Consider the following 72,089-nt stretch of genomic DNA (forward strand, 5'->3'; position numbering starts at 1 on the left):
TTATGAATGGTTTACTCGAATTGATATATTGCTTCGACATGCGAATAAATGCAACGGTAATGTCCGAGTGTCTACTGAAGAACTTCCTGTAGAAATTTTGACTCCTCGCTTTAGATTGGAGACTCGAAAGAGAACAACCAAGAAAACCGATTTGCAGCAACCGATTATTATACCGTCTGGACATGAAAATAAACCTTAGACTGTGTTCGGCGCATTACAAGTGAATTATAATGGGTTCTACTTGGCGCAGTCTGCATTTCGTGGAACATTGAAAGACTACTATTATCTAAATACGTTAGGTGAGTCGAAAGACATTTGTAATTTTCTTGATGATATCAGAGAGGACATAATCAATCAGCTTACTGATGACGTAGCAACAAACGGACCATTAAAATATAATTTGTGGTTGGACTATATATATGGAAAGCCGTATCCATTTGAAGACGAAGTGAAGAATTGTGCATTCAAGACATCGGCTGCAGTAATTTACAGTTCTGACGATGTGAAGCTAACTGTTAAAAACGGTATCCAGAAACTCTGCCAAGAAGAGGAGGACTATGTCTGTAAAGGTTCTGGCTGGACTTTTTCTAGTATAGACCAATTGGAGCTAAGAATTAGTCATTTCACGCCTATGCGGACCTAAATGATTATAAGATTGCTGGCTTTCGCAAGTGATCCTGTAGTAGGATAGAAAGTGTGTAATAAATATTATGTTTGTAAAAGACTTTGTGGTGTTTTTTATTTCTCGAACCTTACACTTTTCTGGTATTTAAATTACATTTATTTTAGCTTCGTCCAGGATCGTATCATAGACCTTAGTCGACCTAATTGATCAGTCTATTGTTTGCAAATTTATTTAATGAGTTTTTAACTTTTTCCTGAATTTCTAGGTTAATTATTACGAATATTCCAAGATGTTGGTCTTGATGTCTGATAGGATGATGGTAGTAGAGGATTTAAAGTCTCTTTAAGAATGTTGAAAATGGTTTTTTGAAATTAATATTTTTACATAAAATTGAACTATATTGAATTGATCAAGTATCGAACCAGGGACAGCAACTGGCCGGATCAATCAGTATATTGCTTACAAATTTATTTAATGAATTTTGGAATTTTTCCCAAATTTCTAGGTAAATAATTACACGATTCCAAGATGGCTGCCGTAACGAAACATGCAACAGTAATAGGATCCCATATGACAGTCGTAACATAAAGTGTAACGACGACATCGTCCTCAACCATGATGGTGGGCATAACGAAACATGGAACAATTATAAAATCCAAGATGGTGACCATAACGATATGTGCAACAGTGGTTTTTAAGTAATATTTTATTTTATTTTATTATTTTATTCGATTAGTTAATTTTTTTAATGATTTTTAAAATTTTCCCTAATCTCTAGCATAAAAATTACGGATTTTCAAGATGGCGGACATGACGTCATACTAGGTGAAGATATATATACTTTGAAATAGGTGGTCGGGGTCAGTCTGCCAGCAGCCACTGTGAGGGAAGGATCAGTCGCCATTTTTTTTTATTTGCACTCGTCGGGTTCGAACCGAGGACTCCGAGCTCCGTGTCGTAAATGCTTGTTTTTTAAATATTTGTATTAAAATTTTTTTATTTGAATTTTTTTATAATTTTTAAAAAAATTTCATTAAAATCGGATAATAAATACAAAAGTTAAAGATGGCGACCGTAACGAAAATTGCAACGGTGACGTCATCATTCAAAATGGCGGTCATAATCCTAGATGACGTCAGAGGCTTATCGGAGGCTGTAGACAAGGATGCTTAAGCCTCTTTAAGGAATTTGGGTTCTTTCTAAGGCAAAATGGCTTTTGAGGATTCTCGAAATCCTTATTTTTGAATTGCGGAATTTTTTGAGATTTTTTGGCGGAATTTTTTTCCACATAAATGGAAATTTTGGAGATTTTTGAGGAATTTTTGGTAAATTTTGGAAAATTTTGGCGAATTTTGACAAATTTAGAAGGAAAAATTCAAGGTCATGGTCAAAGGTCAAGGTCACACCATCCAAGATGGCCGCCGTGACGTCACAATCCAAGATGGCGGTCGGCTCCACTGGCTTCACACCCAGAACCCAGTGCCAGGAGCCCTATTTACATACTACTATTGTTGTCTTTTCGATTAAATCAGTATTTTGTTATTTTTGTCTTTTTAGTGTTGTGACTCTGTGTCTTATGATTGTGTTAAACGTCCACGTCTATTCAAGAACTGCTAAGTAGTATCTGTCGACATATTGCAGTATTTACTCCTAACTTCTAACAGTTAAGGAGTGTTGTAGCTGCCATCGTCATCTCAGCAGCATAGGCTTAAACACCTGAATCATTAATATTATATTTCATTTGATTTGAGAGAGTTCAACAAATCACAGTGTACATTCCTATAACAGTTCAGGCTTTCCCGCCATTTACATGCGATCCCCGCATCATATGATTTGGTGACAATGGGACCACCTAGAGATTATACCCTTTCAAACAAAAAAGAATTTCGAAATTCGATCCACAATTGACTGAGAAATCGGTGAACATACATAAAAAAAATACATCAGACGAACAAAATATATTATAACCTCCTCTTTTTTTTTAAGTCGGTTAAAAATCAACTAAATTTGTTGTCCTACATTTTAATACTGTCAAACACTGAGTAACTAAGAGCGACGCTATGAATGTTTTAATGAACAGTTCTCCCAAAAATCTACTTTAATATGACTGTGTCTTGGGCCTTCGAGGTTCAGTCTAACATAGCATTCAAAGATACCGCACATAGTGTATCTGGGGGCTCAGATCAACACGCCGAGCTGATTATATATTACCCTTTCTTGTCTACTAGCCATTCGTTGAGATTTTTTTTCAGTTACACTCTTAAATTTGTTGCTGGGTCACAAATTTGCTCTCCAGACATTTACTAAAAGTTATTTTCTAGCTTTAAAAGGACATAAAAGTTATTCACATCTATGAAGATTTGCTGTAATTATTTCCTTTTTACATGCTTTATATTAGCTTCACCTGTATGTTTGTCTGTCCGTCTGTAACTCTTTCGACTAAGAGAGAGTGGCTGATCACTATAAAATGTCCCACCAATTTTAATATGTTCGTTAGCCGAGCAGTCTAAGGCGCGTGACTTCTGGGACGTCAACTTTCGGATTCAACGGTCGTGGGTTCTACTCCCGAACACGATTTTTTTTTTTCCGGTAAATTCTAAGATAATATCCATACATCTAACTGTAAATGATTCGGAGAGACTTTACCATTTCTTTGTGACGTTGAAACTCCAAATAGTTATCTCAGATGGTAATAGGTAGTGTCGGTAACTCATTCCCCTATGATAATTATACATAAATATAGTTTAAAAAACTACAAAAACATGCTTTTAAAGAATATCAAACTAAAAAGTTAAAAATAAATATAGTTTAAAAAACTAAAAAAAAACATGCTTTTAAAGAATATCAAACTAAAAAGTTAAAAATAAATATAGTTTTAAAAACTAAAGAAACATGCTTTTAAAGATTATCAAGCAAAAAAGTAAAAAATAATTTTAAAATTTAATTTATGACAATAGTATATAAGCAATACCTACTAGTATAAATGAGAAAAAAGCATGGGGCGCTTAATATACAAATAATATTGCACAAAGCGCCTCAAGCTTTTTTCTCATTTATACTAGTATTGCTTATATACTATTGTCATAAATTAAATTTTAAAATTATTTTTTACTTTTTAGTTTGATAATCTTTAAAAGCATGTTTCTTTAGTTTTTTAAACTATATTGATTTAGTATTCGTTAGTAAATATCTGTTGAGAAAATATGAAACGAAATATATATAAGGGCAGAACGCTATGTTAAGTGCTTCAGGAATAGTTCTCTTATAATCTTAGTAACAACGAAATTAAATTACAAGCAACATGACGTGTGAGGACGAGCTGAAACACAAGCCCTAGAAGAAAATACACTAAAGGCAAATGCCGGATAGTTCCAAAACTTATGTGTGAAAACCTGGGGATGTCACGTCCGTCCGATAGATGGCAGATGTCATGCCCGATATGAACTATTTTTCAGTTTAATACACCCTGCTATAAATTACAGTAAATTTACTGTCATTTTAACGAACGATTCACCTCAAATATTCGAAAAGTTCTTCGTAATTTTATATAACAGAATCTTCGTATAAACTACAACGTATTTAAAATTTCGAGTTATGATTTTTTTTAAGGTTAACAACACTCGCAGAAGAAATAAGTTTTTTTTTCAGGAGTCTTAACAAGTTCTTCAATGTTTTGCTAATATACCAAGATTATTTTTGTATATTCATGTTCAAAGTCAATAATTTAGCACCCGTAAAATTACGAAGTAATGGTAAGTTTAAGAAGATCCTTAAATTATTTGTAATCAGCGATATTCATAATTTTTAAGTGAAGATTTTTAACAGTACATATGGTACCAAAATTATTCTTAGAAAAATTTTCTTAATTACGTTACAAATTAACATGGAAAAAATTAAACCTCCAGTGATTGAAATTCATTAAAAATAAGTTAATCTTATTTGACACAAAACAATATAATATTTTATTAAACAATTTATCCACAAAATATATAAGTAGTCACACCTCTTGCCACTGAGTTATTTTCCAACACTTTCGCCTGTGTTGTTAATATTGACCGGTATATTAATCTCCAGTGTATTTTCTGGAAGTGTTGAGAAAACACTCGCCTGTGTTGTTAGCATAAAACTTTCCGGTATTAACCTCCAGTGTATTTGCTAGAAGTGTCGAGAACACGCACAGTTCACCGATGGAGCGCGGGCAAATACGGCGCTCGGGTGTCTGACCAGGAAACCCCGCACTCTCTTCTGCCTATTCCACCTGACTTGCCTCGAACTTACAAATCTCTAACGCAGTAACTAGCTGTGCCCTTTCCTAAACTGTTACATGCAAAGAATCACGCAAGGTTTGTGAACGAACACTTGACAGCCATGCACAGTTATTATTACAAATACTGTCGAAAGAAATAAGTGGTATAAGAATATGTACAGTATACCACTTGCTAACTGTGTTATTTATGTTCACCACTACTTTGAAGTAAAACTTCTTTGAGCGCGATGGGAGTAACATTTCAAGGCAGAATTTTATTACGTTTAAGTGAAACATTGTTGTGAAATGATTTCTGAAGCTAATAGGGTGTGGACGGTGCAGAAAACTTGCGGGACCCCGTTCCCTTGGGCGAGCACCACATGGTGACATTAAACTTTTCCATGCTTCAGGGATAGGCGGGTCACGGCGGTAGGAACCCGCCTGCACCTGACGTCACCCAACTGGCTGGCATCTAGTAAGGGAGCATTTGGGCAGAGGGTAACACAGCGGGCCATATTCGCCAGAAAATGGTGATCTTTCAAGTACGTATTATTTTAATTGCTCGTGTAAATCAGTATTTTTAAACAGTGTTATATAGAGTATTGTTTTAACTGTGTAACCTTATATATTTTTTCTTTGTATAGTGCTTATCACGCATAAGTTTGAAAAATAATTATTGGTCTTGAATTATTGTTTGATTAACTATATCACACACCGTATTTTAATTATAAGCACATGGGTGAGTAAATATGTTAAGTTAAATTAAAAATAGGCTACTTATTCAGTTTAAAAAATCCCGTACGTGGAATACTATTTTTTTTTTTGCATTTTGTGTAAATAAGGTTATAATATAAAGAATTACGGTCAGGTAGGTCTGTGCCGTTTAGTTAACGATTCGCGGAGTGGCGAACATGTCATTGTTCATTCATTCGAAAGCAGAACATTACCAATGCCTATGAATGCATTGCAGTATGTTTATGTAGCGTATTGGCATAATCTGTTGCACAATAACTCAATGATAAGGTCATATTTGCAGAGTTACAAAATTAGTCTATTAGAAGGTTTAATGGCATCTAACCTACAGATAATTTAAATTTAAATTAATAAATAATTCATAATATTAAATCCTAGCTTCGATATTTACTAAATAAATATTCTTTGTGGTCTAAGTATTTATGCAATAATATTTTTCTATTATAATCGATATTGAAAAATAATTATTTATTTTTTGAGCTTTTATTTTGAATTGAGTAATAATTTTGTTTATTCATGTATCTTAATTTATTTCCATTTTGATTTAATTTATAATAAATTAAAATGTTAGGATTCTTAAACACTTGAAAAAGAAATGAAAGCCAAAAAAGACCCACGCTGTGTTATCTTGTTTTTAAATTGTATATAATTTGTGTTTAGAATTGTTTTCATGCTATATTTGGGATCCTGAAAATTTTAATGTAAAATTTGATGCCGTTATTGTTTCAACGGTGAGTAATATTTACTGTTAATTAAGCATTATGTATTCATCAATTTTTATTTATATCATAACCAGTTATTGCGAAATTAGCAAAAATTTTATTTTGTTAATTCATGATCATTTTAAAAATGGTCTTCTTGCGCTATTATTCTCTCTCTGCCGTTTTATTTCTTACGATATACTTACAAGTCGAGGTATAAACTGCAAAAGAGATTTCACTTGTATCACATGTACTGAGTTGCATGAGCTCTTTTTTTTAACATGAACCATAAGCCAAAGTCTGTAGGTCAAATAATTTTTAAACCCGTATAATCAAAAGCACTCCATAATTTTAAAATTGTAATCTAAGAGTCAATATAGCTTGGAACATGACTTTTAAAACTCATTTTGTTGTAGGTAATAGAGAGAAACATTAATATAGTTGTAACACAAAGAAATAGTGTTAGTAAAACCGTGAATTAATTATTTTCTCTACGTTCATCATTTCATCTTGTAACCCCACGAGCACCCAAGTTTGCTCCGCAACGTGCCACGTGACATGTTTAGAGACATGTCACGTGGCACAGGCTATACGGAGTTATGGCCCGCGACCCAATCATCCACTCGCTTCATTTGTATTCCGACAGCCACGCAGACGGGCAGGAGGATCTGGGTTACAGGAGTCGTGCGGGGGAGGGGCTTGTTTGACCTGTTGGTCGCAGGGGGTGCAGGGCGGAGGTGGCTCATTTAACCTCTCTGTTTGGCGAGCCCCGGGGGATTGCCAGAGCGCTCGGCTGTTCCCGGCTGTTCCCGGCGTCCTGTTAACCGGTGTCAGTCATCGCCTCGTTCCTGGCACAACCCCCTCCTTCCACTTACTTCACTGTCCACCCTGTCCACACTGACGTTATACCACCTTGTCTTTGGTGGAACATAATTCCCCCGTCCAAAATCCAGGATATTGATACAATTACTTATAGCTTGGGGCTCGGTCTCACACGCCATGTTGGTTACTTTATGTTTTGGACGGTCTGGTTTTGTAAATTTAACTCAATAACAATATGGCAAATTTTAGTTTTATTAACAGATATTCATTAAACATTTTTTTTGCGAACTGTCAAATATCCCGTAAGTTATGATAATTATTAACATTTGCGTGAATTTTGGCTCTTTTAAATAACGCTTGGCATATTTCATAAGCAAACACATGTCTAGACACCTATAACGTGTGTCATGGAATATTTTAAAATACGTACATTAGTTCATAATTTTTTTCACTGTATTACCTTGCCTAAGCTGTGCATAGAATTTCGCAGAAAGAATCAGAAGAATGATTACAAAGCACGTTTTTTAAAAACAGAACAAAACATATATATTTGTTTGTTTTTACGATTTATTTTGAGTGAATTCTTAATTTTTATAAGTATTATAGTATTTTAACATTACTCTGAACGCGTTTAGTACTTCCTTAAAGGAAAAATATATTAATTTAAATATACAAGGCCCCAGTCCAGGAATGATCCGACGGTAGGCAGCATGTCAGACCAACTGGGCTTTGGACAGCAACGAAGGAGGGCGAGCAGAAAATCGTGCTCCCAATGGCTGTGAAAGGACAGAAGCTTCTTTTATAATGAATGGACATAAAGAGCTGGACGGTCGTCTTACTGCAGTAAAGGCGGCAGTTTAGAAAATACCTCAGTAATGACTTTTTATACTGGTCATAATCCCCAATACTGCAAATATATATATATATATATATATATATATATATATATATATATATATGTGTGTGTGTGTGTGTGTGTGTGTGTGTGTGTGTGTGTTATTTTAAAAGGATAGTCCTTTCAAACTCAGTTGCCAACGATACCATTTGTACAATTGCAAAGCAATTGCAATTTCACCGAGCTCTGTCTTGTAGTTTAAGTGACGTCGTCAACTTAATTTTCAAGGATTTTCTTTGTAAAAGGACAATTTGTTTATGATTGAACACTCCAAACCTCTTTTGCTCATGATGTTTTAGTGTCTGGGTCTTTTGTAAAATATAAAATAGTGGGAGAGACAGTTTTTATAGGTGCGTGCTTCTTATCCAGCCACAATCTTGCTGGAATATATTTGCAGCAACGAGCCGAATGAAAATCTTCACACATTTGTCTGGGTGATGTGCATTTGATTTGAAATAATCATGATATTCCAAATAAGCAAAGCTTAATTATATAAATACTAGCTGCAGTACCCGGCGTTGCCCGGGCTGAACACAGGGTGAGGGGGGACCTTTTTCGTAATCAGATGTAGTAAGTAATTGTCTTCTTAATTTGAATGAAAAGTGCGCATTTTTAATTTATATCATTTTCAGATCCCGACAGACTTTGTTCTGCCAAATGTATAGTTATTTACCTGTATATATCTAAAATTTGGTGGTCTGTATGTGATAAGGTAACCGGGGGGAAGATGCCTGTCGGGGGAAGATGCCTGAGGCGGACGTATTTCTGAACAAAAACACAGATAGCAGCTCCAACCGCGTAGCGAGACAGCGCTGAACATGTACAAGAAGCCACGAGGAGTAACGGCGTGTAGGACACTTTTTCATCGTTTTATGGTTAAATATATGAAGATATTGAATGGTGAGTACGTTTCTTATAATATTTTATTACCATTTCGTAAGACGTAAGAAATTTAATTTATATTTATGCATAAAACTAGTGGCATACGAAGATTCAATACTCTTTAACGCATTTGAAGTGAAGTGTGGCGATTCCCGCTGAGAATATTGGAGTAAAAAAAATGTCAGTGGCGTGTTACCCCAATACGTGGGGTAAAATGCCACTTCAAGTGGCATCTTCCCCCATGATTATGTATTATAATTCCATGTTGATAACAATATTATTTCTATGTATTAACTACTTTTTAGCAAAGCTTTTCATTCTACACATTTTCCCAAACAGGTTATTCCCCGCAGGTACGAGAGGAAAACGGATCTTGCGTCCTGGTCGGAAGAAAACTTACTTCTTGCTTCTGAAGATGTGAAAAACGGGAAAATGAAAGTATGGGATGCGTCCCAGTTTTATTACATACCCTACAGAACATTGAAAAGACGAATTGATGCTGGAAATGTTACTAAAGGAGCACACTGAAACGAAATTAGCTGGAAACGACTGGCTACAACTGTTTTTGAAACGTCAACCTGACATCTGAATTGCCAGTAAGAAGGGATAATAAAGGCTCCGGCGCAGCGGGTAGAGGTGACAGCACAACTTTTCCTGATGCGCAGCACATGCCGGCTGCTTTATACCGAAATTTCAATGCCTGACAATATTGACATACTTTATCCATTCCACCGATAGCAATTTTTGAATGCGCTGAGTAGTTAATATCTGGTGCATATTCAAAGGCAAGCCGAACGAATGATGCACGTGTTAATGAGCGGCTGATCCGTTGCCTTTGTCGATCTAGTACTCGTACTGTAGCTATGTTTCGTTTTCGTGCCGCTCTTGTTCTCGTAATATTCTGTTGCAGACGTTCGTCACGCTGTTCTTGAGATTCTTGTGCACGACTTTCTGCAGTCCTGATTCTTTGAGCTGCATTTCTTGTTTCGATTTGTTCTGGTAATTGCTGAGCTCTTTCAACACGTTTGCGTCGTGACCCTTTGCTGCTCGCGTTGTTGAGGTTAGATTTTTTCGGTGGCATTTGACTGAAAATAATAATTTAAACGTTTAAATATTAGAAAGAGGAACTGAAAAACATGTTATCATAGCACATTGAAATAATAAGTGCAAAATAATTTTCAATGGAGGTTAAATAAAAATAATATAAAAATTTTTGTACAATTATTGAAAAAGTGTGGGGAGCTTTGTGCCATTTTCTCATTGATATATTAATTAACTTTTATAAAACTATGTGATATTACTTACATGTATAAATTGAAATTATTGTTCCTGTACTCCTACTGTGGCTATGTCTCGTTCTCCTGCTGCTCTTGTTCTTATGATATTCTCTTGAAGACGTTCGTTACACTGTTCTTGAGATTCTTGTGCATGACCTTCTGCTGTCCTGATTCTTTGAGCTGGATTTCTTGATTCAATTTGTTCTGCCAACTGATGGGCTCTTTTAATACGTTTGCGTCGTGCCTCTCTGGTGCTCGCGTTGTTGAGGTTAGATTTTTTCCATGGCATTTGACTGAAAATAATAAATTAATCGTTTAAATATTTGAAAAAAAAAATTGAATATCAATCTAATTAACTTTTATAATTATGTGATAATACTGACATGTACATATTTAAATTATAGAGTTTAAATAATAATTTTAATAAGAATTGAAATACTAATTTAATCGTTTAAATATAAGAAAAAAAATCTGAAAAACTTGTTATCATAGCACATTGAAATAATAAGTGCTAAATATTTTTTAATAGAGGTTAAATAAAAACAATAAAAAAAAATATTTGTACAACTATTGAAAAAGTGTAGGAAATTGTGTATCATTTTTGCATTGACATTTTAATTAAATTTTATAATTATGTGATAATACTTACATAAATATAACTGATGGGCTCTTTTAATACGTTTGCGTCGTGCCTCTCTGGTGCTCGCGTTGTTGAGGTTAGATTTTTTCCATGGCACGTTTGCGTCGTGCCTCTCTGGTGCTCGCGTTGTTGAGGTTAGATTTTTTCCATGGCATTTGACTGAAAATAATAAATTAATCGTTTAAATATTTGAAAAATAAAATTGAAAATCATTCTAATTAACTTTTATAATTATGTGATAATACTGACATGTACATATTTAAATTATAGAGTTTAAATAATAATTTCAATAAGAATTGAAATACTAATTTAATCGTTTAAATATAAGAAAAAAAATCTGAAAAACTTGTTATCATAGCACATTGAAATAATAAGTGCTAAATATTTTTTTAATAGAGGTTAAATAAAAACAATAAAAAAATATTTGTACAACTATTGAAAAAGTGTAGGAAATTGTGTATCATTTTTGCATTGGCATTTTAATTAAATTTTATAATTATGTGATAATACTTACATACATATAACTGATGGGCTCTTTTAATACGTTTGCGTCGTGCCTCTCTGGTGCTCGCGTTGTTGAGGTTAGATTTTTTCCATGAAATTTGACTGAAAATAATAAATTAATCGTTTAAATATTTGAAAAAAAAAATTGAAAATCATTCTAATTAACTTTTATAATTATGTGATAATACTGACATGTACATATTTAAATTATAGAGTTTAAATAATAATTTCAATAAGAATTGAAATACTAATTTAATCGTTTAAATATAAGAAAAAAATCTGAAGAACTTGTTATCATAGCACATTGAAATAATAAGTGCTAAATATTTTTTAATAGAGGTTAAATAAAAACAATAAAAAAAAATTTGTACAACTATTGAAAAAGTGTAGGAAATTGTGTATCATTTTTGCATTGACAATTTAATTAAATTTTATAATTATGTGATAATACTTACATACATATATTCAAATTAAATTATAAAGTTTTGATCAATGAAGCACAAATAAGTAAAAAACAGGATTAATTTCACTGTATTATCTTCATTATAATATGAATTCAATTTACACTTCAGTCTAAGTAACATGCTAACACCAAAAATTTAAAAAGTGGAAATAATTGAATTATACGGTATTTCGTTCACTACAAAATAAATTTAATTAATTTTGTAGCGTCAACAACACGTGGTAATTATGCTGTTAAAATGTAGCTTATATGACACGTTCGTAGATTTACCATAGCAGCGCCATCTATTGATTACTTACTCAACCCAGTCGAAAGGTATCGACATATGTTAGAATCATTTGGAGTTAACCGATAATTGTGACTGTCAAATAATAACAGACAAATAGTTAGCTGAATTATACGGTATTTCGTTCACTACAAAATAAATTTAATTAATTTTATAGCGTCAACAACACGTGGTAATTATGCTGTTAAAATGTAGCTTATACGACACGTTCGTAGATTTACCATAGCAGCGCCATCTATTGATTACTTACTCAACCTAGTCGAAAGGTATCGACATCTGTTAGAATCATTTGGAGTTAACAGATAATTGTGACTGTCAAATAATAACAGACAAATAAATAGCAATAAATTAAAATTGCGACTATAATTTGAGATTTAAACTATCCTATCTCTCAAGTTGGATCGAACTGCACATGGTGTGCGAATTTTATTATAATCGGTTAAGTGGTTTAGGAGTCCATTGAGGACAAACATTGTGACACGAGATTTATATATATTAAGATGATTAGAATAGCAAATAATAAATATATACATGAATTTTATTAAAAAGAACATCCGCCATTTTTAAAATTGTCCACCATCTATAAATCCGTAATTATTATCCAAAAAATTAAAGAAAACATTAATTAAAAATTAATTAATTAAATTAAATCACAATATTTATAAATAAACGTACTTTCATCATGTTTTTGAAGTCCTCGGTTCAAAACTAGTGAGAGCATAATAAAAATGGCGAAAGATCTTTTTTCCATGGAAATCACCGACCGACAGACCTCAAACCACTAATGCCAATGTATATATTACGGCAGCTAGTATGATGTCACATCTGCCATCTTGTTTACATCTGCTGGAGGCAAACATCTTGGATTATGACATAAAAGCCGCAATCTTCTTTTCATTGGTTAGAGGAAGCCATCTTGAATTATGACATTATTACAATCATTTAATTTTCGTCTGCTGGAGGCATCCTTCAGGATTAAGACATAATAGGTGTAATGTGGTTTTCGTCGGCTGGAGGTAGCCATCTTGCATTATGATATAATAATCACCATTTTTGAAATTCGTATTTATTAAACTATGAATTCGGGAAAAAATCCGAAATATATTTAACTACTTTTGCAATTAATATACTGATTGATTCATTCGATTCCTGTCCTTCGTTAGATACTTGATCGATGTAAATAATTTATTTTTATGTAACAAAAATTATAATTTCAATACATATGGTAAAAGTCTAAAAGACTCTTAAATTCCTCTACTAAAAGCCGCCTGTAAGCCAATGATGTCATAAATTGACCACTATCTTGAAATTCTCTAATTATAATGATATAAATTGGGAAAAATTAAAAAATTCCTTCATTAATGTAAAATATACAGAATGTATTTACGTCCTTGGTTTAATTTTTGGTCAGTGATAAAAATAACTAAAACTTAAAATTTAATTAAATTTTTTCCCCAATATATTGAATTGATTTTATTAATCATTCACTCGAAGAGAAACGACTCTATACTCTTTTCCTACGAAATGAATACGTTGTCCCTGTGCTACCATATATTATTTTTAATTGAAATACGTTCCAACCACGTATTTTTCATTGTTAGGCGTACAGACCTAGCGTCTTCGAACCAAAAGTTATTTTAAGAATATACTCGTAAAACATTTCAAACAGACCTTGTCCATTGTCAGGAATTTAGAGCAGGAATCTCCGAACAACGAGATCAAACATTTCCTGAGTACTAACTAAACGATCTACAATCAATGCAAAAAAGTACATATGGAAGAACAATCATAAAGGAAGCACAATCGGAAGCATAATAAAAAAACCACAAGGATCGAAAAGGAAGCAAAATCATTGAAAATAAAGAACGATTAGGAGCATAGAAGAGAAAGCAAAATCATCAATTAAAAAAAGCATAATCGGAAGCAAAATAAAACAAGAAGGAAGCACAAACAAAAGGAAGACAAACGGAAAAAACACTCGACAAAGAAGAACCACATTCAAAGAAAATTAAGCACAAAAAAGAACAAAATTAACGTTCTTTGACAAATATTTTTATTTAGAGTCTCGTTCAATTAGTAGTTAATTCTTACTGAAAGAACACTTACAATATATTTATCAGGTAAAATACAAACCAAAAAATCCATTACTCAATCAAATAATATTCCTTGAGACAGCTGAAAAACCACTATTATGCAATACAAACTTACTTCTTCTTTATGTCTAGCAAAGACTTCCTTCTCTAGTGACCGTGATTGTAAATCCCGCTTCCCGCATAAGAAATAAAAAATATATACATAAACACAACATGTGACGCCATCTGTTGGCAGGAATAGGAACTACTTGCATGAGATCAATTAACTCTCTCTGACGAAATATTAAAAATTGTATTTAAGTAATGGTTCCAATTTAAAACTCTCAGTAAACGTCTGATATTAGTCTCGGGAAACTACTAAGGATCCATGTTCAATAAATGCAACGGTATCAAAAGGACAAAGGTGTAAGTCCTTAAGCAAGGGATTTAACTTGAGATAGAATGATAGACAACGCGAGAAGTTTGACTGTATTAAAAATTTGCCACGCAAAATACTAAGTTGCGTTCGTTGTAGCAAGTCGTTTACGCGAAGAGACAGATTAAAAAGACCTGACAGAACTTGTAACGCCAATCATAAATACAAGATAGAGGAAAACGATGGGGCTACTATTTTAAAGAAGAGTGTTCTGCATTGCAAAAATAATTTGATTTGTCTTGAACAAGATAATGTTCATAATTCTCCTGATCTCGACGAAGATACCTAAATTGAAGGACGTTGATTATGTATGGAAGACTGAAAACAGTGTAAGTATTATTACCATGAAAAGTGAGAATACATTCAAGCCAAATTGAGTAAGAACCTCCGTACTTTGTAACAATGATTGACTCTTAATAAGGAAACTTGAAGACAATGAAGAATCTTCGACGTCAACAATTTCGAATTCTTACAGTAATCTGACTGAAGACGCTAACTTCGACGATGATGGTGAAAGAGACTCTGAAGCTGGTGACTAGACCAAAGATTGTGATGAAGTACCTAAAGCTGGCAAGTTTAAAAGATTTGATGAGCCCTGAGACAAAAACTATATAAATGGCGTGATAGAATAAATTAATACGATCAAAATTACGACGAACACTGGAACGATTGTGATCTTAAAAATTTTAATAACATTATTCCAGAATGATGTCGATAGCATAATAGATTAACTTTACGTCATGGGACGATATTAACATTTTGTTTGATCGCCTGGGACTGTTTTTGGCACCGGTTCGTGGAAGGAATCAACTCGCACATCGACGAAGTGGCCTCCATACTTAAAGAACTGAGGGGAGGCTGGCTAAATACAATAATCACTTAGTTTAACTTGCATATCTATAATATTAAAATATAAATCAATTTTTAGATTTAAAAAAAATTATTTTAATATTTTTTGTGAACAGTTTCCGAACTTAAACGGAGTTCTCGTAATACAGCTATCTTTTTGTTTTTGTTTGTGCTTACAACTGTTCTTCCATTTATTTGATTGTGCATCCAAATCAGGTTCCTTTTTAATGATTGTTTCCTATTGTGCTTCCTCTTTAATCAGGTTTTTTTCTCCTTGATTGTGCTTTCAATTGTTTCTCTTTATTTATTTATATGCCTTATCGTTCATTGTGCTCTCTTTTGTGGTTCATTTTCTTTGAATGTGGTTCTTCTTTGTCGAGTGTTCTTCCGTTTGTGCTCCTTTTGTTTGTGCTTCCTTCTTGTTTGATTGTGCTTTCTCTTCTATGCTCCTAATCTTTCTTTATTTTCAATGATTTTGCTTCCTTTTCGATCCTTGTGGTTTTTTTAATTATGCTTCCGATTGTGCTTCCTTTATGATTGTTCTTCCATATGTACTTTTTTGCATTGATTGAGGATCGTTTAGTTTGTACTCACGACATGTTTGATCTCATGGTTCGGAGATGCCTGCTCTAAATTCCTGTCATTGGACATGGGACATTTCAAATGATTTACGAGTATCTTATTAAAATAACTTTTGGTTCGGAGACGCTTGGTTTGTACGCCTAACATTGAAAAATACGTGGCTGGAACGCATTCCAAGTAAAAAAAAAATATATCATTGGTAGCACAGGTACATCGCATTTATTTTGTAGAAAATGGCTATAGAGTCGTTTTTCTTAGAGTGAATGATTTATAAAATCAATTATAAGTTATTGGTAAACAAAAATTTAAAATTAATTTTAATTTTAAGTTACTTTTATCATTGGCCGAAAATTAAAACAAGGACGAAAATCAATTCAGTAAACCTTACACTAATAAAAGAATTTTTTGAGTTTAAGATTTTTTTCTTAATTTCAATATAGCGGTCGATTTATGTCATCATCGTTTTACATGCGGCTGGTAGTAGAAGGTTTTTAGAGTCTTTTGACTTCCACCATAAGTTTTGAAATTATAATTTTTTACATAAAATTAAATTATTTACATCTATCAAGTATCTAACCAAGGACAGGAATCGGTTGAATCAATCTGTATATTAATAGGAAAGTAGTTTAATTAATTTTGGAATTTTTCCCGAATTTATAGTTAAATAATTACGAATTTCCACGATGGTGGCTATTATGTCATAATACAAAATGGCTACCTCCAGCAGACGAAAACGAGATGGCGGACATGACGTGGTACTAGCTGCCGCAATATATACATTGTCATTAGTATTGGGATGTCAGTCTCTGGGTGATCTCTGTGGTGGAAGCATCTGTCACTATTTTAATTTTCTTTTACTAGTTGCGAAGCGAGGACTTCAAGCTCCATTATGTTGGACCTTTTTTTATTAAAATTATATTTAAATTTGATAAATTTATTTTTATTTATTAACAAAAATCCAATTTTTTGAATAATAATACGGATTTTAGAGTTGGCTGACTGTTTTTTAAATTTCGGAATTATTTTTTTTAATTTATTAATAATAAGTATTTAAATTATTTTTAATATTTTCTATTTACATAATATTTTATAATTACACATTTTCAAGATGGTGGCCGTAAAGAAAAATGCAACGGTGACGATAGAATTCAAAATGGTGTGCATTATAATTGTCAGTCATAACCTAAGCGGCTTAGAGCGTCTTGCTTAAGGAATTTTAAGCCGCTTTAATGTCAGTTAAAGCCACTAGAATTTTTTTAAGGACTAAAATGGGAAATTTATCCCGCAAAACTGGAATTGATTCTTTGAAATAGGTAAATTGGTTTTCTAATTTTTTGATAGTTTAATGGTGGAGGAATTATGTTATATAAAAATGTAAATTTTTGTGGATTTTAGCTATTTTTGGGCAAAGTTTGGCAAAATTTGAGTAATTTTTGGTAATTTGGGCTTCTTTTTAAGGTCAAGGTCAAGGTCAATTTCAAAGGTAAAGGTCATTCTAGATGGTCGCCATGTCGTCAAACCAATTTTGCGGACATCGTCTCCGGTTCCACACCCAGAACCGAGCCCCGGAATCCTCTATATATACCACTGATAAATTTATTCAGTAGCTACAATTAAAATGCATTGTTAAGATCCTGAATACTATGTTAAATAAATGGCTGAAACCATGTTTCAAAAGATATACTTTTACTACAATAGATTGAAAAAACAAAGGTTGAAATAAAAAAAACCATTTTTGTGTTTAAACTCAATGTTAATCTTTTAATATAATGCCCAAAAAATTAGTCATTCAATAACTTATTTGTGCAAGGTTTAGAATAAGTTATTAAAAAATATAAATATAATTTTACAAATACGTTATTTGGTGATGTATTAAATTCGTTCTAAGTTATTCATTGCTGGATGAATTATTTTGTAAACATTATAATTACTTCATGGAGTATGAGAAAATCTTAAATCAAACATTTAGAATATTATATAACAAATATAATACTACACACATAAGTTCACAATTTTTGAGTAATTTCGTGATATTTCTCAAGTTTCCAGAATGTTCCAGAAGGAATCAGTACATCGAAATATACCTGCACCTGTAGATAGTGCCGAGCAGCAATTTTAACACAGTGTTTGTTTAGATTACACTTAAAAAAATGATGAAAATTTTTTTCTGTTAGCAAACCATATCTAACTTATCAAAACCTAATCAAACTAAATCATTATAAATACGTTTAAAGAACCAGTGATTCAAATTTTCTAATATAATTGAAACATTTTTGTCACCTGTTTAAAAATAGGTATTATAACTAATACCTAATAACAAAAATGTGAGCGAGTCTTTCAATACTGACCAAAGATAAGTAACATCTTACCTCGGTAACAAGCAAATTCATGTATTCTCGTCTTAAATACACTTATAATACGAAATTTAGACAAAAAATGAACGTACAATTCTTTATAATAATGCCGCGCGTGTTAAATATACGCAAATTTAGTTTTAAACTAAATTTTTGGATGCGAATCAGAAGTAGTTTCCACAACCTATTATATATAATATTTTTTGCACTGAATATATCAAGCATATAACCAAGGATAGGAATCCATAGATTCTATCAGTAAAATAATGAATGCATTTTTGATGATTTAAGAAATTTATTCGAATTTCTATGATAATAAATACAAATTTACAAAATGGTGGTCATAATGGCTTATAGAAGGCCGGTTGGCAAGGATGCTACTGTTTTTTTTCGTAATTTCGACCAAATTTAATTTAACTGCTATTTTCCATAAATTTTTTTTGCATTGATCAAGTATCAAACCAAGGACATGAACTACTTGAATTAATCAGTATACTAATTGTAAGTTTTTAAATGTATTTTAAAATTTTTCCCAAATATCTAGATGACACCTAAATGTCAAGATGACGGGTGCTACAGGAATAAGAAATGAATACTGCACCCTAGCGGGTAAAAATTAGACTACCATGGCGGCAGCTCACTCTAGCAGACGAAAATACGATAAAGGCTTCCAGCAGACGAAACAAGATGGCGGACATGACGTCATACCAGATGACGATATATACCTTGGCATTAGTAGTGTGAGGTAAGTCTGTCGGTGCCTTCCGTGCAGAAAGGTTCGGTCCTCATTTTTTATTTTTGACCTCACCTGGTTCGAAACAAGGACGTAAATGCGTGTTTTATTAAAATTTTATTAAAATTGAATAAAATATTTTTTTATAAATTAAATTTTTTTCCCTTTTAAATCTGTTAATAATAAACGGATGTTCCATATGGCGGTCGTGACGTCAGAATACAAGTTGGCAGAGGGTTTTTATATAAATTTTTATTATTGTTTATAAATTAAAATATGTTCCTGGATTTCTAGCATAATAATTAGGGATTTTAAGAGGGTGGTCGTAACAATAAGTGCAACGATCTAGAATCCAAGATGGTGTCCGTAACGAAACGCGCAACAATGATATTGTTACGAACGTGAGCAAGGCCGGGTCACGCGCAGTTGCAGAGCTAGCTGGCCTGATATCACATGCCACTGTAACATGAGATGTACCGTGCGCACCTGGGTCGCCGCTTCCCTTCCCTCCAGCCCTCAGCTCCCCGCGCGGCGCTGTGAGTTTGACATCTGAAACCTGACAGCTGCGGAGTTACGCGAGCCGCCGACATGTGTTTCGAGAGATTTCTGCCGTCCGGTCGGCGCGGAATGACGCGACTGGCCCCAGCCGTGCGCTGGAGTTCTTGAACGTTTCTGGGCCTATATATGTGCCCGGGATACCGGCCTTGGAGAGAGTTCAGAGAGAGAGAGTTCAGGCGGGAGCCTTCCCGCAGCTGAGCTTCCAGAGCGATAGTGCCACGGGTGCGGCAGAATGGCGAAGTCCTTAGACTAAGGTTCCAGGGCAGGGAGTGAGTGGGTGAGTGAGTGGAGTCGGGAGTTTTTCCACGGCGGATTTTTCGGGTGATATGTCGCGTTTTTGAAAGTACAGTACAGTTAGTTTTTTAAATAACATTTGATTAATTGGCATTTTTACACGCTTTATATTAGCTTCACCTGTATGTTTGTATGAATGTTTGTTTGTATGTTTGTAACCGACTCCTTTGGATGCGATTTTGACCCACTTTAAAAGGCCAGATTTCATTCAAACTTTGTAGATTTATCGAGGACCGATGACAATACACTAATTTGATAAGATTATTCCATTAATAAATTTGAAAAATAAGATTTTTGTCAATTTATATAATTGTTAAAATGAAGCAAAGACGTATTTGTAAAGAAAACAATTTCGCTCATGTGCGAACTCTTTTCTTTCAGTTTGTCTTTGGCGCGATATAAACAAAGCTTACTAAATATTGTGACATTTAATTAAATCAAAAGTGAGAGTGGGTTATGATTATTGTGAACAATATACTTTCTTGAAGAGAATATTATCTATATTTGTAAAAATATGAAGAAAAAACCTGAAATAAGGGATTAAATGTTGTTTCTTTCGTTAAATATAGAAACACAATTACGTCTTTGTTTCATTTGACTAATTAACCAAGCGTGATACATTATTATAAAACAACATTTTATGAAAATATTTCACGAAACATGGAAAAAATGAGGTTTGATTTTGCTGTGAAACCAACAGCAGATGGGAAATCAAACACCATATGCATAACCTCAATAGCTACACCTGATGGGCAGATTTTTGAAATTCCACTCGAACACCAACCTGCATATCTACACCAAGCAGTTACAAATACTCCAAACTATGCCAAGGTCAGTAACTCATTAAATAAAAGACATCAAACACGGAAAATATGGATAGGTTTGACAGATGGTATATCAAAAACATATTTGGATAGAGAGCAAAACTTACAGTTTAAGGATTTTTACCTAGAAGTAATTAAGGAAATAATTTTTAAAATAAGCTTAAAAAAATAATTAATGAAAAATACTAGGGTTAATTTGTAGAGTAGCGGTATATGCGAAAAAAAATGCTAAAAATCCCAGAATACTTTTATTCTATGCTCTTTTACTTCCTCTTTTTCAAATCAACCGGCGGAGCTAAGAAATTCAAAATACTTTAGGAGATATAGAATTTTTTAATTTTGAACATGTAAAGTAGCGGTATTTGCAAAAAAAAAAATATTTTAAAATCTTAAATTTCTTTTATTAATGCTCTTTTACATCCTCTTTTCATTTAAACCAGCGGAGATAAGAAATTCCAAATACTTTAGGAGATTTTTTAATTTTGCAATACAACACCTATACAACCATTCGATCGAAGCCATGTTTGTTATTTTGCCGTGTGTTCGTGAATGCGTAATAAATAAAATGGTTGATTAGTTCAGGTCAGTTACATTATTAATACTTTCAAACTAAGCGGACATAAAAAATAATGTGAATTAATTTTAATGGCTGTTTAGTTTTAAAATATTTATAATGTAACTGACCTGACCAAACAAACCGGGACAAAGGATGAACAGTAGGAACTAAAATGGTCGATTAGGTCAGGTCAGTTACATTATGATTACTTTGAAACTAAGCGTACATTAAAAATAATATAATTTAATTTCAATGGTTCTTTAGTTTTAAAGTATTTATAATGTAACTGACCTGACATAACAAACCCGGACAAATGATGAACATTAATAACTCACGTAAATATTTTTTGTTATTCATTACATGCGCAACATTATCCAAATAAAAAATAAGACTTTAAAATTAGAAAAGTTAAAAACCCACCTAAGTTGGAGGCGGGTACATTTCCTTTGCCATTAGAAGGAAATGTAGTCGTTCACTTACGTCGCGATACCTCCGACGGAACATTAATAAATAAATAAATAATCACGTATTTGTTCATTTGAATACTGGCCAATCACGGAACTGTCACGTGACAAAATTGTCCAATAAGAAACATAATAGATACTCGTAAACCAGAAACAATTGTATTCGACGCATGAATACACAGGTATTGTGATTAAAATTTAAAAAATTCGATATCTCCTAAAGTATTTGGAATTTCTTATCTCCGCCGGTTGATTTGAAAAGAAGAAGTGAAAGAGCATAGAATAAAAGTATTTTCGGATTTTTAGCATTTTTTTCGCATATACCGTGACTCTACATATTTACCCAGCCGAAATGTCATCGGAAGGCTCTGGGTTCGAATCCCAGTACGGTCTATCCGAATTTTTCTCACATATTGTATACACTTTCATTGAGCAGGTCCTTTGATCATCCTTTCTCAATCCTTATCCTTCCCAAAACTCTTGTTACGTAAATGTGGAACGCTTCACGTAATAATTAATCCGTAACTCCCTTCCTTTCCTGCTTCACAGCATAAATTTTGTACAGTATGTTAGACTGGTCGATATCACTTGTTCGTCAATAACCTTATACCATCAAGTCTCACTGTATATATTGATAACGTTAAAATTTTTGAATGGCTTCTAAAATCGATATTTGACTATCAATACAGCTGTACACATTAATAATTTGTAAAATAATTACAGTTACTTATAGTTATCACGGAATTAATAGTAGATTAGAACAAATAACAGTTTAAAAAAATTAAAAAAACACGCTTTTATAAATAAACAAAACTAAAAAGTAAAAAATAAATAAGAGTTTAAAAAAACTAAAAAACACGCTTTTATAAAAAATTCAACTAAAAAATAGAAAATAAATTTTAATAAATTTAATTTAAAAATAGTGTAGAATAAAAAATGTATTTTATTTAAAAAAAAGCGTGGGGTGCTTTTTAAGATATTATCAAATTGATAATCCTTCTACTCATATCTGTCAGTAAAATAATTATAACTATTGACACCATGCACCCCACGGTTTTTTTAAATAAAATACATTTTTTACTGTACACTATTTTTAAATTAAATTTATTAAAAAAAATTTCTATTTTTTAGTTGGCTTTTCTATAAAAGCGTATTTTTTAGTTTTTTTCAACTCTTATTAATTTAGATTATTAGCTAGTAATGTAAATAGTGACAATAAATAAAACTTTGTGTGATAAAAATCTTTAATTGTGCTATCCTTTACGAACCCGCAGTAAATTGTAACAATATCTTACACGTGCGAGATGGCGTGCATAACGAAATTTGCAACGTTTCTAGAATCCACGTTGGTAACCGTAACAAAATGTGCAACAGTGTGTTTAAATATTTTTCATTAAATTTTTATTTTATTATTTTTTTATAAAATTTATAAAAAAGATTTCATTTAAATCTGATGATAATAACGGATTTTTAAAATGGCTGTTGCAACGAAAACTTATACTGTTAGGACAAACTTGATGATGGCGGGTGTTACGTAGGAATGTTTTATTAATTTTTAATTGTATTAAGAATTTATTTAATATATATTTTATTAAATAACTTCTTTACTCTGCTGGGAATCGAATCAAGGACCGATTTCAAATAAGTAATAAAACATTTGAAGCAGGCAATTTTTTTAATTATTTAAAAAAAATTGTAATTTTTTGGTCATAATTTAAAAATTAGAATTTTATGGTTAAGGTCAAGGTCCTGTTTTCAACGGCTCTTGGTGGATTGCTTTTAGGAGTCTTAAGCTATTTTTAACATGTGTGTTCTTTCTTAGGCAAATATTTAGAATTTTCAAATTCCTAATTTTTGAATTTTTGAGATATAAAATGGGAAATATTTTCTCAAAACGGGAAATTTTCCCTCGTAAATGGGATATGTTTTAGGAATTTTGGTTAATAATGTGTCCATTTTGATGAATTTTAAAGAAATGTGACATCATAAATGGCCGCCTTGACATCAGAATCTAAGTTGGCGGTCATGACCACTTACCACAGGCAGAAGCCAGGCGAAGGAACCCATATTCTACACTACTTTATTATTTACAGTAAATGCGTTGACATGGTAGGGGAGACCGGGGCACGTTGGCCATAGGGGCAGGATGGCCCAGTCGAGTTAGTTAATACAATAAACACTAGATCTTTCTATGAGTCAATACACAGGTTGGTAACACTGTCCTCCTTCTTTCACAGAACCAATATGGCCGCCAAATGAGTTTTGGAAACGTTATAGTGATTAATCATTTTTGTGCGTGTTTAAGTAAAATTCTACGTGTCGGTTAAAAGTGTATTATCTAACTTCTGCTTTCTTCAGGCGCAACAGGTGAGTAATATAATTAAAGGCCGTAGTTTGAGGATTATTTCTATATGGCATACAATCTAAATTGCTTCATTGGGTTTGGTAACGGATTGAGTTTATTTTAAACATGGCGATGGGGCAGGTTGGCCCAGAGACGACGGGGCAAGTTGACCACCCGGGCCAACATGCCCCATCGTATTTATTTTTTGAAATTCGATGAAAGGTTTGTCGATTGTAATTCTAATACTATTTATAATTCTATCACTTTATTTAATTATTAAAATAATTTTCGAAGAAAAACGTAGTTTTATTATAATCACGAAATAAAAAGCGATTCAAAAGAATAGAAGAGCTTCCAAAATTAATTGTTTATAATCTTGTATAGAAATCTGAGTGGTCAAGTTCTTATTTTTTGAACATCTGTGTTACAGCCTTTGTTTAAACCTTTATTTTATTTGCAGGAACATAAAAATGGCCCGAAACTATAAAAGAATAAGTGAAAGAGGGATGGTTTCTGAAGAAACGATGCTAAAAGCAGTTTTGGAGGTGAAAGAAAAGGAAAGATCCGTAAGGGCTGTTAGCGAGGAATTTGGGATTTCGAGAAAAACGTTGGGGAGGTACTGTGCTAAGTTCAAGACCTCATGTCAGCCTACTCAGCAAAATGAAACTGAACCTCAAAGTCCTCAACCCATTGCATTGGACGAAATCCCTCAGCCTGGAGGTGTCCCAAAAATATGTAATACTGGCAAGAAGCCTTGGTATAAGTTCGGCTATGATAAGACATTTCAGGTATGAATTATCTTTTTATCAATTTTTACATTTTCAAAGCTATTTTTGAATTTATAATGGTTTTCTTTATCCCTGCCATTGTTATCCCATCTCTATGTCGTGTAGTGCACTGTACTGATGTTGTGTCCCTCTTTCTCCCGTTCACTACACACACAAACATACAAAAAATATTTATTTGGTAATATTTGTGAGGTCTTGTGTTCAAACACTTAATTGTGGGGCAATGTGTGTGCATTTTATCAGGCTATGAGGCTAGTCAAAATTTTGGGATCATACTAAAACCTACATAAGCTAACCCAACCTAACTTAACCTAACCTAACCTAACCTAGCCTAACCATTTTACGCTTTTCTGGACCGAAATAGAGGACTTTAAGCACAAAATAATCAAAATCAACTGCAGCAGGCCTGAAACGCAAGAAGAAACCAAGGCAATATGACGATGACGATGCCGATGACGATGATGATGAAGAAGATGAAGACTCACTATGCTTGTGGTGTCTGAAGCCTTTTTAAAAAAGTCAACCTGGGGTAGAGTGGATCCAGTGCACAAGCTGTAAGCATTGGGCTCATCAGACATATGTAAAAAATGAAATTCATGGACTCTTTTATTAATGCTGCAATTGTGCTGATCCTTTGGAATTGGACAGTGATTAACCTAAAACTTGCATTTATGTACAATAAAGTGTGTGTTTCTTCATAAATATTTGTTTTATTTAGAATTTCCAAATTTATACTAGTTCAACTTTTCAAAATATAACATATGGATCAACGTGCCCCAGTCTCTGGGCCAACTTACCCCGGTGTAGGGGTAGGTTGGCCCACTTGGCATATATCAAGTAATATATTTATATATTAATTTTAGAGTTATATTTTTAAGTTTAATTTTTGACATTCAAATTCAGGAGAACTGTTCTAAAATTTAATAATAAATTCATAGATTTAAATGTGTTTAAAAAATTTACAAAATCAAGAATTGAAACTATGGCCAACGTGCACCGGTCTCCCCTACACTCTAAAAATTATTTGTATTTTTACAAGAATATTTTCTGGAAACCTTTTGCCAACGATGTAATTTGTAAAATTGAAAGGCAAGACTTTGTATTATTTGTAATTTTATGAAGCTCTCACTTATAGTTATAGAAGTGATATATTTGGCAACAGGGTAAAAAAAATATTCTTTGAAAAAAGTACAAATATTTTTACAGTGTAGGTTATAATGTTGAAAAGACTACAATGTGAACGAATCTTTCAGTTCTTGACAGAGATGTGAAACATCTAATTTCGTTACGAACAAATTTATGTGTTCTCATGTTGCAAATGAAATAATAACTTATAATTCTTTGAAATAATTCCGATCGTGATATATACTGTATACGTAAAAGTAGTGTGTAATAGTATTTCCAAGATCAGGGTTCAGGGTGTGGAGCATGAGCCGGTGTCCGCCATATTGGATTGTGACGTCACGGCGGCAATATTGGATAACCATGACCTTGACCCCGGCGACCATTTTGGATCCACCATTTTGTATCCGCCATTTTGGATAATGTCATTTTGTTTTCTCGGACATTCCGGCATTTTGTTTTCCGCCATTTTGAATTATGACGTCATAGTTGCAATTATCGTTACGGCCGCCATCTTTAACTTTTGTATTTATTATCCGATTTTAATGGAAAAAATTAAAAATGTATGAAAAAATTCAATTAATAAATTTTTTTTTTTTAAATAAACATTTTCGACACGGAGCTCGGAGTCCTCGGTTCGAACCTGACGAGTGCAAAAAAACTAAAAATGGCAACCGACCCTTCCCTCGTGATGGGTGCTGGCAGACTGACCACTACCACTTTGTTCATAGCATATATATCACCAGTTAGCATGACGTCATGTCAGCCATCTTGTCCTCGTCTGCTGGAAGCCATCATCATTGTATCGTCCGCTAGAGTGCGCTGATGCCATGTTAGTTAAATTCTTTTCTGCTAGAGTGCAGAAATCATTTATTATTATTGCTGTGACACCCGCCATCTTTTCATTTGGCCGGCATCTTGAAAATCCGTACTTATTTAGCTAAAATTCGGGAAAAGTTCCAAATACCATTAAATAAATCACTCATTAATTTACATATTAATTCGATTGATTCCTGTCCTCGGTTCGATAACCGATCGATGCAATAACGTTTAATTTTATCTAAAAAATAATAATTTCAATAAAACATGTTCAACATTCGTAAAGAGACTTTAAATCCTCTACTACCATCATCCTATCAGACATCAAGACAACCATATTGGAAATTCGTAATTTTAATGCTAGAGATTCGGGAAAAAGTTCAAAATTCATTAAATAAATTTGTAATCTATATACTGATTGATTAGATCGACTAAGGTCCTTGGTTTGATCCCTGGCCGATACAAAACTTTAATATATTAACCCTTATCCGGAGACGTGGGGTCTCCGTGACCCCAGCAAAACTTTAACTTGCTGCCATCTATGTGCAGTTCAAGGCACTTGCTCTTGTGGTACCATCTACCTTTCGCTTGGATATCATATAGTCTCCTCCTGCAGTGTCAGATTTGTTTACACTGTCAGGCGCTAGATATCAGGTCGCAAAGATAACTTGGGGTCGTAGTGGCACCACGTCACCAGTTAGTGTTTCTATCTCAGAAGTGATAAAATGGCTTCTAAACGATCATGTGTACGTGTGGGCGATCCAGATTATGACGAAACTATTTCTAAGTGGTTGAAAGATATCTTTAGTGACTTAAGTGATCAAAGTGTGTGTGGAAAAGCAATGTGTGATGATTTTAGAGCAAACATGTGCAAATACTGTAGTACAGAGTGACTTTTCGTACAAATTTATTTTTTTCAAACAATGTTTGACTAATATATTTGATGTAAAAATGCCATTTTTAACATAAATAAGTATTAATGTGCTTTATAGTTAGCTAGATTATATATTTTGTTGTGGTTTAAGCATTGGTTATGCAAGGAAAATATTTGGGGAGGAAAAAAGTAATTTCTTTTTTTTTTGGGAAAATTTATCTGTTGTAGATTTTATGAAAAATTATCATTATTCGTAGAAGTTTTCTAGATTTTTTTGTCACTATATCTATATTGAATATCAAAAAAGTTTTAGGCTACCATCTGCTTATTGTTTTTTAATAAAGCAATTATTACAAATAGGCATTTTTAGATTTATTTGAGCAAGCACCAATGGAAAAAAATTGTATTTTATAATTGGTAAATAATTATTTACTAATTTAATTTTTAATTTAATTAATAAGTATAAAAATGCATTAAATAATTTTACAGGGAAATAAAATAATTTGTAATCAGTTAATTTCTACAAAACATTTTGGAGTCTGAGGGGCACCACATCACCAGATATGTCAAATATTTTCACGTCTCCGGCTAAGGGTTAAGAAAGTACCAATATAGTGGCAGGTTTGAGGAAATAAAAACACCGCAAGTTCTTTTAAAAAAACTTTTATTACATACATTCTACACTACTACAAGTACAAAAAAACACACAGACAAATAACTTAAGTTTTGTGGATTTCTCGATGTCTGCATCTGCCACGCACGAATTAAAGCGAGGTGGAAAGCCCCACCACTTGACGTAGGACAGTCCATTTCTTCGTTTTATATTCTTCTTCACCAAGTACGTATCGGGATACAACGTAGGCTGAAACTCTTCGGCATAGAAGCCGCCGTTGATAGGTTTGTGGTCCAAATCTTCGAGGTAGTAGGTCCTAGGCTCTGATTCACGAACATGTGTCACACGGAAAAGTTCGGGACTTCAGTTCGCAGTGAAACCTTTCTCGAAGATACCTTTCTGCTTGGAGATTCGCACAATGTCACCAACGTTAGCTTTACGCTTTCGTGTATCTTTCTTCTTCGTGTTGGAAAACACTGTTTGAAGCAGGCGATTGTCCGTTACGTCCTTTGGCTTCAATTTCGTGGTAGAATGCACCGTGGAATTATACTCGCTTATTAGTTTCGGCAAGATGTCAAGCCACATGTAAATTCCGTTAGCCGTGAACTGCCGCCTCATCTTGGAATGCAAAGTCCTGTTAAACCTTTCGACAACGGAGGCTTTGACATTACTAAATGTGGAGTAGTGTTTGATGCCATACTTCTTCATCAAAGCCTTGAAGGTTGCATTGTAGAATTCTTTCCCGAGGTCCGTTTGCAGGTGCGACGGTACACGTCCATGATGCAAAATATTGTTCATGGCCTTGGCTACTTCAGTTGCAGTCTTCGATTTGACAGGTCTAGCCCAAGCAAACTTGCTATAAACATCGATGACTGTCAACATGTACTTGAAACCTTTATTCAATCGGGAATACGGTATCATCTCAACAAGGTCCGCCTGGAATTAATCATCAATTCCACGAACTATGACTTTGCGACGAAGGTATTTTCGTCTAGCAGGAGCATGAAGTTCGTGAGCGATTCCGGTTCGACTCGTAGCCAGCTTCCGTCAGTTCTTCAATTATGGAGACTATTTCGTTGATGTGCGAATAGTTTCCTACACTAAGCGAAGCATGTAGAATCCTAAGGTGATCAACTAATTCATTGGGGTCGTCCCAATATACATAGTCAAATATCTGACCACTTGCTAGCTTTTTTAAACCTTCGCCATGTATTGTTAGTTCACTGAAGAGATTAGCAAGAATGTCGATTTTTTCATGATCTTCATCTTTATATATATACCACTATCAGGATCGTTATCGCGAAAATGTGCATTGGTTAGCTCTAGCAGTTTTTTGTACTCTTGTAAGTCTTTTTAAAAATATCCTTTAGGCTCCCTGCGAAACAGCAATTTATACAGACCCGGAGTCCCGCGCGTTTTGAATGCTTCTACGGGCACGATATTTCCTGGTAGAAAGTCTATTTCTTTAGCACCGAGGAACCCCTTATTATGTTTTCTGTACACTCCGTAGGTCGTGTTTATTCCGGCTCTTAAACGATATGAGGTATGGTCAAACCAATGCATTCACTTGATGTCCCTTTTTCGGTATTTTTTTCTTGTGCATGGACTCTGTACTTGTTAAGTCCTCTTCTTCTCGATCTGGTTCATACTTTCTCTTCTTTAAGTTGGCATTTCATCTTCAACTTCTGTCTTCACAATGATGGCTGGTTCTTCCTTGTTTTTAAGTTCGTCGAGGCAACTAGTGATTGGTTTAAATATCTCCTCATTTTCCATCTCACGTGCAAGTCTGGTTCGTCTAGCAAGTAAATATTTTTCACGAACAGACTGTATAGCTCGATGAAGGTCACTGGCCAGGTCCGACATTGTACTGGCTGGAAACATATTGCAAGACCTCCTTATATACTTTTTGATTCGTTCACAGAAATTTCTTTCTTGTGTTTGGCTAAATCTGAATTTGTTGACAAGTGAGATAGTAATGCTTTCAGACTACTTTGAAAAGTTCTCATATCGTCACGTCTTTGTGCGTTCGATACTTAGATCATATCGCGAATGCGAGAATTCGAGGCTTCCACATGCTGGTCGATGGCAACGAGATAATCTAGTAATTCATTTTTCACACTTTCTACTTTTTAAGCCAGTAGCGAAATGTATTTGCGGATAACGGCGTCATGAGACTTGAAAGCAGTACGTAAGTCTCGACTGCTGCGTCCAAATTTTAGAAATGCTATGACTCATGTTTGACGATAAACTGATCGAAACCTCGCCTGTACCTGCCCTTATATAGCGGCCAGTCCTTTACAATGACAAGAAATCCATGCTCGTGTTTCCAGCACAAGGAGCACATGTCTTTGAATTCCTGGAATGTCATGTCGGTGTATATGTGATAATCATAAGCATGATGTAAATAAAGTTCGTCCATGCGAAAAAGTACTATGACATTTGCGTTGTCTCGAAGGAGATGTTTTGAAATACGACTGTACGTCTGACACAGGTAAACGCAGTCTACATTGGAGGGTCTGCCCATGGAAAAGTACTCTTGTATTATGCCTTGTTTCTCGCACATTACATCGTCGAAAACAAACACGGAATTGTCTTTTGTTTCGCTTGGAGGTACCACATAAGCATTATCATTAAATGGAAAATACTCCAGACTATCCACCGAAGGTAGAACAGTAGCTAGGCGCTGGTACTTTGGCTGTTGCAACAACTTGGAATACAAGTAAACGTTCTCGAACCGAAGACCGTTTGGTTCCTCCAGTAAACTCAGCATAACGCACGTTTTGCCGCAGTTGGATGGAACCACCTTTATGCAATGTACGGCAGAAGGCAACAGTAAGCCATGTCGTGATTCACGCGCACTAAATACATCGTCTTGCGTAATGCGCACGGGCAAACACACTTCTTGCTTGACGACCTGCATTGTACTAAAGAAATTGTATAAAATCAAACACATTTATACTTTCTGGTCAGTTGTGCGTAATGACTCGAAGAGGTAGGAACAAAAAACACATCGGTGCAGGACTCGTGAACTCGCTGATAAACAATCTGCCATTCGAGCTACACATTCCCTGCTACATATTCTGCAGCCCCGGCACTAAACTAGCGAAATGGTTAGCTTGCTGTGACGTGGGTATTAATTCTCTGGACAAAAAGTGCAAACAACACGAAATCGCATATTCATTAAGCAAGGATCTGGAATCCAGGCACCGGGCAGACGAGATATTGGCACAGGAAGCCGAAGATATATGTAAATCGTCGAACGCGGGACTAGGAGTGAAATTCGCAGCGTGGGGCGTATCTAAAATCATGACGGCAAAGACGAAATTAGGACTGGGTGCTCGTCGAGCCAGCTCCATCAAGTCAAAGACTAACTCACGCAGGACCAAACACAAGACTGGTGCAGGCGTGCAAAAAGCCAAGCAAAAATAACAGACTCTCGACAAGAAGATTATAGGAGGTATTCTTCCTTTGCTTTTGCCTACATTGGGTGCTCTCGGCGGCCTTATCGGTGCAACGAGCGGTATAGTGCGGGCAGTCAACACTTCGAAGAATGAACGCAAGCAGTTAAAAGAAGCACAACAACACAATGCCAGCATGGAAGCCACTGCCATCTCTAAAAAAAAAGGCGCAGGACTGTACTTACGGCCTCACAAGACAGGTCGTGGCATGAAAAAAAAAGAATGAAAAAATCCTAAGTTCTTTGCCGAAACGACAGCTCACCAACGAAGATTTAATAAAGTACCCACGCAAACTGAAAATACCAAATTTCCACGAAGTGTTTATGCGAGACACTTTGCCCAGCAAGCCAAAGACACGTGAGTGCGCCATAATTAATTTTGACACGCCGATGGGTCGCGGCACGCACTGGGTGGCGTACATAAAGACTGGAAATATGGCCGAGTACTTCGATAGTTTTAGAAATTTACGGCCTCCGCCAGAACTGCGACAGTACCTGGGCCGGTCCACTACATTGTTTTACAATTACGAAACGGAACATAGGCCTAATCAAACAAACTGCGGACACTTTTGTATCTTCGCTTTTTAACAAACAAAAATTAGCTGACAAATAAAAATTGCTACTAAATGGTTGTGCAGTGATGATAATTTATTAGTCATGTCGATAACACTTCCCTTGACAGGTCACGCATCTGAGCTGCGGGCGGTTCATTTCCCGCCTCTGGATTTAGATAGAGAATGGTGTATCGGACTCGTAGATTTTCAAACGTATAATGCCATACCTAATATCGACGAAGAAAACTGCAAGATCTGCTTCCTGAAAAACGATGGGACCGCTCATTAAATACAGTTTCTTGTTGGCTCTTACGAAATTGATGACATTGCAAATTACATCAGGGATATGTTACCACAGGATCTAGACTTTCAACTGCAAGGAAATCCAAACACTCAAAAAAACATTCTAACATGCAGTGAAAATGTCGACTTTACGAAACCTGGCACCATAGGTACGATGCTCGGATTCGAATCAAAGGTGTATGATACAGGAAGAACGTACGAATCTACGCGCTCAGTAAACATTTTGCCTGTGAATGTCATAAGAATAAACTGTAATTTGGCAAGTGGAATGTATCTCAACGGAAGACTAAGAAACATGCTGCACGAATTTTCGCCGATGGTCCCGCCAGGATATAAACTGGTAGAAGTACCGAAAAGTATCTTTTACGTTCCAGTCGTCGTGAAGTGCGCACACGAAGTCGTCGTCAGAATCGTTGACCAGCGAGAACGATTGGTGAACTTTCAAGACGAAGAAATTAAATTACGTCTGCACTTGAAGCGATGGGCATAAAGTTCGTAACACCGTACATTTATAAAAGAAATCGTATTGTCGTGAATAAGAACAGTTCTCTTCCAGACATCGGTGCATTAACACCTGACAGCATAAAGTATCTTCTCAGTATTGGACAAGTTCCCAGTAAAAATGGAAGGCGAAATCCTCAACCTGGAAGATCCGGTCATTTTTGAGGAAAGCATTACGAAAATGGAATTGCACGCGTACCAAACTTTCCTGCTCGGACCGTACACACTACCATCGGAAGTACGCATTGCGGTACAGCACCAAGATATTTGTACTTTACCATCGCAGTCATTTCTACGTATAAAAGGCATGCTGACAAAAGCGGATGGTATGCATCCGACAACGACGTCAATATCCTGCAATGGTATTCTTCACCTAATCGAGCGCATTACATATGTACTCAATGGCATCGAGGTAGACCAGACGAGAGATGTAGGCATAACATCTGCTATGAAAAATTACCTTTCGCTCATGCCAAATGAACTGTCTGCTGCAAAGATGGCCGGTTGGGCTCTCCAGGATGAATATAAGCTTCCGGTTCATGCCGAAGGGAAGTTCGAAGTTTGTGTTCCTCTGTCCATGCTTCTTGGATTCGCTGAGCACTACAAGCATATAATCATTAATTCGAAACAAGAGCTCGTACTGCTTCTAGCCAACACGCACATTAATGCAATTGTCACCGCTGCAGAAAACCCTCAAGATGTCTCGCTAACACTACAGTCTATCGAGTGGATGCTGCCGCACATCCAAGTGAGCACCATTGAACGAGTCAAGATGTTGAAGAACATAGAAAATGCAAGAAGTTCGATGTGCCATTCCAATCCTGGAGCCTGGAAACTTATCCTGGCTTGCCTCATAGTCAGCGTATCAATTGGATAGTAAAGTCCAGCTTCGCTATGGAAAAACCAAGTAACATCATAGTCGGGCTTCAGACCGGAAGACAGCTCAATGCAGGAGTAAGTCGCTCCGTATTCGATAACTGTCAAATACGCAATGAAAAAAATATTTTTAAACAGCGAAAGTTATCCGTATGTTGACATGAACATGGATTTTGAAAGTGGGAGATTTCTTCTCGCATATCAAATGTATGCCAAGTTTCAGCAAGCTTTCTATGGGCGGAGACAGTCACCGATACAGAGTCCCGACAGTTTCAAGAACAAGGCTCCGTTAATGGTGTTTGACATTTCCAAACAGGATGATCGAATAAATTCAAACATCATCGACTATAGGATCGAGATAACGACTAGCAGAAATATTCCACCAAACACCTATGCTTTTTGTCTGATACTTCACGATCGGCTTGCATCGTACAATTGTCGAGACAAACTTGTGAAAATTCTGACATAAATACTGTTTCGTTTTCGATAATAATTTAGTTACGACCGAGCATTGCTAGTGACAAAATGTACTGTAACCTGCAAGGTTTCCAGAGTTAAAATGGAATCGTGCTCAAGGAAATTAGTGTCACCTCTGGAAACAAGACTCGAACTCGCACATTCCGACCTCCGTATCCTTGGAAAGTACTAGACGAAAAAAGTAAACGGTCGAATGAATGGCTATGTAAATATTATCACGGACTAGAGTGGGATGAAGGAAAAATTCCATACCACCAAGTGAAAAACACTATTGAAGTTTTACTAGTTCAAAATGAAATAATCTACGTTGCCAGACCTGAACAGAAGAAATGGCTGAGCAAGTTGTGTGATGCTTCAGTTGTAAATGTAGACCTACAGACCGACTACGGCTGTCCTTCCCTGCGCAAGCTTAGTGCAATATACGACGTGCAGCCACGTGACAAGTTTGATCGTGTCTGTGCCTGTACAAACTCGCAGTTAATGCAGAAATGGCACACACAATGTTAGTAGGAGCCTGCATATATAAATGGCATACACACGTACGTGCCTTCAGTGTTCGTTCTACCCGCATGAAGATGTTTACGTTTCATCCTGCTAACGTGTACGTGAGCTCAAGACCTAGCTTCAGCAATGTCGAGCACAGCTACTGGGATTCCGGGTATCTACGTTCATATACAGAAACCTGTGATGGAGGCGCTCAGCATTGGCGGTTTGCGCACTTTTCTGTGTCCTACGAACCGACTCAGCAGCTGGTAGATTGTTGCGAACCTGGAAGCTGTGCCGTCTATCACATGAGACCACACACAATCCTTCCTGCTAGCATCGCTGAGGTAGTCGCCTTGTCTGCACATGCAACACTAAACATGGACGTGTTGCAACATGTTGCGACCTGTGATGCTTCTACGCAGACGTCCAAACGGTGTGCGTCTCGTCGTCGTAGTTCAGGCAGTGAATCTGTCCCAACTAGCACTGAGCCTAAGCCCAGGCGTAGACGTGGTCACAGACGTCACCGACCATGTCTTGTCAGAGTTGTCGACGTCGCTGAAGATGACCAGCAGGAAACCTGTGTTCCTGATACCGTGACCGGCGAACCAGTTGGAACCGGAGTCAACGAACCAGTTGGAACCGGAGTCGACGAGTAAGTTTAGGCGGCATTAAAGACTTTGCTTGTGAAAATGATTGTTTCCTTAACCTAATATGTATTCGTGTACTTTTTATAAATAAATGTGTAAAACTTGAACTCGTGTGTTTTTTTATTTCTACAATTTTTAGATACCTAATAAGAAAAAAATAATTTTAAATACAGACAATATTTTGACTCATGTAGTATACCAGTAGACCACGGGTATATAAGCGAGGTTCAGACGACTGGAACCGCAGTTCACCTCTGGCCGCAGTGCAGTAAGGATGTGCTCTATCCAGTAAGTTTCGTGAGATTTTGTTACTGTTTTAATGTCGACCGGAATAGACTGTTTACCGTCAGAAGCGGGGACCTCGATGGCAGCAACGATGATGGAGTCGGAGATACCGATACCATTTGCAGAGGTGACCACGGCAGCGGAGAGCTCAATGGCTGCGGTGTCGACAGCTGTGGAGATCCCGATACCGACTGCGGAGGAGATATCGATACGTGCTGTTCCATCATCAGCTGACGTTTCATCATCTGCATTCCAGACATCAATTAATAAAGAGCGTACATCGCATCAATGCAAATATTGTGGTGCACTTATAACCTGCAGTAGGTCTCTATATCAATCTCTCGAGAGACATATAAGTGCGACAAATGCGATAAGGTTTTTTCGCATTGTAACAGTCTGGATAGTCACAAGATTATGTGCATAGGAAAAGAATCAAGTGATAGTATAATTCCATACCATCAGACATCCTCATTTATTGCTTTACCTGAGGCGATAGTCAACAAAAGAGCAGTAGTCAATTGCCAAAACTTGAAGCACCAGTTTTGTTTTAAATGGAGTATTTTGGCAAGATTTGTCGAGGGAAGTCATCAAAACCGTGTTGATAAGAGGTATTATGCTTTGGAGAATAAGTACAACTTCGATGGACTGTGCTATCCGCCACCATTAAATAAGATAAAAGTTTTTGAGAAAAATAACCCTGAAGTCTCAGTTAATGTGTATGCGCTAAATGAGGATAATAAGGTGTGTCCGATTCGGGTAACCGAACAAGAAAGAAAAAATTTCGATTTGTTGCTTGTGACAAATGAAAGTGGTGCTGCACACTATTGCTACATCAAAAACTTCTCCCGACTTGTGAGACCCAAGGTTACAAAACATCAACTTAAGATTTATGTGTGTAAGATGTGCTTTAAGTATTTCGCTAATCGACCTCGAAAATCAGGACTTACAGCTATACAGTATCTTGAACAGCACAAGATAAATGCGGAAATAAATCTTAACCAAGTTTTTAGTCAATTGTCTGTGTGTTTTTGTACTTGTAGTAGTGTATAATGTAGGTAATAAAAGTTTTTTTAAAAGAACTTGGGGTGTTTTTATTTTCTCAAACCTGCCACTTAAGTGGTACTTTTTTTAAATAATAAAGTTGTTTTGTATCGGCCAGGGATCGAACCAAGGACCTTAGTCGATCTAATCAATCAGTATATACATTACAAATTTATTTAATGAATTTTGAACTTTTTCCCGAATCTCTAGCATTAAAATTACGAATTTCCAATATGGTTGTCTTGATGTCTGATAGGATGATGGTAGTAGAGGATTTAAAGTCTCTTTACCAATGTTGAACCTGGTTTATTGAAATTATTATTTTTTACATAAAATTAAACGTTATTGCATCGATCGGGTATCGAACCGAGGACAGAAATCAATCGAATTAATTTGTAAATTAATGAGTGATTTATTTAGTGAATTGTGGAACTTTTCCCGAATTTCTAGCTAAATAATTACGGATTTTTAAGATGCCGGCCAAATGACAAGATGGCGGGTGTCACAGCAATAATAATAAATTATTACTGCACTCTAGCGCATAAGAATTTAACTAGCATGGCATCAGCGCACTCTTGCCGACGATACAATGATGATGGCTTCCAGCAGACGAGGACAAGATGGCTGACATGACGTCATGCTAACTGGCGATATATATGCTATGAACAAAGTGGTGGGGTCAGTCTGCCAGCACCTACCACGAGGGAAGGGTCGGTAGCCATTTTTAGTTTTTTGCACTTGTCGGGTTCGAACTGTGGACTCCGAGCTCCGTGTCGTAAATGTTTATTTAAAAAAAAAATTAAAATTTTATTTATTGATTTTTTATTTTTTTTTTATTTTTTTCATTAAAATCGGATAGTAAATACAATAGTTAAAGATGGCGGCCGTAACAATAATTGCAACTATGACGTCATAATTAAAAATGGCGGAAAACAAAATGCCAGAATGTTCGAGAAAACAAAATGCCGGAATGTTCGAGAAAACAAAATGACGTTATCCAAAATGGCGGATACAAGATGGCGGATCCAAAATGGCCACCGGGGTCAAGGTCAAGGGTCAGTGTCACGGTCTTCCAATATGGCCGCCGTGACGTCACAATCCAATATGGAAGACACCGGTTCCGGCTCCACACCCTGAACTCTGATCTCGGAAATACTATTACACACTACTCGAAAAATATGTTCAAATTTATTTCTCTACGAAATCCATACGTAGTTTCTACACCCACCGCTAGAATTCACTATCCAGCGCAGCTTCGTTGACTAACAGATCATTCTATTTTTGCAGAGCGAAAAGTTAAACTATATAATGATTAAGACTCCGATAAAAGCGAAAAAGTCTTGAAACAATTCTAAACCCCGGCTTAGGATCTGATTTTCCACAAGGAATTTTATTAAAATACTGTCCATTTTTGTTAAAACTCATTAAACAGTTAATCCTTTAACGATTCCATTCGTTTTTATGAACTTTGGTTAACACCATCCACCACCGATAGCAGCACTGTGGTTACACATTTCCGTTCCATGTGACTACAGTTTTATTCGCGAAATTTCTTCTACCAAATGCTCTTTACGGAGAGCTAAAATTTTTACATATCAAATATAAATCCAGACGGCAATGCTACAAACACATGCATTTCGTTGGTAACAAGCTGCATGTTCACGATGGCTTTTTGCATTTAAACTAAGCGGTGGCTGGCGGGCTGCTGCTAGCCGTAGTAGGCCTACTATTCGCTCCAACTGCAGAGGCTTGCATCTCGGCTGACGCAAGAGCCACTGGAAGCTAGTTCTGCGCTCGGCTGAACGCTAAGTCTGAAATCTTGCATTTCGCGACTCAGCGGTGGTAGCTGGTTCCTGGAGCGTTCTGAGAGAGTACAGTCACGGGCAAGACCAGCCCTAACCAGCCGCATTAAAAAAAAAAATATATATATATATAAACTTTAAACAAAACATGTGGGAAAACGGCAATAATTCCTCATCTGAAGTCCCTACTAAATATCTAGGCGTATCAAAATTCGTTTACGTAAGTAAGATTAAACAGCATTTAAAACAGTTAAGAATTTTAATTGGACAAGGCCTCACAATTTTGAAAATTGTAATATTTTTTATAATCTTCAGTGGTAATTTTTTGTTGGTTGATTTGTCACGGTTCTTAATTTTGTCAACTTGTTGAAGTCAACACTCGTGAACTGGTATGATTATCAAGACAGCTGTAGTCACCAGCGAGAAATAATAAGTTATCCTCTCGCGGCGCTTGCAGAGTAGAGTCTGTTAGTAAATATGTGGTTGCAATAAGGTATAGAAAGTCTGGGAGATATGTTTAATGCCTTTACATGCCTAAAATTAGATAAATGGTTCAAAATTATAATTATATCAAAAAGATGGGTGGATCCAAGATGGTAGGGCCAAATTACTATTAAATTAAATGGCAGATTTACTTTCTATAAAAAGAGATCTCAATGATGTAAGCAAAATTAAAGTCTTCACTTGAGCCAGAACTTTGTGTTGGTCGTTATTTTCGTGAGTCACACACCAATGCGGAGGACGTCGAAAAGTGTTTCACTACACCTTGGAAAATCACAAAGGAAGTAACGCAAAAGTGTTTTGCCTTTAAATGGTGTGGTATTAAATTCGACCATGTCAGAAAGCCACACGCTTCTCCGATTTTCACCACGCCATTGTTAATGAGCTCAGAGTTATTTTCGGCAAGTATGAGATCTTTTCGGGATTAGAGCAATGTGCGAATCCGTGAATTCAAGACATTCAAACCATTTCAAGGCATTCAGTTAACCAAATTGCATTTTTAACTCTGTCTGAGGGTCATGGATACGTTTCTTGCCTTCTAAGGAGTAAATGTCGCATTATAAGGATTTGGATTACATCATTATCTTACTCATTGTTAACAAATCCTTTGAAATGTGCAAGCACACGTTATTAAACATCTGAACATAATATTTTTTGCGTTAAAAAAATTTTCATTTATTTTACACTATAATATAATATGAAGTTTTCTTACTTGCAGTAACACTGTGTTTTCAAGCACACCATCCCCACACTGATTTCATTAGTGCTCAACTTATCCAACACCTTCTTTACGATCCAATAATTAAAACGATTTAAATATACATTTCATTATATAATAAACTTGATGAAATACTGTGTTTTCAATCCCAAAATGCCCACAGTAATTGCACTTCAGCTTTATCCAACATAGTCACTATAATCTATGCGAACATTAATGTAATAATGCATAAATATTTGATAAAAAGTGCTGCTTTCTTAAAAGAACTGCGTAAAAAAATATTTTATTTATTTACTTAATGAGGTAGAGATTATACAATATTGATTTTAATGGACTAAATTATATTCAAACAAAATGTTGTGTGGAAGTTAGCATGAACTAAATAAAATAAATATATTTTTATATTTCAAAGGTCCATTAGGAAACCCAGTAGAGACGTCTAACAAGTTAGTAGCCAATTTAGCAGTTAAAATTTTTCTGAGCATGAAGAGGACTTCCCTAGAGGTCATCAAACACACAAAGTTTCTAATAACCAAAGATATTAGTATTTGTGCAACAGTTTATCTGACTGATTGACGTCAACACATTGTGTTCATGCCTATGGCTTGGTTGTTCTGATTAGCTAGAATTAGTGAGGGTAATTATTTTTGCTAGTAACTAGGAAAATGGAGTTTCTGTACCATGGGACGTCAGTGCTTTGACTGACAATAGCCACAACCCATTAAAATTTATTATAAAACGAAAATTACCAAAACAAAAAATATTCACGAAAAAAACTGTATCTATTTAAAATCAGATATTTAAACTAGCTCTTGAAAGTTGACTTCCATTTTTGTCCAATGCTACGTTGAATTTCCTTTTTTAGACCAGACTGCAAAACATTAAATCCAGGATGCGCGTTGTGGCCTGAAAAATCTAAAACAGTCACGGTGGTGAGTTTTAAAGAAATGGTATATCAAATTTAGCATTTCGATAAGGTTAGCGATTTGTGTGTGTAGGGTAATCAAGCCAAATCGTAGCACCGTAAGTGACGAATACAAGTTTCATCCAAGCGAATTCTCTCACACACACACGACCAAAGTGAAACGATATTTCAATGAGATAAAAGTATACTGTTGTGTGAAAATAAACCATCGGTACTATTTTTTTAAACCATTATATTTAGTTAATGTAGGGACAGTAGTTGTAAGCTACTTGAAACTATATATTCCTGTAACAAGTGAACCGGCATATTTCATGGTTTATAATGTAATTTGTCCTATCTCTGTTCATTATTCTCGTTGTAGTAACCAACACGTTGCTCAAACATTAGGTGCATATTCAATAATGTTTTTATGCGTAAAAGTTACTTTTTGTACCTTGGTTACAGTTTATTTATTATGCTATGATAGGTGACATAAAAGTAACATTATATGTTAGAAGAAATAATTTTTAATAAGTGAAACTATATTCTTTTGGCCTCTTTCCAAGGGACGTGTAAACGTAAACACGTACCCAGGTCCTATTCTGTGAGCGTATTGGTCTTGGATCCTTATAAGCTGCAGAGCAAGAAATACATCTGAAGCTACAGCTGATTTAAAATTTAATTTGTACTGAAATAAAAAAAATTGGTCACTTCCTTACTGAGTTAGACAATTTCATGAGGAAATAATTATGCAGTTGTTCACTGTATAACTATACGTTTCTACTATTTGTCTTTGGAAAGATATTTTTTTCGTGGTTCATAAAATGTCTGTGCATTATATTAAACGTCTCCTCAATGCCCTACATAAAGTTATTGACTGAAAACTTCATTGGTTACAATGACCTACAGAATGAACTCCAAAATGTTGTGCAACCTCGACCAAGTATCCTTATCTTGTTGGCTAGTGACTTTGTAGAACGTATTGAATAGGTCACCCGTGATTATATGAATGCTTATTTGTGATTGTGGTGTCAGCGCAGAGTCATCCAGGAAAACTGCAGCCCTACATAAAGAACCAGATTATTTTATTTTATTTCGTGATATGACCAAAAAAGCCTTTCGCCTGTTTCTACAACTGCCCCAATCAGAAACCCTCAACAAATACAATATCGGATTACGTTCCATGCCTCTCTCAAGTAAGCTGCAAAAGACCGGTTTGGTTTGTACGAAAATGTAGAGCACTGCGACGTCTATTCTACAGGTCACTCAATCAATGACGCTTTTTCCAATCCTCACCACTGACTATAGGTAGTGAAAAGGCTTTTTTTCAAGGTAAATATAATAATGTAGCACTTTCTTACTACTTCTATCTGAAAAAAAATCATTTTTATAAAACATAGTAATATTTTAACCAAATCATTAGAGACCTGACAAATTGGTTTTATTACACATTGATTTTGTCAGTTGCAAAGTTATAAACAACAAAATAAACATTAATATTGGCTCACGAGTTATTTTCCACGCCCTAAAAGAAGAAAATTCAGTGTCAAACTTAAAAAAAAAAATACTGACAGCTTTCCGTGTGACCCAGAGAACGAATAGCAATTTGGCTGCCGACAATGAATACATGACACCGACTTGATCCTGCACATGTTTGCGGAGTTTACCTTGGGGCCCCAAAATTTAAGAGAATTTTGCAGTCTACAAGAATTATCAATCGTAAACACTAAGCAGTACATCAATTGGATTATTTGTTTTCTTTGGCTAGTGCGGTACGCGTTACCTTCACCTGGTCACAGAAAAATTTTAACATGTCCATAGTGTTTTGAAGTCAAAAAAGCTGTATAATTTTCCCGCGAATTAAAACAGCTTCTAAGTACGAATAGTGAGAGAAACACGGAAATATATAAAGGACATTCAATATTAGCCTGTCTCGAAAGCAACTCGTAAACTATTTTTCCATTCTCCACCCATTGTAAGAATTTGGTTCAGACGCCTTCAGGACACCCAGGACATTAAAAAAAAAGTAAATTTGTAATGAAAATCTTTGGGCAGTAAGTATTTTTCCAAAATATTTTGTGTTACACAATAAGTAAAACATTGTACATATTCTAATGCAATACGGCGGAATATACAAATAAAGTACCTACTGTTAACCAGGTTTATCATAATAAAGGACATTGCAGTTCTAGCTAGCTAGAACAAATTTAAAGTTTTACATGTTCCACTGGAATAAATATATTTTAAAATTTATGCTGTTCGATTTATAAATTTTAGAGCAAAATACGTTATCAATTAGTTTATGATTAATGATTTCAAAAAAAAAAAAAACATTTTTTACAGTATGGGAATCTAAACGAGGCTATTCTTAAATTTTTCTTGCACAAAAGAAAACTATTTTAAAAAAATATTCATGGAAATACGCCATTGATAGAGACGGAAAAAATTCACGTTTTCAATGACCACCAGGATAGACTTCACAATCCCCTACATACTCAGGAAAATTCCACCGGCTCATTGGCCAGTGACTCGTGACACCTGTCAACTGGGATGCTTGCGATTTGATACTTTTTTGGTTTAAGGTTTTTCATTGGCTCATAGTTCTTCCAATAAACAGAAGAAATATAAAGTTTTTTTTTTATTCCAGCACATTGTGAACTGAATTCGCGAATTTTTCTTATCTCTAGCCACAGATAGTTTACACAGAATGTCATAAAAAAACCTCAAGATTGGACAGCAAGCCATTATAAAGCTGCTGTCGAATGTTACATGTTAGACACCAGAGAGAATTCCGTGGAAGGAATTGTTATATAGGAGCACGGATGAACACAAGAGTTGCGAGGTTTCCCCCGTCAGGCACGGGGCTCGATCCCGGGCCCTCAGGAGTGAGAGTTCACCGGGCCGCCGCACGGCGCCACCGTCGCACGCTCCCCGGCGCGCGCGGCTGTAATCAACGCTAGATCTCGCCCGGCGCTGTGCGTGCACGTAAATCACGTAGTCGCGTGCTGCGCCGCGCTCGCCAGGAAAGAAATGTAATGTGGCACGGGAAGCGTTTTTCAGGTGGCCGCAACCCAGACACACCTCGAATTTTATCGCTGTCGCAAAATAAATTCATTAAAATTATTTGGGTATAAACATCATAAATTTATTATTATTATTAGAGGCATGTATTTTTCGCGAAATAATCTGATCGCTCATTGGACTGCAATGAGGTGTCTCGCACTAGCGATTGTTACCTTGTAATTGACGGCCGTCTGTAAGAGGCTGGGCCAGCGAGGACTTTTTTTATCTTCCACAATGAATGGCTAAGTTTGGTGTGCCGATAATAGACATGTGCCTGAAGAAAAAGATTAGCCTACCACGAAACACGGGCAATGCTGCAAAGTTTTAACACACAGCTGGTCTGGAAATATTTTCGCGAAACCACATGACTCTAGATATTGGTTGTTGACTAAGCAGTTTCAAATACAGATGAATCTTAATTGGCAATTCTATTTTTCAAGACATCTGCTGTGTGTCAGGGTAAAAAAAAACTCACGTCGGGCTCTTCACCTGTATGGGAGTTAACCTCTCTTTCTTACCCGACCTAATTATCACAACATAAGGGGAGCAAAAGAGACGTGTTCTTGGAGCGGACTGTGTCCGCGCGTCACGGGCTTCGAGCACGTGTGAGGGATCAATAGCCGCGGAAATATCGCCGCCAGGTTTGGCACAGCTGGGCTCGTGCCGCCTGCGTTGCGCGGGAAACAACAAATTTAGGCTACAAGTCAGTTTAGATCATTTTGTGAAAATTACATGCCCGCCTACATATGCACCCTTTATTTAGAACTGGAATTCTAAGTTAAAATAGGCTAAAAAATTAAGGCAGCAGTGTACTTTTATTTCGTGCTGATTATATATATATATATATATATATATATATATATATATATATATGTGTAACTAACATTACTTATTACAAACGCCTCACGAAAGATTGACTGATTTTTATAGTTAAAACATTTGTATGGAAATATATAAATAAATGAACCGATATATAGATTTTTTGTGTATTTAGAAAGGGCACTGTGGTTCACATTTTGTAAAGGAAAATGTAATTTATCAAACACGATGCTAAACCCAGATAAATTCTTAGTTAACGTTGAATGCCTGCTCACGTACGCAATATGTACGTGTAGCGAAATCATTGTTTAAACCTTCGTGTAAATGTAAAGTAATAGGAAGCTGAAATTAAAAAAAAGACATTTACCTATAAGTTATTAGGAAGGCATACATTTTAAATTTAGTGTTTTATCATTATCAATCATTTTAACATAGTAAAAATAAATGCGCTTTACATTGCTGACTACGCATTTTTGACGTACCTTTGGTTAAGTTCTGTATTTTATTCTGTAGTGTATGGTCTAATGTAATGTTTTTTTTTGTAAATGACCTAACTCAAAGCGATAGCATAATAAATTTTATTTTGATAAATATTCTGTGTTATTAAATGGGCAAGCCTATATTATAAACAATTTAGGTATGTGCTACACTATATTGTAATGTGTTCGTTGCTTGTTTACAAAGTAGTAAACCACATTCATTTACAAGTATTTGGGTATTTATAACTGTGTTGCGCATGTGATCGGGATTGTGACTTAACACACATTATGACTAAATCAGTAAGACGAATTGAACCTTTTTATTCAAAGCATGGTTGCCAGCAATAACAGCTGCGTATTTACTTATTTGGGAACAAAACTGATATTTTTAGGATTTGTAATTTACTTTTTATGACAATTTATTTATTAAATATTATGAATGTAATAAAAATAATTATATAGTATATCTATCTTATGTGTAAGTTTGTTGAATGCGTCCAACTACTGCCTTTTTCTTTGGATAGCAGGTTAATTTTCGAAAAAAATATATATCGACGTTAAGATTCTTTGAATCTCACTCGCAGTGTAGATATCAATAGTACATTTATAAAAATAGAAATTTTTCTTAAAACCTAAAATACAACGTTTTCGTTCGGTACAAAGGTCCTAACAGATGAAAACATATCGTCATTATTATAACAGTAAAACTGTGCCACTCCAACACAATTATAACATTTTGTATTTACAATTTTTTTTCAAACGAATTCTTTTAAATACATTACTCTTGAAACACATTAATATCAAAAGACAATTATTCTCACCTTTTTTTATTTATTTATTTACTGTCAGGCTAATTTACTTAACAAAAATTCGTATGTTACAATTAGCTATCATACTATGTTGAACGTAGTTAATTAGTCTATTTTATTTTAGTATCACAATAACACATGGTGTTCATCGTGCTAGGCGGTACCTTTAAACTGAAGCTAAGCCGTCTTGCCTAGGATCCAGGATAATGTAGAACGCCGTTTCACTGTCCATTCATTACGGATAAAAAATAGAAACAGTTCACAGTTCTAAAACTGAGTTATTCACAAACGAAACGAAAGAGAGCGACACGGTGCACATTAAGAGTCTTCTTCACACGCGGCTGCCTCGCGACCCGGCACGACAGCGAAAGTAAACAAACGCGCAGACCACGGCGCTCTGCTGCATCACAGTTTCCGCAAAAAACAAGTGACTGCTGCATTCGCATCCACGTCTGTCATGGCGGCCAGCAGCTAAACAACTGACACGCGATGCGAGCGGACTAACCGGCTGCCGCTGAGCCCGCCCCCTTTTAACCCCTCCGTGGCAACAGCTCACTGTCTCTCTCTCCCCCTCCCTTCACGGGCCGGGCCAGGGGTACCAACCACTCCACATTCCCGCCGAAAACATTTCGAACCGCGCGCGAGGCTCGGACCCCACAGGAAATTAAGAGAAGCGAGCGTATCATTTCTGGGCATTAATTAATATTCCTGGCAGTTTGTACCCACTGCTATAATAAATGGTTTACAACTTACTTATAACGTAAAAATTTCCAGTCACATTGGTAATTTATGGAAACGAAACAAAAAATCCAAATATGAACATTAGTAGTTATTGTTTTTTTTTCTGCGTTAGATTTTACTTTAAGAGATTTTTAAAGGGAAGCACTAATTTCTCCATAATCTACTGATCGGACATTATAATGTTTAGCATACATTAAGCCACTGTATTTATATCTCATAATTTTGTTAGTTTTCTTTGCATTGAAGTATCAAGTAAATATTTAGCAACCATGAACACAGTGCTTTAATTCACGTCACAACTTTTAGGATAGCCTTCTATTTTTCTAAGTGATATATATATATATATTTATATATGTTTATATATATATATATGCGTGTGTCTGTGTTTGGTGGGTAGGGGGAGGTGTTGCACGAAAACTTAAAATTGGTATTTTACTAGCATAAGAGGGACAAGGCTCAGAGTTCCGTCGAGCGCGTTATGTGCACGCTCTCCCTACTATCGGTCAAACGTGTAAGAGCTTATTGACGTCATACATGCCAACATACAATTATATATATTCTTATATTTCGAAATTTTGGGGCTTTCACTTTTGCGGAAAGTGTATGTTCAGGACCTCGAATTGTTTGGAACACTCCATCTCGAAAGAAATGATATTTGAAATTCCTGAAATTTTCGAAATGTTGGAGCTTTGTCCCTAAAGGGGGAGGGATGATTTTAAGGACCCTGAATGGCTGGGAAACAATAAAAATCGAAAGAATGATATTTGAATTTTTTTTAAATTTTGGTGTTTTGACCCCTGAGGGGGGGGGGGGGGGTGATGTTGAGGACCCCGAATGGCTCGTAAACACTCCAAATCGAAAAAGAATAGGTTTTTGGAAATTTTGGGAATTTTTTTAATTATTGAGTCTTTGACTCCTTGTGGGGGGAGGGTATTTTGAGGACCCCGAATGGCTCGGAAACACTCCAAATAGTAAAAACGTATTCTTAAATTTAAGGATTTTTTCGAAATTTTGAGGTTTTGCATTTCTCCAGTCCCCTTACCACTAATTTGTTGGAGAACACGTCTTTGGGTAAACGTTCCGCCATCCCCCGGACACTTTAGTTAGTAATGACTTAATTTTAATACAATTTCCTCCAATTTTTCGAATTTTGTGGCTTTCACTTTTGAGAAAAGGGGGGGGGGGGGGGATGGAGGTTCAGGACCTCGAATGGTTCGGAACACTCCATCTCGAAAGAAATGATATTTTAAATTCCTGAAATCTTCGAAATTTTGGGGCGTTGCCCTCAGAGGGGGAGGGGTGATTTTTAGGACCCTGAATGGCAGGGAAACACTAAAAATCGAAAGAGAATGATTTTTGTAATTTTCTAAATTTTGGGTCTTTGACCCCTGAGAAGGGGGGGGGGGGGGGTGTTGAGGACCCCGAATGGCTCGTAAACACTCCAAACCGAAAGAGAATAGGTTTTCGAAAGTTTGGGAATTTTTTTTATTATTGGGTCTTTGACTCCTTGTGGAGGGAGGGTAGTTTGAGGACCCCGAATGGCTCGGAAACAATTTAAGAAATTTTTGAAATTTTTCGTAATTATGGGGTTTTGCACTCCCCCCCTTCCACCCACAATATTGGGTGCGAAGTAGACTTTGGGTAAAAGTTCCACCATGCCCCGGACACTTTAGTTCCTAATGACTTAATTTTAATACAATTTCCACCAATTTTTCGAAATTTTGTGGCTTTCACTTTTTGTAGAAGGGGGGGATGGGGTGGAGGTTCAGGACCTTGAATGTTTCGGAACACTCCATCTCGAAGGAATAGATATTTGAAATTCCTAAAATTATCGAAATTTTGGGGCTTTTTCCCAGAGGGGGGCGGGGGTTTAGAGGACCCTGAAAGGCTCGAAAACGCTTAAAATCGAAAGATAAAGATTTTTAAAATATTATGACCTTTCAAAAATTTGGGGCTTTAACTACCTCTGGGGGGGGGGGGGGGGGAGGGTGTTATGTTGAGGACCCCGAATGGCTCGGAAACACTCCAAATCGAAAGAGATATAAAGGAAAACTTATTACCTACCTATGAATAATTTTCTAAATAAATTAATAAATAACTCTATGATTAAGAATTTACGTACATAATATTAAACTTCAAACTATACACACCAAAAAAACTTAGGATGTTTGTGAAACTATTTTTTATTTGTCATAATGTTTATAAACATTTGTAGGATTTGTTTATATGTAAAACTGTGGTAGCCATATTCCGCGTATCCAAAGGAGTATAGAAATTAATAGAGATATCACTCCCTGTACACCCCACAAATCTTTGAATTAAGTAAAAAAAAAAAAAAAAACATAGTCAAAATTGAAACAAAAAGTATAAATAACAACTAATTTGTCAAAAAATTTTATTCAACTGGAATGACAATGTTAACTGTAAAAAAATAACAATATTGACAAATAGAAAAAAATTAGTAGGCCCTACCAACCTATGAATAAATTTCGAAGAAATTTATAAGTTTAAGAATTTATATACCTACATTATATGAAACATGAAACTATCCACACAATAAAAACCTATGAATGTTAGTGTAAATATTTTTTTTATTTGTCATTATACCTAAAATACGTATGTTTCCAAAATGAAACAAAGTATAAATAAGGACCAATTTAACAAAAAAAATGTACAACTGAAATGAAATTGAAAACATACAGGCTAAATTTAAAAGAATTATGAGTGCCCTAGGTAGGGAGTAAAAATATGTATAGAAGAAATTAAATTTAAAAAATGGGTGCGTGTACTTAGGTACGCGCATGAGAAGTTATACTTCTTTGGCATCATTAAAAAATAGTTTTTAATTGAATGCAAAAATATTGCGTGGAGTCCCTCCGCGCGGAAGAAGTGAAACTTCGTAATGTGGAAATGAAAAAAAAAGGGGTAGAAATTGATTTTTAGTGAAATCATATTGTATCAAATAAGAACTAAAAAAAATAAAGGAAATAAATTTGTAACGATTCATAGATTGATCTTCAGAGACAGAGAGACACCTATTAAATGTCTATAAAACTTACTTTTTTATTAGAGCAGAATTTCATGAAATAAATCGACACCTATTAAATGTCTATAAAACTTACTTTTTTATTAGAGCAGAATTTCATGAAATAAATCATGAAATCATTTAATGATAAAAGCTTTTTATTTAATCAAGCGGACGGGTTCGCCCCAAGGAGAAAATTGACGCGGCGAGACCTCGTGGACATAGATAAATGACACACACTATCTATTTATGTGTTTATGAAACATTATTTTTTTCTGCAATTTAAATTGTAATATACAAAAACGGTATTGAAAATTGAAACAAATATGGCGACACTACAAACTGTCAAGATCATTATTTTTTCTTACTCTCTACTTAGTTCCTTACAATATAAAAACGTAACTTAATGGCTTGAAAGTTATTGCTCGGCAGACATAGAGTAATGACAGTAACAGTTTGTATATCTATGACACACATTACATTAAATTAAGATATATTTTTTAACCAGTTTAAAGATTATTTTTTTTATACAAAAGATAGCCTATGTCCATCCCCAGGATATAATCTATCTCCTTGCCAAATTTCATTACGATCCGTTCAGCCGTTCAGCCGGGAAAAGGTAACAAACAAACAAACAGACATACAGACAGACAGACACATAGACAGAGTTACTTTTGCATTTATAATATTAGTATTGATTAGTAAGGATTTAAAATTTTCAAATAATTTCGTAATTTATTGATTCTAATCTTTGACATCATCACATATTTTATCGAAAATACCAGCAAAGGTGTAATAAATGTAAATTAAATGGTGTGAATACTTGGTTTACTTATATAATGTTATGGCAATGATAAAGATTTAAATTTTATTCGAAATTTTCAATAAGTCACTAAACATTTATAACAATCCCAATATAAAGTAAAATTTAAAAAAAAATGTTAAAACCAGGCTTTCTAAATTAACATTTCCTTCACTGATTTTAGAAAATTAGTGCTTACAATTTAATTTTTGACGTGACAACGTCTAATAAATCGATGAACGCCGGCTTCACACACGAAAAAGTGTCCCGTAACGCACATTGTCCTACGGCGGATGTCCCACTACGGATGTGTCCTGTTATGCTCATTGTACGCATGCGTGGCATCTCTTCTCCACTCGACTGGAAAAATCATCGATTTGACTTTTCAATCTTATTTTTGTCGTTTGAATTATTAATATTATGTAATTTAACAATAGTTTACCGAATTTCAGCACAGTCGGTACGGTTATTAATTTCCCGCCTACCACTATAAGAAATAAACATGGCGGACTACATACGTTTTTAAAACTTCCACAACACAAAACAAATTTTTTTTTTATAAATATATAACATCTCAAACAATTATTTCCGATATGGCCTCGTGGCCGTGCGGTCAGCATCGCTGACTTGACACTGGATCGCTCACTGCGCTTCTCACCGCACTTCTCGTCTGCCACTGCCCGGGCCTACCGCGCATTTAACTCATTGTCCACCATCCTCCGCCCCCACAGCCCCCTATCAGACCAGGACCGTGTATGCCTCTTCAAGGCATACATTGTCCCAATTCGTCTGTATTAAACCGTAATCTTTGCACATGTAGGTACCCGACACCCGGCTCCACCCAATAACTACATGCTTTAACAAATTACTTAGGTCAACCCTCGCAAAATACAGACATGTAACGAGCATACAGGTTCACGCACTCGCAAACACCCAACCTCCAAGAGCACTTATCACACAGTACACAGACAAATTTTTCCACAAAACTACACAACACCCGGCACCACTCATTCAGAACATTGGACAACACAACATCACCAGACCTCACTCACACAAACTCATTAGAGACTATCACCCAGGCAGGCCACCCTGACTGGGCAGAGCACACATTCACGCAAATGGACACCGACCACAGTGCCAATGAAGTGTCTCACTACGGACGCACACCAAAGTGACGTAGTGTAGTGTTTGTACATAATGTAAATATATTGTTATTTAATTAAATATTTTCGTTTAACCACCAGTGAAAGTGTGTAATATACAACAAACAAAGACAAAGAGCTAAGACCCACATAACCAAGACTGGAGGTTTTTAAACTTTTTCCTTCTGTAAATAAATTCAAACATACGCATAATGTAAATAACATGTAAACATTTACATAATTTTACAACTAGACAAAAGAGCACAGTGTGCTGGAGTGTCATCTTCACCATGTACCAAACGATGTAAAGTGCAACTATTGTGACCAATAAAATTGTCCGATACGATACGATACCAATCTAAATGTTGACGGACCGAATCCCGGCCGCTGCGATACCTTCATTTTTGTACTTGTAAAAATAAATACGGTGCGCGCGACACCACAAAAGTAATAAATATATTTGAATCAATGAATGCAAAAAAAAAGTAAATTTTACAATTAAATTATAGATTTCATTTCATTCCTTCTTTGTATCCATACAAAATAGTGATAATTCAATAAAAATGATTCAATTTTATTCATAAAATTATGCAGAGGTAGATTTTATCATACCAAAGATAGAAAAATTTAAAAAAAATTCTTCCTCAAAGAATATAATATTTTTAATGCCTAAATTGTTTGGTTGCAAAAACCTATCTACGGCTCAGTCTCAGGCCGAATATGATATTTCATTTTCTTCTGGATCAATCATTTCATAAATTTTTTTTATGACGTTGTCACGTTAAAATATCGTCCGTAAACCGACTTTACAGACAACCAATATTTAATAAAAAATATATTATCGAAGAATGCGTGCATTAAGTCCATGTTATATCTAAACAATAAGTTAGCATTTAATAAATACACTTCTTTCAAGAGTGATTTTAAAAAAATATTTTAAAATACCATAGATGAATAAGCTATAAAGAATTTATATCGCCATCATTACATTTGAAATCCATATCTTACATAATATTATTTAAATTCCAAAACACATCTATTAAAAAATATTAAAATATTTTAAAATTAAATTTCTCATTAATATTTGTAAGATTGCCGGTTTTTCTCGGTATAATATTCGGAAAGAGTAAATGAAATATGTCCAAACATATCCAAAATTTTACAGCTAAACAGAAAATAGTTATGAATAATATCCAGCTTGATATTATTATTATATTATTGTAAAGCTATTCAATACATGAGAAAACCTAACGGGGTGGTGAGCAACTTTGCATAAGTCAGGTCTGATCTCTGGAAAACCACTTGACAGATATACTGCCCTTCTGGCTCTTCGCTGCATGTCCGCAAAAGAGGATATGGAAAACGAAGGCTAGCTACATTAGAGCATGGGAACATACTCGAAGGTATGCCAGCGCTTTAGTGCCGAACTACAGTTGAAGACAGGTTTAGGTCCCAGTATTTACTGCGATCTCTCTTTCTCTTTTAATTATTTATACATTTTTACCCACCTTGCTGGCCTGTGTGGCAATAAATTATATTTTTATGCGTAGTATATATTGGTTTCTCCGGCAGCTGGAGCCGGAGCGTGGAGCTGCAGCCGATCTCCACCATCTTGGATTGTGACGTCACGGTAACCATCATGGATGACTTTGACATAAGCTTTGACTTTGACCAGGGTTGTAGTGGTGGCGGAGCGGAGCGGAGCGACGCTCCACCACTGTTTTGGTGGGGGGAAAATAATTATATATATGCGATAAACGTTTTTAAACAAATTATTGTTGATGAATGCACGCATTTCCTTTTTTATCTCTTGTCTCGTAATTTACTGTGCTCTTTACTGAATATCTCTATAGATTTGTTGATTGCTGTGTTACGATTCGTAACTTACGAATATGTAAAGCTGGCATTTGCGTGCGCGGTTGCACTAAAACATCGAGTTAAAACTTACTATTATTTTACCGCATTATATACCGAGGCTTCGCTTGCAACGTGCAGCTGGTCGTGGTATTAAAAGAGAAAAACATAACTGCAAGCAAAATATACCACGATCTTTTATTTTGTGCGTGACTTTTTTTCCCCTCCATTTTTAAGGATATTTTTAAGGAGGAGACAGGAGGTTGGCAGGCACACCATGCGCATGCGCACTGCGCAGTGAAATGAGTTGACGTAGCTCTGTGTTATTCAGTTACAAGTTAGCTGCAAAACTAAACACCGCATCTGTGCTACACCGTCACTGGCTACATTCCTGGTTCAGTTTTGTTTGCTATTCCGTTAATTTGCGCGTATTTGTAGACTGTGGTTAAGTGCTGTGCGTTATAGTTTTTTATGGTTACTAGCAAATAATTTATTGTTTTTAGTCTGTGAACTACCTACACAGCAAGAGGAAGACAGTTGATTTGAAAATTGAACATAATTAGTCATTTATCTACAGTAATAATGGAACAAAAACCGAAACAAAAAACGTTGACCTCTTTCTTTTCTCGGGTCGCCCCTGTTACTAGTTGTGTTTGTGCTTCAAATATCTCCACTGCTGGTGTTGATACGTGAATCTCAGGCACCTCGGTTCAGTATAATCAACTCAATGACTCGCCTAGAGACGATAGTGAACTCGTAAAGAAAGATGAAGATAGGGTCGGTTCGCAGATGCACGACCTGTGCAGATCACCGACCGCTTCCCCTTCACTGCTTTGAACTCCCTCCACGAGACCTACCGCCAAGTATGGGCCCGCCCCATTGTCCATTGCTCCCCCGGGATACAGGCCCGAGCGTCCACGGAGCGCTCAGGCGAGCTGGGTATCAGGCGCTCATAACTTTGCGAGAGGTTAGCGCAGCTATCTGTGGCACTACCAGCATGTTGATATATTTTAAATAAAAAATATCTACGTCACTGATTGTTTATGTTTATCAATATTTCGTGAAATTTTGTTAGTAACAGAGCTTTTGAAGTTTAATTTTTACTAAATGGCCTTAGGTACACACTTTTTCAGTTGTTTTTTTCTGTTTAATAGATATCTAAATTGGATGAAAAGTTTAATTTGTTTGGAGTCAGTATCAAAGCATTAATAATACAAACATTACTTTAAATCTGGTCAAGACATTGTAACTACATTTTATTAAAATGGTATTTATTAAAAAATGACACTGTGTATAATAGTCTGGATATTTAGTTCGCATTTTTGTACCAAATGTTAGTGTTATTGCAGTTTGAAATTCTATAATTGCTTACGTGCTTGCCTTTTTTCCTGGAAATACTTTTTGTAGGTACACTGACACTATTTGCGCCGCAAATAACTGCTTAAAACTAACCAGTTATTATGCTACGAGTTTATATAGTTATAAACATGAACTTAAGAAATTGAAGTTATTAATCCTTTAGAGTTGAATTTAGTCATAAGTTATTAGATAGCAAATAAGATTTTGTATATTTTGTAACTCATGTAAATAATTATTCTACTTGTACTAACTCGTTTTAATAATGATTACAATCAAACATTATATCCAAATATACGTGTGTGTGTGTGTATATATATATATATATATATATATATATATATATATATATATAGTACAACCAAAAAATCTTTTAATATGACTATTTTGCTTATACCCTGAATAACCTACATAAATGTTAGGATACTGGTCTATGATTTAACATTTCGCTAAGGAAAGTCCTCGTAAGGTTTGAAAAAATATATAAACTAAGAAAAAAGTTTTAATATTTTTGTAAAATTTTGTCAAAATTATTAGGTTCGAATTTTATATTATGTATCATTTCACCATAACACACATTATTGCTTAAAGATTTAGATGCATGGTTCAATTTTAAATTTTTTCTCTCTTTGCTTAACTATTGAGAAATGATCAAGTTAACAGTCTAAATGTCTCAAAACACAAATGTAGCCGTATACACAACACTCGTCAGAACTGAAATTATTGAGCTGCTGTAGTGGTCACATCAACTATATTTGTGTCAAAATATATAGGTTTATTGAAACTAAAAAAATTACCGTCGCTAATAATAATTTTTAAAAAGGAGAAACTTATGGCAAGTTGTTTATTTTAATTAAATATTTCACTTAAGTGACTATATGCGTCTTTTCATCGTATGAGTTCCACTTTAAGGTAAATTTAAAAAGAAATACCGCCTATTGTAGCCGTATCCATGGCAAGTTTTATATAGTTACTCGTTGCATGGTCCATAGACACCAAATCGATTGTCAACTCAAACTTTAGTATATATACATATATAGTACACAATTATAGTTCATCCCTCGTAGACATAACATTAAATACGTACGTATTATGTATCAATCTTATAATTATTACTTTAATACTTTTATTTGAAACAGTTTTTTATGTGACGAGCTATTTTTGCAGGGGTTAGAAAATGTTTTAAATAATTCTGGTGTGAATATGAAAACACTCATAATTTCGTACCATGTACAATATTGAATACTTTTTTATAACCTTAAATAACTATACGTCACATGTTTTATTTAAAAAAATATACGACCAACTATTACTACCAGGTTTGGAATAAAAAAATGTGTCGGAGGACGAAAATATTAAATATCCCTTCCTACGCACTACATCGAATCCGTACGATTTTTTTTTTTAATCTTGCAATGTTTGCCCAAAACTTTTGACTGAAACTAATTTTGATTATATAAACCGTTGCTGCAGGGGGCTGAAAAAAGAGAGGTTTAATTACAACTAAAATCGTAACTCCCTTATAAGGTTCACAATCAAATCCGTTCAGATTGTGAGTTCATTTTATAATTTTTATTCAAAACTTCATCTAAAAATATTTTTGATAGTATGAGCCATTGTTGCAGGGGGCTGAAAAATAAAGGGGTGAATTAAAAATTTTAGTAGTATTTATTTTTGACTATCTGACTGTTACCTCAAATCTTTGTCAAAAGAAAATTTTCATACGACCCCGTATTTGTGCGAATGATGAAAAATAACTGTTTGAAGGTTTCAATCAATTGCATAACTACCAGTAGGCATAATAATAAATTCTTTTATACATTCAATGCTGGATGCATTCAGTTGAGAAAAAGAACATTTAATATATTTTTACTGCTTGGAGTATGAGAAAATGTTTAATCGATATATTTTTTAATATTGGTGAACATATAATTCATGTAGCAGGTTCATTAAAATTTGTTATTGTTCCAGGAATTTGTTAAAGTTTCCAGAACATTTCCAAAATAAATAATTCCTTAGAAATCTACTCACGCCTGTAGGAGGTGCCGAAATGATTTTTTTTTGGTCATGTTTTTATAATAATGTTGAAGTCACAATAACTAAAATATATCATTGCCAATAAAGCAAAGTGACGGGGTATTAAAAATCTGGGTTAGAATTCCGAACCAGTCATACCGATTCAGGTTTTCCATGATTTCTGTAAATTACTTTAGGTATAAAAAGAGGTAGATTTTACTTGCAAGCCATTACCAATACCTTCTTCAATATACCTGATTAGTATTAATGTGTGTTTCTGTCTCTAACGATCTCATGTTGACTAAACATTACCCATCCCGGTAAAAAAAAATAGTTGTACTATTTTCAAGATGTGTATATACAATTTGAAGTTCAAAAAGATTGGTTTGTAATAAATGCATCATTAATGTTCGTTAAACTTCAACCGTTATGGTACTTAATTTTTCTCCGATAAATCGTATTTGCACATAAAAAAAAAAGGTTTGTCAAGAGGTTCAAAACGTGTGGATAATGGTTCGGATAGCCCAGTTAATTAAATACAAATAAGTATATAGAATGGTTACTATGGTTTTGATTTTGCCAATTTTCTGCTTTGTAAATAACAGTAAAGAATATATTGGTATAATAAAACGCATAACCAAAATTTGTTATGATTGCGGTAGAAGGTTATACTGTAAAAGTAAAAAAAAAGTACTATTGTATTGTTAACCATGTAATTTTTTAATATAAATGTTTCAATTATCAAATTTACCTTACTACAGATAAACAAGAATTTTCTTTACAACTTAATGAAATGTTGACTATAATTTATTGTACCAAATGTTAGTTTTTTTGCGGTTTTAAATTCTATATTTGCTTACGTGCTTACTTTTTTCCTGGAAATAATTTTTGTAGGTACACTGACACTTATTGCGCTGTAACTATTGCTGAAAATTAACGAGTCATTGGTAGAAAGAAAACGAATATATAACAAACTAAATAAACATCATTAAAATAATTTGTATTTAAAATAAATTATAATTATACTTTCATCAAATAAAAAACTTCGTATTTTGAACAATCCAGTTTTCAAGTTGAAGAAAATTTATGCAAACGAATAAATTTTAAAACACACAAAATAGTTTTTATTGATTTCTATTTACAATTCCTTTTTCCTAGCATATTATTTGCCTTTAGACTCTCAATAAATGATTTGATGCTTTCAATTTTTTTTGTTTACAACTTAAATACTCAGGGCGAACATTCTGATATAACTTAAGTCATTGTTATATAAGTATTTTTATCTGTAGTTACATTGCGCAGCCTTAGGGATAAGAAAAGAACAATATTAAAATTAATTTACCTGTCAGATAACAGAGTATGAATCGGAACCTTGTCATTGGCTAGAATCCCTCTAAAACATAAATTTATGTTCATACAAAGACAAAAAAATTTTAAGCCACTCTTTTTTCACACGCTTTATATTAGCTTCACCTGTATGTTTGTAACCGACTCCTTTGGGTGCGATTTTGACCCACTTTAAACGGCCAGATTTAATTAAAACTTTGCACACCTGTCAAAGACCTATGACAATGCAATAATTTTATTACTTTAACCCGAAAAGTGAAAATAGGGACAAAAATCCCTACTTTTTTGCTATGGGCAATAACCATGATTTTTGTATGTCCATGAGTCTGGGGCATGGTGGTAAATTTTTCCGAAGTCGACTGCCCCTTCAATTGTGTTTTTGTATGTGTGTGCGGGGGGGGGGGGGGTTCGAAACCCCGAAATTTCAAAAAATTTCATAAATTTATTCTTTTTCGAGCTCTTCCGAGCAATTCGTGGTCCTCTACCTATCAACCCTCCCCCCCCTTTTCCAGGGAAAGGTCATTTGCCCCCGAGATTTCAAATTTGGGACAATGAAAGTACGTTAATTTTGACGTGCATCCAGGGCCTTCGCCCACCGTAAGACCTTTGGGGGGGGGGGGGGGAGGCAATGGCCCCTCGTATGTTAGTATGAAACGGAAACTTTGAACATAATTTTGACCCCCTTCAAAACGTCGGATTAACTCGAAATTTGGCATACTTATCAAGGACCGATGACAAACGAATATTTTAAACAGTTGGACCTGTTATCCTTACTACGATTATCAGGATTAGCGATTTTTTGTTTTCCTAAACTGGTAGTGTCTTTGCGCCAAGTCCAAGAAGGGAAACTACCAGGCGCGCCGATCACCTATTTCTCAGATAAGTTACCGACTTTGAATAAGATGAAATTTTCGGAGAGGGAACCTGTGAACAGGCTATCTCATCCAAGGGAGGCAGCAGGCACCCAAATTGCTCATTTCTCGAATAAGTTACCGACTTATAATATTTATTGAAAATCACTGTTATTTTTTGTAGGATATTGAAAATATTGTGTATTATAGTTCTTCAAAACATTATATCTAATATATATTTTAAAAGCAGCAAATATCTAGTCAAACTCACTTTAATAGTAAATTGATGTAATAAAAAAAATCCAACTATAAAGTGAAATATAAATAATAGTTTGAAAAAACTAAAAACACGCTTTTATAGAAAATCCAACTAAAAAATAGAAAATGAATTTTAATAAACATAAATTAAGAACAATGTAAATAAAAAATGTATTTTATTAAAAAAAGTGTGGGGTGCTTATATTATCAAAATGATAATCCGTCTACTCATGTATGTCCATAAAATATTTATAACTGACACCATGCACCCAACGCTTTTTTTTATAATAAAATACTTTTTTTATTTACACTATTCTTAATTTATTTTTATTGAAATTTATTTTCTATTGTTTAGTTGGATTTTCTATGTTTACCTAGTTTTTTCAAACATTTTTCTCTGCTCTTCGGAGCGGCTTTGTATCCGGCGTTCAGAATGCCATGGGAGGTAGGTTGACACCAAGATGTCCGTGACCCTTGAGAGTGGGCTGGACGCCTCATCGTGAAAAAGTGCTTTCAAAGACAGGGGGGCTAGAAAAGAAAGCGAAAGCTTCGAGCTAAATAGAGGGCTTAGTCAAATTTGTATTAGGCGTACGTAACGTTATTGAAAGTGAGGAAATGTAGGAAATGAATTTGAATGGCTGAATAAATGACTATATGAAATTAGAGTCAACTTATACCATCCTTCCTATTTACGTATTTATAATGATTTGGCAATTATTAATAGCTACAGAAACAAAATAAAAATCAAATCATATCAAGCATCATATTAAAAATTTTATAAAGACATGAAATTTCAGAATAACTGGAGATAAGAAGTTCAAGTCAACTGATAGGCTATCAAGCACCACACATTTTTATATTTAAGTTCCATTTTTGAGACTTCCTATAATTTTTGAATCCAATTATAATTAAATTTTATTTATTTTTTATTTTTGTTTTTATTGCTACAAAAGCATGTTTAATTTTTTAAATAAAAATAACTTATTCTTGTTATAATTATGCGTACCGGCCGCGTTAAATTTAGAAGCTGTTCTCAGCTTAAAACTGGAAAGGGAAACAATAACATAAATATAAACAAGAACAGCAATTTTATATACAGTGTATACATTGAAAAAACTCATGAAGAAAGTGTGCAATTTGTTCGTTTGTAGTCGGTGTTTTAAATTCACTTACACCGTACGATCACAAGCATATCTAAAATTTTGGTGACAAAGGAAATAAACAGTCAATATTTATTTTTCGTCCATAATAGCTTTAAACTCCCAAAAATTTAAGAACAAATATCAGTAATTTCCAAGATGATAATATTACCTTGCTGGTGTATTAAGGATTTAACTGCGGTACATTTGGATTTTTATTCAATGAAAGTCTACGTTCTGTATCCATATTTTGAAATTTATGAACCAGAATAAATTTACAATGTAACTCATAAAATTAATTTTCTGTGTGTTCTTTTGATATTAAGCGTTTACAGCTATAATTTCAGACAAGTAAATGCGACAGTAAATCACACTGTTTATGTCATGCTTATATGTAATATTACAATATTTAATGTGAATGCAAAACAGTGGTTAAAAGTAAGAAAAGGCGTACTGTCTTAACTTTGCCATCAATAAAGACGTTAGGCCTATTATTATGATTATATATAATTTTTTGATGTTTTTAATCTTCTGCTTTCTAGTTTCCTATGGCAGAAATTGGTTACATGTAATGTGACAATAAACAGAACAGCCTTTTCGAATCTCACTGTGACCGTCCACTACCTTACCCTCCCTTGGTGAGACAGGTGAGGGGTGGAAACCAAACGTTGTGCTTTAGTCACTCTTAGACGAACAGTAATGTCGTAACTAAGAATTTATTAATTTATATTACTCGTTTTGAAACTTAGTTGGGTCTTATAATCTTTAAATTTATGCTGAAAAAAGCTTTATACCACATAAATATTTCCCTTACCTGTCCCAGTGGATTTTATGATGCCAATTTCAGTATTAGAACGCGTACAAGAAAATTCGCTGTATGAATATAAATATATTAAATACAGTTCCGTCAGTCTTAACAAAACTCACGTAGCCTATTCGTTCCAGATAAAGCCCTCTCTAGGCAAATAATCAAAATTTTTAACAAAAATATTTTTTTTGCTTTGACTTTTTTCCCAGTGAAACCCTAAGCAACAAGTTTCTTAAAAATTCATCAATTTTGAATAGCTGTCTTCTTGAAAAATCTCGTATAACTTATTAAATTTACAACCAATTCTTTTCGAGAATAAAACTCGCAGATTTTTCTCCTTCCATTTTAATAACATCCTTGTGCTCTGTTTTCTTTACCTGATGGTGACAAAATTCAAAGTTGTTTTGCTGATTCCCTTTTTCTCTGCCAAAATTTGGTCTATTGTTAATATTAAAACTGTTGTCACCACACAAACTGTTTCAGTTGCATCGTATATCATGATTTAACTCATATGGGCTGCACCATTGTAAACTACTTGCCCATCCCCTTCCTACTTTTCGTAAGGTGCTCATCACATGATAGCTTTTTGAAAGTGGTGTCTGTGCAGGTTCTGCGACCTCTTGTCGCCTTATGGGATTTGTTATTTTTATAACTTTCAATCTTCCCTTCGTCATTTAAGTGTAAGTGTAAGTAGTTAGATTTAGTAGGTCCGAGCACAGGGGTGCCAGGTGCAGGATTGAGGATTTAGGATGCGTGACCTTTGAAATCTGATGTCACTGTTATGACCTTAGACCGATTACATCGTCGCCACCATATTGAATTATGTCATTTCCTACCGCCATATTGTATTATGTCATTTCCGACTGCCATCTTGGATAACCCAACCGACATCTTGGATTACATCATTTCCCACAGCCATCTTGGATTACATCATTTCCGACAATAATCTTGGATTATCTTTCCTGCCGCCATATTAGATAACATAATTTCTGATCGCCATTTTGGATTCTAGAACTTTCCACCATTTTGTGTTCTAGAACTTTCCACCATATTGGATTCTAGAATTTTCTACCATTTTGTTTTATACTAGTTATTATTATGAAGTCATAGCCGCCATTTTTAATCACAGCTGTTGCAATTTTCGTTACGACCGCTATCTTGGTTTATGGCATTACAACAATCATTTGTTTTCGTCTGCTGGAGGCCACCATCGTGGATGATATTACTATCGTCATCTTGATTTTTTCTTATGTGCTGGGGTCCGCCATCTTGATTTTACTTTATGTTCTGCTGGAGACAGCCATCTTCGCTTTCTCCATCTTTGTTTCTGATATTTCTTCCTAGAGAGCATCACAATCGCTCTATCCCATGCACATAAGGTCGATGTTCCATTACCTCCCAATGTTATTAAGGTCCTTATCAATATATTAAAATTTATTTTATACAAAATACATTCGGAATTGCTGGGATTTGAATCATTACAGCTCAGACCTTTGGGTTGGAAAAAATACACCTTTAACCGCTCGGCCGTCAAGACTATTACCGATCTGGAAATTAAATAAGGTATATATAAAACAATCACACACTTATTCGGACTTGTAATATTTTAATTCAAAGTAATAATAGCATAATATTTTCGAGAATTTTCAGAAATATTTTATTTATTATTATTGTTTCAATACTCACTACCAGGAGCACTAGTGTCTAGCAGAGTGCAGCCACCATCTTGTTTTCAACATTCGCTACCAGGAGCGCTAGTGTATAGCCGAGTACAGCAACCATCTTGTTTTCAATATTCGCTACCAGGAGCACTTGTGTCTAACCGAGTACAGGCGACATATTGTTTTCAAAATTCACTACTAGGAGTGATAGTATCACCTAGTACACACATTAACTGCCAGAGGGCGTCATATTAGTTTAAAATCTGCCCTGCTGGAGTGTAGTGCTTCCTTGACCTAAAACATCTTGGACTATGTCCCTCACCTTGAACTTTCCACTATATTGGATAACATAATTTATGTTCACCATCTTGTATGTCGTAACCAACACTACCTTGACCTATGGCACCTTGCACATCACATTTCACATTACTGTAGACACCTTGAATTCCCCGCCATCTTGGTGTATGTCATTACAATACTGTAGACACCCTGAACTTCCCACCATCTTGGGGTATGTCATAACATTTTACTTATAACATATCCAAAACCACCGCCTTCTTAGATTATGTTATCACCCACTTCAATCTTGACCATAAACATATTGTATCATCATCTCATGTATACACCCACCATACGTGATTATATAATCATACTAACTTTCATCCTCTGCTAGAGTATGCAGATGAGTTATTCATTCTTTTAGTATTAAGCATCACATGATCATCCCAAACACTAAGATAAAAAAAAATATTCCTAGTATTACCATTTAATTTATCACAGTCCTTACACCAAAGTCATACTCCAGACTTGTGCACTGTAGCACTCTACTCAAACTGACTTACGTAGCTTACGTTTTCTTTACGTGCTTTCATTTGCGCCTACAATTTCTTTACGTACTTTCATTTGCGCTTACAATTTCTTTGAGGGCTTTCATTTGCGCTTACATTTTCTTTGCGTTCTTTCATTATCGTTTATATTTTCTTAAAATGCTTTCATTTGTGACTACAATTTCTTTGAGGATTTTCATTTGTGTCTACAATTTCTTTGAGGGCTTTCATTTTTGCATACATTTGCTTTACGAGCCTTCATTTGTGCTTTCATTTTGCTTACAATTTCTTTGAGTGATTTCATTTGCACTTGGATTTTCTGTATATTGTAACTCAGTATCAACAATATTTAAGTATCCACATATATCATTATTCTTAATAGCAAATGTTATGGTCATGCATGCATCCTTATTTTTATAGTTGACACAATAAATTAAGCAGGACAAATTAAGGGGAATAAAATCATAGGTAGTTAACATGAAACATTTATTTTATTTACAAAGTTTATTATATACACTTTCTTTAACATAAAGTAAAATATATATACTGCCTCAAAATGACTAATACCCAGCTCCAGACGGTTCACCGAATTCAGCGTCCAACCAAATCTTTTGCTCAGATACTCATTTTCTTCCATGCAGAGTTCTTCTATACTCTGTTTAACAGACTGATCTACTTCGTCAGAATCGTAAATTGCAGCAGCCGATGTCTTGAACGTATGCTTATCCACTTGATTCTCGTGCAGTGGCGGTTTACAATATAGACAATCCAACCATAAGTTATATTTTAAAGGCCCATGTGTTGCTGTATCATCCATAATCTGTTGTATTATATTTTGCTCAATATCACTAAGGAAATTGCAAATATCTTTTGTCTCACTAAAAGTATTTAGATAGTAGGTAATAGTCTTTCAGAACTCCTCCAAATGCGGATTTTGCCAAGTAAAATCCATTATCATTTGTCTTTAACTGACCAAGCACAGTGTTAGATTTATTACCAGATGACGATGCGGGTGGTTGTTGCTGCTGATTTGCTTTAATGCTGGAGCCTGTGTGCATAGGTATCTCTAGTTTAAATTAAGGAGTCGTGATGTTCACATGCTGTTCTACTGGCAAGCGAACTGCACCTTTACAAATCTTCATATGTATTTTCATATTATCTTCGCGAGTAAACCATTGATTGCACCTATCGCATTGAAACATCACATCTGAGGGATTCTTGACACAAATACTTCTCTCATGCCTTCTTGTATCATGAGCATATGAAAACATCATGTCACATTAGTTGCATGGATGTATATTTGAGGGTAATGCACCTCCCAATACTTGCGTAGTTGTGACCGAGACAGATGGTACTACATTTATGCTATTTGACGAATCAGCGCAACACTGTTGCGGACATATCATCACTAGTGACCACATAACTCTTCCTTTACATATATCTTCATGTATTTTTTTCAATTCTTCGCAGCAAGTAAATGTCTTCTGACATTCATCACATCTAATCATATTGCGAGACGGATTCTTCGCACAATAACTCATCATGACGTCTCATGTTGGAGATCGTTGAAAACATCATATTACAGTGCGGACACTGATGCTTCATTGGTAGTGATGGCTCCATGCAGAATTCTGAATAACTCGCGGTAGGATCCATACTCTCCCTATATGCCTTTGTAGTTAAACAAGAAAGAGAGCTCCCAAGCGATTTTCACTCTTTGGAGTCAGGATGACAACTAAGCTACTAATATTCTGTCCACATCCCTACATATTATAAAGCCAACCCCTACCCCCACTATGACACTCTTCGCATCATCAACATGATTACTTAGGACTCAGCTTACATAGGTCTCTCTGTCTTCTACTCCAAATCATTCAACTATTCTAGAATTCTTGTAACTATCTGGATTATGCAGATTCATAACCTGACCAATTCAATCATGAGATGATTATTTGTATGGTAAATACAACTAAAATACATCTTCTCCAACTGTCATGATTTATTATTAATAAAATGCCCCTTATCCTCTTTAATATTATCATCTGTATAGGACTTTGCACACCTCATTTAATTTCAAAACTTCCAGCCACTATATCTACGAGGAACCATAAATCATTAATACTATTTCAAATCACAGTCTTAAGCAAGCATATTTGTGTAATATTATCCACTCTATTTTTTGTAAAGTTGCCATTACAGCATAACCTACTAACATAATACTTAGTTAGATAATGTTATGTAGCATTCCATCCCATTATATCAGCAAATGTCGTTATCGTGCATAACTAATTACCACCTCTCTAACCATTGTTCCAAAGCAGCCAGAAATTAATAATATCAAGTTTACAGACAATACAATTCACATCCTGCCATACAAAAAAAAAAAAATCTCGACTTAACCACAGGATAAATCCATGCAGCATCTTAAAAACCAAATAATTATAATACTTAAGATATGTACAAAGTTCGATCTGACATTCTGTTCGAGTCATTGCATATGAATAAAAATATGAGGAGGGTACATAAAAGCTAAGTCATTACATACAAATACAAATACGAGGAGGAGGGACCATAGCATTTGGATACAAATATGAGGAGGAGGGATCGTAGCATACATAAATCACACCAAACTTTACTCAAATACCAACTATATCAACCAGAAAAGTAAATTATAAGAGTTATGTTTCCAATTTAAATTACTTTCCGATAGATCATTCAGAAACCCAGGCATAAAACACATAAATATCGTCTAAGATCAAAATAACTGCAAAGTCAACATATTATACTGATGTCACAGTCTAAGCCATAAGATCTATGTCCATCGCATTTATATCAACCTTTTCCCTTATCCACCTAAAGTGTATGAAATGTAAGGCCAGCAAAATGAAATACTCGATACATATCGCCCATTTTAATTGTCCTTTTCACGATGTAAATACTTGTAATGATTATGCTATAGAGATTCCGAATCAAATTTCTTAATTAAATAACAACTACTATGCTACCAATTCATATTATAAGTACTGATAATAACTCTCCTTACCCACATAATATGAACGTAAAGACAAAAATTACTCAAAATGTTAGTAGATCTACATAAAAACAATATTTAAAGTCCTATGTATGAGTATTTACAAAACTTGCACGAATCGAGAAGTTAAACCATACGGGCTAAACATTTCTTTAAGCCTTTTATATGCAGATCATAAATATATTATTTTCCGAAGGATAGAACATGTATTTGGCATAAGCATTGCAGCTAAGCTACATGCATATAAGTTAATGGCATTAGCACTCATTCGATTATTGAGTAACAATATTGAAGCAACATCTATTATGTAATGTCAGAAAAAGGAGAAGTAAATGAAATGAGAAGGATCTAGAATTAACAACAAATGCTGAAATTTGGCACACAACTTTATTTTACTGTAAATCACTGATACATCTAGGTACATTATACCAGGAACAAGTTCTTACACTTTCAATTACGTCCAACAATATTTAATGATTCTGGATTCAGCTGCGAAAACATATCATAAAAAGGAAATGTTCTATATCAGGTTCTTGCAGTCGGACATTAATTCATGTGGTATATCCTCAAGTTAAATTTCTTTAGGTGAATATATATTACACACCGTTAATGAACAATCATTTCCAATTGCTTCACTTATAAATCACATCATCATCTGGAAGCCAGTGATATCATGTAAACTGAAGGCCAGTCCCATAGTAGTATCTGCTGGGCTGGATGCTTTCATAAGAATCAAATTATATATTGCAGCGACTCATGTGCACATTCAAATTATCGCTTCGTGAAATCAACTCTCCACATCTATCACACTGATGTGACTTTGAGATAGGATTCACAAAGCAATGAAAGGCAATGATGTTGTTCATGTCGCCGAACACTACTGCTGCTTGTAAATTTCTGCTTACAATATCTACACAAAATTTAGGATTTGCATTTAGTTATCCCGTTACACTTCACAATATGAAAGTTAAAATTTTCTCACCCCGCCAAAAACTTTCCACATTTGTCACAAGTAGTATGTAAATGTATGTCCGGGCGCAGGCTCCAGGCGCGAGGAGCTGGAGCCGGTGTCAATGACCGATTGGTCTGACGTCACGGCGGCCATCTTGGATGCTCGTGACCTTGAACTTTGACCTTGACCTTGAATTTGACCCTCAAAACGTGGCAAAATTTGCGCAAATTCCTCAAAATTCCTTAAAATTCGCCAAAATGACCATTTTTCTGTAAAAAAATCCCGCCAAAAAATTTCAAAAAGTTTGATAATTTAAAAAATTTTCTTTTCGAGGGAAAAATTCCCTTTTCGAGGGAAAATTTACCGTTTTAAGTCCTTAAAATCCCAGCAGCTAGAAATGTCCATATAGAGGCTTAAGCATCCATGTCTACAGCCTTCGATAAGCCTCTGACGTCATCATGGAATATGTCATCTTGGATTATAACGTCACCGTTGCAATTATCGTTACGCCCGCCATCTTTAAAATCTTTATTTATTATTCGATTTTAATGGAAACAAAATAAAAATAAAAAATATACATCAATAAAATTTTAATAAAAACTACTTAAAAAACAAACATTAACAACTTGGAGCTCTAAGTCCTGGGTTCGAACCCGGCGAGGGCAAAAAAAAATGGTGAACGATCCTTCCCCAGCGGTGGCTGCAGGAAGACTGACCCCCACCACTTATGTCAAAGTATATATCGTCACCTAGTATGACTTCATGTCCGCCATCTTGAAAATCCGTAACTTTTATGTTAGAAAATCAGGAAAATTTTTAAAAATCATTAAAAAAATCAATCAATAAAATTTAATAATAAAAATTTAATAAAATATTATTATAAACCACTGTTGCACATTTCAATACGGTCGCCATCTTGGATTATATAAATGTTGCATTTTTTGTTACGGCCTCCATCTTGGTTGAGTATGATGTTATCGTTACACTTTACATTATGAACGCCATGTTGGATCATATTATTGTTGCATGTTTCGTTATGTTCGCCATTTTGGAATCGTGTAATTTTTTAGCTAGCAATTCGGGAAAAAATTCCAAAATTCACCGAAAAAATCATACATTACTTAACATATTGAATCAATATTTGGTTAAACCCCTGGGCAAAACAAAACAATATATATATGTAAAAATACCTCCAAAATTACACGTTCGAAAATAAAACACTGTAAGTTCTTTCTCAAACATAATATTTATTACATAATTTCTATTCTACTACAGGATCAGTTGCCAAAGCCAGAAATCTTATAATCATTAGTTCCGCATCGGTGTGAAATGACTAATTCTTAGCTCCAATCGATTTATACTAGACAGAGACAAACCAGATCCTTTACTGATATAGTCCTCCGCTTCTTGGCAGAGTTTCTGGATACAATGTTTAACAGATTGCTTCACATCGTCAGAACTGTAAAATTATAACGGTCGATGTCTTGAGAGGACTTCATCTCTAGGTCCTCGAATGGAAAAGATTTACCATTTAAACAGTCAAGCCACAAGTTATAATTTAAAGGTCCGTATGTTTTTACTTCATCAGAAAGCTGATTGATTATGTTCTACCTGATATCCTCAAGAAGAATAAAAACTTCTTTAGCTCCAAATGGCTCTAAAAGGCTACTAATGTTCCAACAGGCTCCAAAAGGTTCCAAAATGCTCCAACAGCTCCAAATGCGCCCAAAGCCAACTGATTACAATTACTTTTTTTTTATCGAACTTGTCATGTTTACTTACATGTCTTTATTAGTATACATTTTGACTGGCATTGGTGATGTTTTTTACACCTTTAAGTTATAAGTTTTATTTAAAAATCAGATTTCGAGAAGTGGCAGATACTATCTTGAAAAAAAATATAATAATTTATCTTCAAGTTTATACAAATAAATTTAATTTAAACCATTATTGTATGAAGCCAGATTCCCTCAGTTCTTTGAGTATGAAGGATATTTCTGTAATGTTAGAATAATTTCCTGCACAAAGCGAACCTTGTAGTAGTCTAAGACTGTCAACCAATATGTTAGGATCTTCCCATGAGGTATAATCAATCTCTTCTGCTACGTTCATCATCCTTGCATGTTTATAATAAATATTATTATCACTGGTGATTTCGTTTTAACACCAACCACAAGGTCACTTTCGTCATCGTGCCAGTGATTATCACAAGCTTGATCAGGATAATTTATTTTATTACGACGTTTCCATCGTTTTGGTCTCTAGCCACCATCACAGTCTTCGCTCTGGAATGCTTCTGGTTCTTCAGCACAGTACTCAATCATGTCAACCTTAAGTGCCAGCACAGTCATCGATCATGTCAGCTTCAGATGTGTCACCATAGTCTTCAATCATGTCAGCATCACGAGCTTGATCAGGATAATTTATTTTATTACGTCGTTTCCATCGTTTTGGTCTCAGACCACCATCATAGTCTTCGATCTGGCCTGATTTAGGTGCTTCAGTACAGTACTCAATCATGTCAGCCTTATATGTGTTAGCACAGTCATCGAACATGTCAGCCTCAGATGTGTCACCACAATCTTCAATCATGCCAGCTTCAGATGATTTATCAAAGTCTTCGGCCTTGTAAGCTTCAGGTGGTTCTCCATCTTTCACTTTTTCATGGAGACAACTAGATATTGGAGTAAATATCTTTTCATTTCTAATGTGTTTGCAACTTTCTTCGTTTGTTTTAAATTTTAAATAATTATCTTGATCAGTATTTTTAGCATTAGCTTTTTCGCCTTCGTTCCTCTTCCGCGATGTTGTAGCCTTGTCTTCGTTATCTTTATTCATCTTAATTGAACAGGTCTTGCAATGTCTATCCAAGTAATATCTTCTACCAAAGGATTTCTGACACTGACTGCAATGAAATGGTTTTTGACAAGGACCCAAATTACACTCGCTTCTCTAATGTCGTTTAGCATTCTTTCTTAAGGTAAACACCTTGCTACAGTATCTACAGTGATGACGTTTTGATACAGCTACAAATCCCGAATCAGGATTCATATTAGTTACTGAAACTAATGCCATATGCAAACTAAGAGTTTTAAATTAGATCTATTATTTAAATAGAATTTTTTAATTATTTCATCAGCGAGAATTAATTTATCTAATTCAAAGGTGCTTGTTGTAAGTAGTTCTGCTTTTCAACAACAGATGTCGCCACTTGTTACTTGCAGGTAAATAATATTTAGTTCTTTTATGCGGGATGCGGGATGTTCACTAACGATCGCAAAAGAAGGATGGCTTCGCTAGTCTCCAAGGAGAAGGAAGTTTGTTCTTCCAGTTAGTGTTTCTCAGATTTCTCATGGCATATTATTATTTGACTGATTAATGGTTGTTTATTTTTTAGTTCCACCTGATAAAAAAAATATCGCAAGTGCTGATTTAGTAGCAGAAATTCTCGAATTAAATGTAACTCCAAATAAAATGTCATGGCTCATTTGGTAATAACTCTTTCATGGAGAGATCAATTGATCATCTGTAACCAGAAGCACTCGGAGAAAATCGTTAGATTTCTAGCCAGGAATAATCGGAACTATTTGGAGAAAACCACCATTATATTGTCAAGAATATTCAGGAGCACACGGAGAAAATCACCATATTATCGTCAAGAATAATCGGAAGCACACGGAGAAAACCACCAAAAGTTTTCTTTGATATCACAAAATTACAGAAAAAATTAATAAAAAATAAAAAAATAAAAACGAAAAAATAAAAAAATAGATTCTGCTACCTTGTGAACTTCTCGTTTTCGATCAAAGTTAGAGCTCTAGTACAAGCCAGATTCTGTTTTTGTATTTTTTCGTTTTAATTTTTAATTTTTTATTAATTTTTTTCTGTAATTTTGTGATATCAAAGAAAACTTTTGGTTGTTTTCTCCGTGTGCTTCCGATTATTCTTGACAATATTATGGTGGTTTTCTCCGTGTGCTCCTGAATATTCTTGACAATATTATGGTGGTTTTTTCCAATAATTTCCGTTTATTCTTGACAATACTATGTCGGTTTTCTCCGTGTGCTCCTAATTATACTTGACAATATTTTGATGGTTTTCTCCAAATAGTTCCGATTATTCCTAGCTAGAAATCTGACGATTTTCTCCGAGTGCTTCTGGTTACAGATGATCACTTGATC

This window comes from Bacillus rossius, chromosome 1 (genome assembly GCF_032445375.1).
Source record: "Bacillus rossius redtenbacheri isolate Brsri chromosome 1, Brsri_v3, whole genome shotgun sequence".
Taxonomy (NCBI): domain Eukaryota; kingdom Metazoa; phylum Arthropoda; class Insecta; order Phasmatodea; family Bacillidae; genus Bacillus; species Bacillus rossius.